The sequence below is a fragment of the Schistocerca cancellata genome, chromosome 5, assembly GCF_023864275.1.
Source record: "Schistocerca cancellata isolate TAMUIC-IGC-003103 chromosome 5, iqSchCanc2.1, whole genome shotgun sequence".
Classification (NCBI taxonomy): Eukaryota; Metazoa; Arthropoda; class Insecta; order Orthoptera; family Acrididae; genus Schistocerca; species Schistocerca cancellata.
In genome coordinates, this window is record NC_064630.1 from 402,555,843 (window position 1) to 402,627,931 (window position 72,089).

Genomic DNA, 72,089 nt, shown 5'->3' on the forward strand with positions numbered 1-72,089 from the left:
TGATAACACTTTGTAATACAGATATTCTGAGCCTTTCTGTCGACCTTTTCCCAAGGAATCTTCCTTCTAAGAAGTACATTCTAAGGCAAAGAAAAAAAAAATATAAACACGTAAAAAAACTACACGCCACGAAGGAGCTATCCGGATGGGACGTAAATCGGTAAATGTGATGTAAATGTGAAGACTGCGAAGACGAACAGCTGATTCTAATTTCAGAAAGATTGGATGATATATACAAGAAAAAATGCTTCACAAATTGAGCAAGTCGATAAGGCGTTGGTCGCCTCTGTCCTTTATGCAAGCAATTTTTCTTCTTGACATTGGTTGAGAGAATTGCTTTATGTCTTCCAGAGGGATATCTGCCAAACTCTGTCCATCTGACGCTTTAAATCTTGAAACTCCTCAGCAGGCCGGAGGACCCTGCCCATAATGTTCCAAACTTTTTCAACTAGGGGTAGATCCGGCAACATTACTGGCCAAGGTAGGGCTTGGCAAGCACGCAGACAAGCAGTAGGATCTCTCGCCGTGTGCGGGCAGGCTTGTCTTCGTGAAATGTAAGCCCAGGGTAGCTTGCGATGAAGGACAACAAAACTGGAGGTACAGTATCATAGACATACCTCCGCCTTGTAAAGGTATCCGCGGACGACAGCCAAAAGGGTCCTACTGTCAAATGAAATGACAATCCAGACCATCATTCCTGGTTGTCGGGCCGTATCGTGGGCGAGAGTAGTACTGGTACTTCACTACTGACCGAAGCGTCTGCAGGCATATCTTCATTGGTCATCGCTGAGAAGTTCGAAGCGTTACTCTAGTCAGTGAGATCACAGGCCAAATGCGCCTGACACAACTGTAAACGATCTTGTTGGTATACAGACGTCAGTGCAAGGGATGCAGTGAGCTCAGCCCTCTTACTGTGGGCCACCTATTAATGGTCCTTGTGGTCATTGAAGTACCAGCTGCATGTCGGATCAATGGTAATGAAGAATCTGGGGCTCTAAGTACCTCCCTGACGTTTGCTATGTCCTCTTGTTCTGTCGTCTTCCTATATCGACCTCTTCCTTCTTGACCCTGGATTTTTGTGAGGTAAGTGATTTGTGAAAGGTATAGGTTAAAGTTAGTCAGGGCCATTGTTTTGTAAGGATTATTGAAAGTCAGATTGCGTTGCGCTAAAAAAATATTGTGTGTCAGGTTAAGCACAGTCGTGTATAAATTGTTCTATGGGGACGTTTCACTTTGAAATGCTGACATCTGCGTTTATTGTCCACACACCATCCTGCAATATGTGTCTTGTTTACTAACCTTGGGAACTGCACTTTGAAATTGCATTGCAGCGTCACACGTTTATCCATCGGTCGCCAATGTGTATTGTTTCGCCTTTCCTTAGATACCTGTATGAATATCAATTTGTGACCATTTTGTATAACTCCTCTGTGGTGTGTCCTGTTTTCGGTTAGTGTGTGTTTTATGAACCTGTTTTGTCGAATTTGGTATCCAATTAAAATTTTAAAATAATAAAGACAGTTGCATTATACTCTCTTACACAAGAACCCCCCTTTCACCCATAGTTATAATGGGTGATCAAAAAGTCAGTATAAATTTGAAAACCTAATAAACCAAGGAATAATGTAGATAGAGAGGTAAAAATTGACACACATGCTTGGAATGATATGGGGTTTTATTAGAACCAGGCGCTCCACCCCATATTGCTAGATGCCTGAAAGATCTCTTGCGCGCGTCGTTTGGTGACGATCGTGTGCTCAGCAGCCACTATCGTCATGCTTGGCCTCCCAGGTCCCCAGACCTCAGTCCGTGCGATTATTGGCTTTGGGGTTACCTGAAGTCGCAAGTGTATCGTGATCGACCGGCATCTCCAGGGATGCTGAAATACAACATCCGACCCCAATGCCTCACCATAACGCCGGACATGCTTTACAGTGCTGTTCACAACATTATTCTTCGACTACATCTATTGTTGAGGAATGATGGTGGACATATTGAGCATTTCCTGTAAAGAACATCATCTTTGCTTTGCCTTACTTTGTTATGCTAATTATTGCTATTCTGATCAGATGAAGCGCCATCTGTCGGAATTTTGTGAACTTTTGTATTCTTTCGATTCTAATAAAATCCCATGTAATTCCAAGCATATGTGTCAATTTGTACCTCTGTGTCTACATTATTCCGTGGTTTATTCAGTTTTCATATACCGACTTTTTGATCACCCGGTATATCTTTGCAGTCGTATTCTGCAATATGTATGTCTTTTAATGGCACAGGCTTTTAGATGCATTTTGGTTTGTCAGCGATGCCGTTATTCGCAAAAGGTTCATTAGTGTGATAATTTGTATTACAAGATGAAGGATGACTTCTCCTCCATTCGTAGCGCACTGTTCAAGAGATTCTCCGGCACACAGAAGCTGTAATGTTTTTCGTAGTTGAGCAGTAATCTGACAATTGTAAATTAAGGGAAAAGGCGTCCTTCCAGCGAAGTGACGTCTACGTGAAACAGCTCTCTGTCACAGTGCTCCCTCGAACATTTCCACGCAGTGTAATACAAAACTAAAGCTTTCCTTTGACACGCTACAGTCTTCCGTTCATTCGTTTGTGTGTGTGTGTGTGTTTTGCTTCTGGACTTGTATGATGCCACTTTTCCCCACTGGAGGGACAGAGAGAAAAAGGTCGACAGCGGCTTGTTAATGACATACTTCAGCCTCATTCAGAACAGATCAGCGGTCCCGCTTTTTTCAAAAGGCGTAATTCCCGCGACAGCGCCCTCGCTCGGGACTCATCGTGGGGCTGCCTCACAACAAACTGCTCCGTTTCGTTTCCCGCTCGCTTTGTATCGGCTTCCGGGACAGAAAAAGCAAAAGGAGGAACGGAGCGCCAGGGATGGCACGCTGACAAAAGAGTGTCGGGACCGGGGGAAGACAACTGAGGGGCTAAGGTACGGGCGGCAGGCACTGCCCTCTCTGCATTCGCAATCGGAACTAATTGCGCGTGATGTCCCCATTGTCTGTAACAATTAGACAGCGTCACTGCCAATTAGTGGAGCATCTTTCAAGCCACCCGGCACACTACCGGCGCGTGGTACTGCGCCCTAACCGAGGGAACCCCACTCCACCCTGTTTAAATGTATTGTACTTACTATCTGATACTCCGGAGGGAAACATCAACGTGTTTTGACGACTGTAATTTCTGAGCTGCAGAAGTTAGCTGCTCCGAAAAGAAGGGTGTAATTGCTTCAAACTTCTGGAAAGAAACTACTGCAAGTTCGTAGTCAGTGGGAAATTTTCTGCCTTTTTTTGGCACAGATAAACACCTTTTTCTTCGGTGTTTCACATCGTCATCAGTACTAAGCACCCTTTATCACACACTTCTCCTTACTCGTTAAGGATACGAAAACTAATTAAATGTTCGTAAGAAATATGTGTTCAACTGTCCATAAAGTGCTTAGCAGTGACACACTTTTCGCAAATATTGTACACACACATTAAACTGATGCCTTCACAACAACACAAGAACCAAGTTAGCAAATGATGTATTTGCATATATTCGGCTGTAGTCGCACATATTGAACTCCGTCCGCACAGGTCTCGGAAAGCCCACGGTCGACCGACCGCCGTGTCATCCTCAGACGATAGGCAATACTGGAGGCGGATACGGAGGGCGCGTTGTCAGCACACCGCTCTCCCGGCTGTTGTCAGTTTTCCCGACCAGAGCCACTACTTCTCCGTCAAGCAGCTCCTCAATTGGCCTCACAACCCCCCTTGCCGACAGCGCTCAGTAGACTTGGACGGTCAGCCACCTAGGAGTTAGCCAAACCCGACGGCGCTTAGCCTCGGTGGTCTCACGAGCACCGGTGTTACCACTGCGGGAAGGCCGCTCGCAGACCAACATTTTATCCTGCAGTATTTTATCCACCTGTAATAATAGCACCGCGATCTCGCGACAACACGAAACCCCATAAGTGTTGCAACCAATGCTGCGACGCTGATTCGAGATGAAATCCAAAGCTGATACACTATACTTCATTCCTTCCCGGACATGTTCAATACCCTCATCACACTGAATTATTCCTCAAACCATTCTGACGTAGTTCGGGAATGATGAGGTCCTCAACACTCTTGTTTGATGTACGCGACACACTGAACCGTTCGCCCAAAACCAAAAAAAAAAAGAAAACACATCTAGGGCATACCCTCTCCAGGGACAGGTGAGGGATACCCAGGCAGATGTGTCAGTTCAGTATCAGTTCGAAGAAGTGTAATGTGTAATAGCCAGTACCAAGTATGTCCAGAGATATTTCCCGTGAAATCTTAAAACTCTTTCACCATTCACCTCTATTCTCCTTGCAAGTAAAATGCCTTATAGCCCTGGTCTCTACAATCTAAAAAGGAAGAAAGATCAGGGCTTAACTTGGCGTCGACAACGAGGTCAGAGGAGACGGTGCACAAGCTCGGATTGCTTCAAAAAGAGTGAGGAAGGAAACTGTCCGTGTCCTGTCAAAGAAGTCATCGCGGCATTAGCCTGGGGCAATTTAGGGAAATCACGGAAAACCTAAATCGTATGCTCGGATGCTGATTTGAACCGTACTCCTCCTGGTGCTAACGACTGCAACATCTTAATCTGTGTTTCCTAGAAGCTTCCTGTGCGTGGCACCTTGAATTCTATATCTCTTTTCTTCTATAACTAACCAAAACAAGTGAATGTAGTTAGTACACATGTTTATACGAATGACGCTCTCCCGACGACAAGGTACGAAGGGCGTTCAGTAAGTAATTCAACACATTTTTTAATCTGAAAGTAGACTGACTTTTTCAGGATTCCAATACAACGTATTATTTCCCACTCATTTGCCTAAAACACTCATTTTTTCAACATGATCTCCTTTGTATGCGACGGCCTTACTCAACCGGGAGGACTTGTAAGCCCACATGTTACCACTCTACGGTCGACGTCGGTGCCAACGTCCTGGTACATCATCAATAACCACCTCATCATCAACATATCATCAACATACAGCTTCCCGTGGAGTTTATCCTTCACTAGGCCAAACAAATGCTCTTGATGATCTTCCGCCAGGTGGCGAGGAAACCAGCGGGCTCATACGTTTTGAATACCCCAATTGATGGACGACTGTGTCAGCACTACCACCAGAGACATCCAGTTGAGCGGCAACGTTTTTGATTGTGATCCGTCGATCACCTCAAATGCGAGTGTCCGCACGTTCCAAAATTGCCGAAGTCACAGCTGTGACCGGCCCGCCAATCGACCTTGTTACGATGACGACATACGCCTCGCCCAACGACTCGCCGTGTTTCTGTTCACCTCCAGACCTCCGTAGACATTCTCCAAGCGCCTATGAATAACTCTGATGCTCTGGTTTTCCTCCAACAGGGCCATCCTATTGGGTTTTCCATGATTTCCCTAAACACCCCGTTAAAATGCCGGGATATTTCCTTTGAAAGGGCACGGCTGATTTCATTCCCGATCTTTGACACAATCCGAGCTTCGCCCTTAATGATTTCGATGTCGTTAAACCCAAACTTCCTTCCTGTCTTCCTTTTTCCTTCTAAAAAAGTTCAAAGACAGCACTCTGCTTAGAACGCACCTGCGTTACAGGTGCCATTTTGAAGGCTACGTGTAGCAAAACCACCTGTCGGAACTTCACGAAACGATAGGGACGAAGCGGGAATATTTCGCCATGTCTCACAACAAATTCAGTAGTTTTTTCAACAGAAATTGACTGAGAACATTGTGTTGCATTACTTATTGACGGTCCCTCGTAATACAGTGAAATGTCGAGTAAATTATGTTTACATTCAAGTATATTGCTGGTAGCAACTACCTGACACAAACCGTTAGTGTCAATAGCTTTGGTGACATATGAACACAGTTTTCTTAAAACTGTTTTGAGTTTACTTTGTAAGAAACTTTGTTTCGTTTCCTCGATCTCTCCATCTTCTACGAAAATTGGATGAAATGCCTTCTCCGTTGCCTCTAGGTCACTGCCTGGATAAGCACTTCATATGGATTAGCCTCTCAGTTCACAATCCGTAAACGTCCCTCCACGAACACACCTCCATTGTTTCCCTGAAAAATGTGCTGTAGACAAGCGGTGTGCAACGCCACGTGTGATTTAAGACTTACTCGAATTACTATCTGCATGTACTGCCATGTAAGGTGACCCATCAGTGCAATAGATGCTTTTCCGTACTTCGAGCATCCCATTGCGGCGTTGGTGCGCTCCTGCTCAAAGCCTTCGCCCTCCTCCGTGCAGTGAACACAGCAGATGCATTGCTCGAGATCTTCTGTTGGATAGCGCAGAGATGCTACCGGATGGTACGACAGATGACTGTAGTTGTTGTCCAAAAATGGATTGGAGAGTGATATGCTGCATTGTCGTCTATAGGCTGTTACTATCCACAACAGTAGAGGACGAATCTCGTCATCTATAAGCTGTTGCCGTGGCAGTTGCCTCTAGCGGCAGCGGTTTCCCTGAGTCGAGTTTCTCTCCATCCATCCTTTACACAATGGCTCGGATGAAGTCCAAAGCAAACACTAATTCTGAGTATTCTATGTGCAGATTTCCGCCACCTGGCGGTGGTCGAATGCGTTACAATAAATCATATTGCCTATCTTGTTAGCGACTGACTGCGACGATTGGTGTAAGGTTCAAAAATGGTTCAAATGGCTCTGAGCACTATGGGACTTAACATCTGAGGTCATCAGTCCCCTAGAACTTAGAACTACTTAAACCTAACTAACCTAAGGACATCACACACATCCATGCCCGAGGCAGGATTCGAACCTGCGACCGTAGCAGTCGCGCGGTTCCGGACTGCAGCGCCTAAACCGCGTGGCCACCGTGATCGGCTATTGGTGTAAGGTGTGACGTGGAGCAGGAGATTAGTGATTAACGTCCCATCGGCAACGACACCGTTAGAGACTGAACACAAGCTCGAATTAGGAAAGGATAGAGAGGGAAAGCATCAGCCTTAAGCGGTTTAGGGAAATCAAGGAAAACTTAAATCAGAATGGCCGGACACGGGTTTGAACAGATGCCATCCCGAATGCGAGTCCAACGAGGTAACCACGGCGCTATCTCTCTCGGTAAGTTGTGACGACATTCACGTCAAACATTTCTGTTCACTTTCATAGTAGAGGCGCTCTCTCCCGCACAGCACTTGCTCAGGAATGTTGCGTTCCCAGCTTTGTGGAATACATACAAGTGGTTCCTATCCCAATCACTGACTGAACATGCCTGAAGCATCTATTTTATCGAGTACTACAAGCGCGCTTCGACTTTGTCGTCACATCTAGTGAGGAGTAATCAGTTTATTCCTTCGCTAGTAACCAAAACATACTTTGTCTCAGACAGATTTTCGCAGCATCCTCTTACCCCTGAGGTGGAAAATTGTCCAAAAAAGCATCTGTGATGATTAGGAGAATGAGAATGCAAAATGCAATGGCAGCCACTGCATTAAGGATACATAATGTACAGTTGTGCTCAAAAGTATCCGAATGACCTGAGTCGCATTTCGCCTGATTCGCATGCAACCGGCATAACGCAGTTATTTAGCAGTACCTCTAATCGCTCCTTGGTACAGTCGTTTGACTATTGAAAATAGTCCCAACAAGTCACCACTAAAAAACACTGCTCTGTATCGCAATTACTCAAGATATAAAGTAATACCACGATACTACAAATATCAGGGAACACCTTATCACAGATAAGACTGTCCTTAAGGCTTGTAAGCTCACATTTATTACAATAAATGAAATACCTGAAATGTTACCACTCTCATTATTACGTCAGATAGGTAATGCACGTAGTACGTTCGTCGTATTCATGATTTACTCTTGACAGTATCATACCGTACCTATTATTTAACACAAAATGACATTAAAAATTTAAGTTATTTACGAGCAGCTAGTTGAGAATATGTATGAACTTCAAATGACACGACGAACCGTCTCGTTCTGAATATGGATTCAAACCCAGGTCATACAGACTAAGCAAAGATTTCGTCACTCACGGAAACTAACAGTCATTCCTGATTAGGCATACAGAAAGTGATATACCTCCATTTTAGACAGTATCAGTTAACAAATATCAACTTCAAATTACATAACGCAGACATTTTTAACGGACGCGAATTCCTACGCAGCATCTACTGTCCCTGTTAACGAACTACCAGAGATTTTAAATATTGCTTCTTCACAAGTAACTTACTTGAAATTCCGTGAGGTAAAGCTTTGTGTTGGACAGGATTTCGAACGCAGAACCTAATCGGATTTATATCGAATCACAATCAACAGTGACAGATCGAATTTTCTCGGCAGCAGCTAGATGTTTTAACTGAAATGACGAGACGAAACATTAATTTTTTCCTTCCCAGGGCTCCAACCCTGCACCTATCGCTGTTATATTCTAGAGAAAACGAACGTTAAATATGGGTTTGTTGCAACAGCAGCGACATGTGAGCATGTTTGAACTAGAAATAATATGACGAAGAGTTCAATGCTGACTGGGAATAGAGCCCCACACATATCGTTGTTGACGACACACAAAGAGACGTCAGCTACCGAATTTTTCTCCACCAGCAGCTCGGAATAACATCTTGAACTTACGGTGATCTCGTAAATAGTTCTGCGTCTCACTGCGAGTCAAAAACGTCAAATATCGTTAGTGTTGACAACGAATGAAAATACGTTAAACATCAAAATTATTATCCACCAGCAGATAGGTGTTCTCATGCTAGAGCTTGATAATACATAATGAAATGTTTAGTGCCGGACCAGAATTCGAACCCCTTCACGCGCAACATGTGGAGATGTTGAGGAATCTGCAGTTTTGAACAAACAACAAATTGTAGCTGAGCTGTATTGTAACGAAGGGCTCAAATTCCGCGTTAAGGGCGGTCTGAGTTGCATTCCCAGTTCAGTCGGCCCTCGGCGGCCGTGGCGAGCGGACGCGCGCTGTTGTTTACGTCTCCGCTGCTGCCGGCTGAGCGCTGTTTACGGTGAGTTGACGCTATTGTAGCGTACACAGCTAATGGTTATTGTGTGAAAAATGTCACGAATTCACTATGAATGAACTAGCACGAAAAGATACTTTGAAATTCAGTTTCGCTCCGAAATATGCACGACCTAAAGCTTACGAACTCGAAGCATGGATTGAAAATGTTTTGAAACGATCTTTTGATGAAGTAATTGGTGAACATGTTTCGATTGTTAGCATTACTGAGCACATAAAGTTTAAAACTGCTGAAATATGCGATCAGATTGTTCAGTCATGCGGTGGTAGCCTTAAATTTACTCACAGCGATGGTAATATTGGCGAAGTTCAGGTATGTCGTGCAGGATTTAGTGTCCGCACAATTAGAAGTTTTCGAACTACCTTTTGAAGTTCCTGCCGACGAAATTAATGCAGTTTTGAAAAATTATGGCACGGTTATCAGAAATATTGCGGAAAAGTGGATGTCCTTCGAAGTTCCTGTCTTGAACGGTGTTCGGCAGGTGAAAATAGAACTGGAGAAACACATTCCATCATATATTACGATCTGTGGATACAGGACAATTGTTATATACAATGGACAGTCTCGCACTTACTCTGGGTGTGGTGCAACTGATCATGTTCGCGCACAATGCGTACGGAGACGAGTGACACAGTTGCCACGAGGCGAAAGTGTTCCTAGTAACAAGATGTCATCAATGCCTCTAACTTATGTGGCGGCAATCCGTTCGACCATGGCATAATAGAGCTGCCAGAGCACATTTTTACGCTACTGACTTATTGTATCTTTTACGGAGGAATGAGGAGGACGTGATCGTCGGCGGGGATTTTAATTGTGTTTTAAAGCCTAAAGAGCAATGGCCGAATTTTAACGGTTGTGCGACACTTGCCGAAGCTGTTCGACTGATGAACCTAGAAGACATCTGGGAAATCCTGAAGGGGGACCGAGAGTGTTTTACGTATTTAACCGCTCAAACTGCCAGCCGAATAGACAGAATTTATGTAGGAAAACGCCTGCGGGACAAGATCTCTGCAACGGAGACGTGGCCGTTGTACTTCTCCGACCACGAGGCATATCACTGTACGATCCGAATGGTACGGCAGGGAACGTACCGTGGCAGAGCAGGTTGGAAGCCGAATGTTTCAATACTCAATGATTAAGGTTTAAGATAACGGGTGCAGGATGTATGGGATCTCTGCTCACGGTGCCAACCAACGTTCCCGTCGGTCCCGCTGTGGTGGTGCCGCTGCGCAAAGCTCAAACTTATTAATTGCTTGAAAGGTTACAGCTATGAAAGGAGCCGGCAGCAGAAAGAGCTTTTCGAATTTTATTTTCGATGTCTCCGTGAACTGTATTCTGCTCCTAATGTCACACAGGTGAACTTTGTACAGATCAAAAGGATTAAGGCGTAGCGAACACTATTGAAACGAAGACAACTGGAAGGAATTAAAATACGTTCTCGCGTTGGTAACAGCGCCTATGTCGAAAGCCGATCCTCCTTCCATCTTGCGAAAGAGAAACGCCACGCTAGACATAAATTGATTCACAGATTAAAAACAGAAGATGGCAGTGTGACCACAACCCAGAATGATATAAAGGAATATGTAACCGACTATTACCGACGGCTGTACATGTCAGAGCCCAGCGACCCTCGACGAGACGGACAGACAACTATTACTAAGTGATGTCACTGAGGAAGAACTTCGGGAGGCTTTGAAGAAGGCTCAGGGTAATAAATCGCCCGGGGAAGATGGACTACCCATTGAATTCTACAAACAATTCTGGTACTTACTCAAACATTGCTTTCTGAACATATGTAATGAAATTAAAGCGGGTCGGCAACTACCAGCAGGATTCAGTGATAGTCTAATTGCACTCGTCCCCAAAGAATACCCACCAGATGATGTCAATAAATTTCGTCCTATTTCTCTCCTCAACTCCGGTTACAAAATTGTGGCCCGCGTTATAGCAGCGAGAATTAAACATGTTTCACATAAAATCATACATGATAGCCAGACAGCAGCCGTCCCTGGTCGAACGATCTTTAAAAGTCTCTCAGATTATAGGGAGATCATCTCCTTTAGTGCTATTACCCAACCGGAGGCTGCAATTTTAGTTCTAGATCAATGCAAAGCCTTTGACAGAGTCTAGCACAGCTACCTTTTTCAAATTATGAACCATTTAGGTTTTGGTGACGGTTTTATTACGGTGGTCAAAAATATGTACACCTCTGCTTGCTCTAGGATCGTCATCAATGGGCAACTCTCTTGGCAAATAACTATTGAGCGATCTGTACGACAAGGGTGAATCATGTCAATGCCTCTTTTTATCATTGCCAATGAGCCACCTGTCCGTTTGCTGGACTGTACTCTTGAGGGCTTAACCCTGTATTCCACGACTGTAAAATGTGTGGCATACGCGGATGACGTAAGTGTCATCGTACGTTCGGAGCGAGACCTGCGAGAAGTCACTAATAGTGTACAGGAGTATGAACGAGCCTCATGCTCAAAGCTCAACTGTCGAAAGACTAAACTAATGCCGATCGGCAGAGGGTTTAGAATCGATGACAACTGTCCATATGTAGTACACGGGAGTATCAAGCTGTTGGGAATACTAATGAGTCGCTGCCCTCTGAAAACTACTACGGACAACTGGCAAGAGCTTCTGGCTATGACGAGAGGTTGTCTCCAGCAGAATAAAGGCAGAGAACAGGACCTCATACAAAGAGTACAGTTTATCACTAAAATGATACTTTCGAAAATAGTGTATGTAGGGCAGACAATCCCTGTGGTCAACAACATTTCCAAGCAAATAATGGCGGCAACTGGTTGGTATATTTCGAGGGGCGAAATATTCAAAGTGGGAATTAATGTTGTTACTCTCCCACCAGAGAAAGGGGGCCTAGGGATAATAGATGTTGAAATTAAATGCAAGGCTCGTCTTTGTGGAGAACTTGAGAGGTGGCATGAGCCCCCTCTCATATTTCTATCTTACGATTATCCTCTCTAATTGCATGCGGTGAAAAGTTGCTATTCCTTCACACGCAGACTTCCCACGCAGCGTCTCTCGTCACCCAGGTGGTCCGGTGACAGGCGGGCTCTGTTGATCTTGAAAGGGTAAGCCGACGGGTGTGAGGGAGTCGAGTGAATGCTTTCCAGACGCTGACATTGTACAATAACGGCAGACATGCTCGCGGGGGCCTGAAGTAGCAGCTGGGCTAGAGGTTCCGTTACTTCGCAGAAACTTAGCGAAAACACTTTCTGGCGGGCTACCAGCGAGGCGTGGGAATGACTTGTGTACCCAGGCAGTTGTGGCGGGCAAATTCCCGCGCTTTCTGCAAAATCGTAACTGTGATAGGCTTGCTCAGGGCATAGCTCCGTGACGTAGCAAAATCGGCGCAGAAATTGGCGCCAAGAATCTCCACTGGTTGAATGGTGGTGCTCCGGCAATAGAGTGGAATTTTCCGCCGGTTTTCGAGTTGCTGATTGGAACGGTTAACCATGGCCACTGTCGTGGAGGCGGGAATGTTCTATGTTCGGTTTTGTATGGGTGCTCTTGTGGGGTAGTCGGCTCTCGCCTTTCGGTCGGGGTAGGTTACAAGACTGAGCTCTCGCTGCTCTGGACAGCCTGCCTTCCGTTGGCTGTCTAATATACTTTTATTTAATTGTAACTGTTTGACGAAGTTGCTGAAGTTTCGACTTCAACGTAACTTTCTGGGTACAGTTGGCAATTGAGCGTTCTGCGTACAAGAGGCCTATGTTGTCTGTCTTGAGCAGTTTTGGCTAAAGTTGACTGTATCGGAGTTACTGTGTGACTTCGCTTGTTAAAATCAATCACTGTACCGTCAGTGATTGATTGTGTGGCGAGCCTTCTTCGTCTCCCTCAGAGGCGCATTTGTATTGCTAGGAAGTCTGTAGTCTGGAACAACCAGGCCAGAATAATTTGTTTCGGGCTATACTCGCGACATTATCATCACCACGACGGGACGTCGAAGCAACCAGCCATCGCCTCCAGTATGCCAGATCGCGTCCTTGCAGCTAAGAAGACAGCTTGGTAATGTACGTCCGCAGCACCAGCAAAGCAGGCAATTTTGCTAGGTGATAATCCGAGCTCAGCAGAGCGCGCCTGTTCGTCTTTTCTAACTTTGATCTGTCTTGGATGTTCATTGTCTGAGTTCTCACTAATGTAGCAGCAATTAATGTTGGGTTAGCTGTGTGTCTCTCTTAAGATTTGAGTTGCAAGGAATTGGCTCCACATACCACTTCGTCATAAACGTCACAATCTAGTTTAGGGACAACTTCACCTTCACAGCGTTTATTCGAATATCCAATTTGAGCCAATTTGATGTATTGTAAATGTTTCATGTGTTTTTGTTTATTATTTTGTGTTTAGTCTTAATAAATCATATTGTTATTTTGGACAGAACTTTCATTCTCTTAATCGGTAGAGCAACCCTATCATTTCTCACTACGTTAATGAAACCTTCCTTTATTTAACTTATTTATCAAATTAAATTATTGCAGGTGCCAAACTCTTTTTCTACTCCACTTGCAAGGTTTGTTACAGTCAGTTCGCGTATTTTTTTAATCCATGTGCAACAGCAAAAGTCGGAGTTAGAATGGGAGGGCTTAGAGTATCATTTACATATGTAGATTCTAGAAGAATTTAGTGTTAAATACAATGCTATTCCCGGCACCTCGCAAACTATTCAGCTGTTTCAAGACTACCCAGACAGCGCGCTCCATATGGCCCTACGGATGTATACACCTACTAATATGGCAATACCGATAAACCTGGGGGAAACCCCCTACAAAGCCAACCACATCAGGATGTTTCTGCTCGAAGTTAGTTACCTCCGAGCGAAACTGAGAGCACCACTACAGGACCTTACAACCGCCCAACTATACCGGATAATGAATACTAGTGGAAGAGTAAACCGCATGGAAACGAAATATTGCCTACGGGATTGGCCTCAAATCTAGAAGAACATCCACAACAAAGTGATTGGAATAAATATCAGATCAACGTTTTATAAAGTAGTTAATGAGACCATACCTACGAAAGAAAAATTACACAGAATACGATTGTCGGCAACTGACAGATGTAGGGAGTGTGCCCTCGTAGACAACTTGCAACACAGATGTGTCTGCGGAGAAAATAAATTGGTCTGGGAATGGTGCAGAATGAACCTTGCCTCTATCTGCAGGACAGCTAGACAGACAATCTGCATCACATCGGTGTTGCAACCTGATGGCACTTACTACCACATTACGAAGAAAAATATATGGACATGGCTGACAGGACATACTCTGCATTACCTAATTCAAGCCGAAGATGCGCCATCTTACCAGGGCTACAGAGTATATCTAGCCACACAAGCACAACTGCTGATGAAGGATGACAAATACCGACAAAAGTTCGCGAACTATATACCAGCATAAAGAATAATGACACTATGAACGACAAAGATGATGAAAAAAAATAACGAACAAGGAACGACGAAGTAGATGTATGCACTGCGTCCGATTGTCAATAACGTTGATGGCAGTGGTTTTTTTTTTTTCCACATCGCAACCAGTGTGTGGCGTCCGGCAATTGGGCACTCAGGTGCTAAGAGAAGACAACTGCCGACATAGGAGATCACATAGAAACAGGAAAAAAGAAACGAGACCAAGCTATATGCTTGGGGTATACCATAATAGGCAACCCTCGAGAAGACGAGCGTTGAGTGCCGTCAAAAAGCCGAAATGTCTCACGCAAAGAATAGTAGAAACAAACAATTAAAAAATCCTTTGTATATTAAAAAAGTTAACAAAGAAACAGAAAAACAAAACAACAAGATGAAAATAACAGTTTTGCAGCAACGAGTGATCAACAGGAATGAAAGGTTTCCTTTGCTGCAGAGGCAACGCACCTTGAACTTTCCACTGCAGTGACAACACGTTTTCTTTTCTTGATGCAGAAGAAGCATCCTTTGTGTTAAACGTCCTTTTAATGGCATAGAAGCAAGGCCGAGAAGACAGAAATGGGCGAGCGCAAGGATGGGTTGAAGGGGAGGAAGGAGACCTAAAAAAAAGTTCAGAACCAATTTTATTGACATACAGAAGCTAAAATAAAAGATGGAATAAGAGTCCTGTGACCCTCCATAGCGTTTGTTTCGTCACTAGAAATAAATAACTAGTATAAGAAACGTTACAAGTGATAAAAGGGTTTCTACATGTCGTCACTCAAGACTTTATTGTGGTTCAAGCTAACGTCTACTTGGTAGAGAAGGAATATCATTTTTAAAGTAAATTTCAGACCACATTGCCATTATATCTTCTTCAATTGGTGTAGGTACAAGAGAATGGAATCTGTCTCTCCCTAAATAAAATATTTGACAGGAACTAGGATCGTACCCAGACTGTAGGTATATGAACATATCATCAGTCCAATAGACCACCAAATCCCCTTCTCTGTGACTCATTTTTCTATCGTAACGACCGAGCGAGGTGGCGCAGTGGTTAGCACACTGGACTCGCATTCGGGAGGACGACGGTTCAATCCCGTCTCCGGCCATCCTGATTTAGGTTTTCCGTGATTTCCCTAAAATCGCTTCAGGCAAATGCCGGGATGGTTCCTTTGAAAGGGCACGGCCGATTTCCTTCCCCATCCTTCCCTCACCCGAGCTTGCGCTCCGTCTCTAATGACCTCGTTGTCGACGGGACGTTAAACACTAATATCCTCCTCCTCCTCTATCGTAACGCCGTTGCGCCACACTGCATGCGAATTCTGACACACAGGCTCCCTGTAGTAATTTGCAGCAAGTTCAGTAAATTCATTTACTTGGTTGACCGAATCACCGTGAACTAGCTGCCTCGCCTACCCTGCGCATACATTCGACTCTATTTTGTAATCACCGAAATAAAATCACCTAACTGCCACCTAAACAGAACAGCCACTGTACAGCCACAGCTACTGTATTGCGCTTTCTGTTTGTTGAAAACGTGGGGCAGCGCAAAATAAAAGCAGTAACTGTTGTCTCTCAGAAGTCTAGACCCGGCCATATGCATTGTCTCACAGCGCAGTGGAATGCAGAAGTTCTGGAGGAATTGTTGTTTAGTTATGGAGCTGTTGTAGCTAGTAGCATAATGGTAAGTGTCGCGCACTGTAGATAAGATGTCGCGAGTTCGAGTACATTCGCTGCTACGTTTTTTAAAACGCAATTCTGCTGTCTGCTAAAGTTATCAATCTAAAGGAACTTTGAACATAATTACCTTCACTTTTCAACCCAAAATTGTCGGATGTCAAAAAAGGGCTAACTTCTGCAACATTTTGTTCTTTTCAGGTTTAATAGACAGCCTGGCAGCAGATGCATCTCGAAACTTTTGTATTATGTATGGGGAGAGCGCATCGTGCCAAAATACGTCAGAAAAGTATTTTCTACATTAGCTGTCGTGTGGTACTGGCATTTTATTCTTCTTCAAACCTTGTTTGACAGCTTTAACTCATAACAAGTTTTCTACATGCATGTAATCAATAAACTGCATGTGCATTGATAACATCAGAGAATTCGCATATGTCCTTGATGGTTAATATCTCTCCCATGTTTACTACTGTTTTTACAACACTAAAGGAAAACTTACTAAAATTGTGCACTGTATTATAAGAAATGAAATAAAGCTACACATGATAACCTGACGACGAAAGTCTGTTTTAATAAAACTGAGTATCTGTACACAAGCGTGACTCTATGGACTCGAATTAGTAAAATAATACTCATTTAGATTTTGATCGGGTCTGTGTTTAATTGGTATGCTGTGACATACCCAAGGGGTATACAAACGTGGCATTTCATAAATAAAGTTACATATTCCTGGAACCCAAAATTTGCTTGCCAGCAGGGGAAAGAGGCGTCACCTGTTGTGCAGCATTGTACGTTTTTCAACATTGCACTATGAGCCGGAAGTATTTTCTTGCGATTTCCTTATCGATGTTTGATCTGACTGCTTGTAGCTCTTCCACAGAAGGGGTAAAAACATTACAGTCAGTGAGACTGGGACTGCCAACCGTAACGGGCGCTTTTTCATAGGTCAGCACGTTAAAAAACAGCTGGCGAAGAGTTATGTGTCTTAGCTTCGTCTTACGAGGCCAGTGGGTGCTAGATCTTGTAAACCGCTATTAAACCGCTATTTTAAGGACAAGATTAGTTGAGATTTCCACGTGCAACGACTTTCCTGGGCTGCAAACCGTAAATTTACAATCTTTTATTACACCTAAAGCGATAATAACTCAGATTATTCAGTGGAAATTACAGGTAAAATCAAGTGTACTTAGAGGCTTATTTCCGTGCACAGCAGGAAGTAACTCGTCGATCACAGAGTTGCCAAACATACCATGCCTTGTTGCCAAATCTCAGTTACAGTACCAGTAGGAAGAAGACGAACCGATGTGATCCTACAGTGGGCTGGAAAGTGACCATAGCTGGCGTCTCCAAGTCGCGGCTGTTACAACCTGGAATGCGTAATGCGTCTGATAAGCAATTCTGTAACTAGGTTTAGAGATTGTAGAGTAGTTAGTAATAATACTCAGAACTTACTGCAAACTAAGCATTATAAGTCAGTAACTCTCATAGTTGTTATTATATTTCTTTCGTAAGTGTACTCAAAACTAAGAACTCATTCACAGAAATTTTCGTGCCTCGCTGATAGTCGAGCACAACAAACAAATTAAAAAAAAGAATGTTTGTGTGTGTGTGTAAGTGTGTGTGTGTGTGTGTGTGTGTGTGTGTGTGACAGAGAGAGAGAGAGAAAAATAAAAAAGAATGTGAGAGAGAGAAAGAAAAAAGTTGTTGGAAAGAAATTGAACGATTGTATGTAATGAAATCTGTCATTATAATAACACGTTCCACATCATTACGAAATGTCGTATTCATGATCTATGGAACAAGAATTAATCTAATGTAATCTAATCTAATCACATCATATTGAGAAATAGCAATGAAGGGTCATGAATTACCGAATCTTTTGCCAATTCCAGTAACCAAATCTAAACTTGACAATAAAAGACGACAATTTTTGTAATAAACCGGGACTCCTACAAGACCCTTGATCCCTGTTAACTAACCACGAAAGATGTCTCATATACCTCCATTCTGAAGTAACAAAGTGTTCATGCATTTAAAGACGAAGTGCATGATGCGGAGTTCTGTGATGGAGATACGAACCCAACACATAATCAGATTGTTAACTAAGTAAAATCAAAAGTTACGTATAGGTTTTTCTTATCAGCTGCTAGGTGTTTGAATCTAAAATAAGGATACAAACTTCCGTGCCTAAGCGACAATCTAACTGCACACTTATCGTGCATCCACGAATATAGCTTAAGTATCAGCTGCTTACTTACCAACAGTAAGATGTGTGCGTGTTTGACCAGAAATAACGGCATCTAATACGATTGTTGGCAACACATAAACAGACATTAAAAATCCACGATAATTTTCACTAGCAGGCCGGTAAGCACGTGTTAGGGCTTGAAATGATATTATTTTGAATATTTTTGTATTGTATCAGTATTCGGACCCACATACTTACCTTTGGAGGAGACCTAGAGAGGATTGCAGTCTTGGGAAAAGGAACGAAATGATTGAAATATACTGTTCCGAGAGATTCAAATCCTCGAAAGAGGAGATACGATTTCGAATCACAGCCGAGCACCAAATTTTCAACGTCTCTAGTTCATCAAGTATCAGTAAAATGAGAGCCCTGTTCCTTTAAATGGCTATCGGTTCATCAAATAAAATAAAATTTTCTAGTGTAAGTAAGTTTACTGGTGACTGTATTTCTGTTTACCGGCAGGATGTGAAGACTCTTCTAGGCATCATAGGCTAGCCATTTTGAAATTTTCACAAATTCTGCAAATTTCTTAGTTCGATAAAATTCACTGTGAAGTGTGAAGTTACCAGATAATTCGATTATTATCGTCATTATTACTATCATATTCTTGATACCACTGCTGGAACCCATGTGCTTGAAGATCATTTGATGCCTTTTGGTCATTATAGAAGTAGTTTCCTAAGAACAGGTTCTTGCCCTGTCGGCGTAATCCTTTTCATGTTAATATCAAACATCAGTAATAACTCGTAGATTACATTAAAACTAAAGTAATAGATGAAGACGTTACTTGATAAGAAAAACGCGCTGCCTTTCTTCATTTACTTGAACCTAGAAATGGCTATCGAGTTTTGCCAAACCAAAAGGCAAGAGATCTTACTGCCCTCAGATATTCGTCGCTGTCAGTTCTTCGATATGATTTGCCGACATGACCTGTTTCAGGTTGTGTATGACGGACAATGCTTTAGAAAATCAATTGTTTTCCTTTGCAATAAACAGAAAGATTTTCATTCTAAGCTATCCAAGTACAAAATTTTCGCTATATTAGTTCAAACTTAATATTCGCTTCTATAACGTAGGAAAATATTTCACAGTTGCAAAACTCGCATCCAACTCATTGACCTTACATTTAGACGCTGACCATGAATTGTAGTTCAGTGTGACACCGGTTTAAGTAACCTAATGTAGCAAAGACTGTTTGTCAGTGCTCTCTGTCACTGGAACATGCGCGATTCACTCATTTGGCTCCATAAGTACACTGTAACAGTAATTTCTGTGTGTATGCAATGCATACAGGTTGTAGAATTTAGTGGTGCTCTGTCTTCCACTTCTGTATATAATATGCCTGACCTAAACGGTCCTTTTATCATTACAGGCCCTGGGCAGTGCAACATCATACTGACAACAGTAATGTGCTTATATTGACAACCCGACTATTCTTTTTACCTGATTTTGTAATCATTTATATAAAACAACATACCTTCCAGTGGGAGACATTTCGTCTCCCTTTTCCTTCTGTGAAATTTGTCAGTAAGCTATTTGCCTTCCAACCAGCGAAATGCGGCAGAGTACAGCCGGTAAACGATTCACAAACCACGATTTAGTGCCGTTAAGACGATTTCCTTAAACATTGTCGTAGCTGAAGGAATTTAGTTTCTTCTTAAATCGTCTTAAGCAGCAACGTTCACAGATATCTCAGATAGGAAATAGCTCATTATCCAGGAACGAAGGTAGTAAAACAAACTTCCCACAGTTTGTGTCAGGTTGATCTTTTCGTCTGCCGATAGGCAGCAAACGTGTCCCAGAGAACTCTCACTAAATCATTGTTGAACCAAACTGTCATTACCAATGAGACAGAAAGCGAAATATATTGTAGATTCGCTTGAATTACAATCATAGCTTCAGCACTGAGAGGAAAGGAGCGATAAAAATTTTGTCGACTTGTGCTTTCGGTCGCCAGACGTCCTATTAGCTAGGCTCGCGTTTTACCTCAAGACTACAGTCGTAGTCAAGAGTAATGTACTAAGACTGCAGTCAAGAGTCCCTCTGGCAAGTGCCGCAATCTACAACGTTGCCAGATCGAGCATATTGCCAGACACAGGATTCTGAGAGGAACACGATTGTATTGTCCACCTCACGTGAACGGCTCGGCGGTCAATTTTTTTCTAAGACTGCATCTGCAACACGCGTCAACACATTCGACGCTGAAGACCATGAAGAATTAAAAAAAAAAAAAAAGTAATTTATGAGAGGAACGTCAACTATAGCGTTCGAAGTATTCAAAGAATTGTATGCGTGTGTGTAAACGCCTTCCAATGTCCAATCAAGGAAGACAAGGATACACAGTCTAGCTTAAATATTATAAATACGCCTCAGTTTGTGGATAAACTCATTTTGAATACTTAGCATTACTGTACCCATTGGTGTTAAACTCGTATTCAACCAATGATTCCCACAGCTACAGGAACACTTAGTTGTCATAGCTCCTAGACAAACTGGGGGAAGTTTATTTTACAACCTCCGTACCTGGATAATGAGCTTTTCCTATTTGAGATATCTGTGAACGTTGCTGCGTAAGACGATTTAAGGATCTTTCGTGGTTAGTTAACATGTATCAAGGGTCTTGATAGGAGTCCCGGATCATTACAAAAATTGTCGTCATTAGATTTGGTTACTGGAATTGGCAAAAGTTTCGGTAATTCGTGACTCCTCATTGCTATTTCTCAATATGACATGATTAGATTAGATTACATTAGATTAATTCTTGTTCCATAGATCATGAATACGACATTTCGTAATGATGTGGAACGTGTTATTTTAATGACAGATTTCTTTACACACAATGATTCAATTTCTTTCCAACAATTTTTTACTCCCTGTCTCTCTCTCTCTGTCACACACACAAACACACACACACACACACACATGCTTCATTTCTTATTTTTTTGTTGTGCTCGACTATCAGCGAGGCACGAAAATTTCTGTGAATGAGTTCTTAGTTTTGAGTACACTTACGAAAGAAATATAAAAACAACTATGACAGTTACTGATTTATGATGCTCAGTTTGCAGTCAGTTCTGAGTATTATTACTAACTACTCTACAATCCCTACGCCTAGTTACAGAATTGCGAATCAGACGCATTACGTATTCCAGGTTGTAGCAGCCGCGACTTGGAGACGCCAGCTATGGTCAATTCCCAGCCCGCTGTAGGATCATATCGGTTCGTCTTCTTCCTACTGGTACTGTAACTGAGATTTGGCAACAAGGCAGGGTATGTTTGGCAACTCTGTGATCGACGAGTTACATCGTGGTATGCACGGAAATAAGCCTCAAAGTTCACTTGATTTTACCTGTAATTTCAACTGAATAATCTGAGTTATTATCGCTTTAGGTGTAATAAAAGATTGTAAATTTACGGTTTGCATCCCAGGAAAGTCGTTGCACGTGGAAATCGCAACTAATCTCGTCCTTAAAATAGCGGTTTAATAGCGGTTTACAAGTTCTAGCACCCATTGGCCTCGTAAGACGAAGCAAAGACACATACCTCTTCGCCAGCTGTTTGGTAACGTGCTGACCTATGAAAAAGCGCCCGTTACGGTTGGCAGTCCCAGTCTCACTGACTGTAATGTTTTTACCCCTTCTGTGGAAGAGCTACAAGCAGTCAGATCAAACATCGATAAGGAAATCGCAAGAAAATACTTCCGGCTCATAGTGCAATGATGAAAAACGTACAATGCTGCACAACAGGTGACGCCTCTTTCCCCTGCTGGCAAGCAAATTTTGGGTTCTAGGAATATGTAACTTTATTTATGAAATGCCACGTTTGTATACCCCTTGGGTATGTCACAGCATACCAATTAAACACAGACCCGATCAAAATCTAAATGAGTATTATTTTACTAATTCGAGTCCATAGAGGCACGCTTGTGTACAGATACTCAGTTTTATTAAAACAGACTTTCTTCGTAAGGTTATCATGGGTAGTTTTATTTCAATTCTTATAATACAATGCACAATTTTAGTAAGTTTTCCTTTAGTGTTGTAAAAACAGTAGTAAACATGGGAGAGATATTAACCATCAAGGACATATGCGAATTCTCTGATGTTATCTGTAACAGTCTGACAATGCACATGCAGTTTATTGATTACATGCATGTAGAAAACTTGTTATGAGTTAAAGCTGTCAAACAAGGTTTGAAGAAGAATAAAATGCCACTACCACACGACAGCTAATGTAGAAAATACTTTTCTGACGTATTTTGGCACGATGCGCTCTCCCCATACATAATACAAAAGTTTCGAGATGCATCTGCTGCCAGGCTGTCTATTACACCTGAAAAGAACAAAATGTCGCAGAAGTTAGCCCTTTTTTGACATCCGACTATTTTGGGTTGAAAAGTGAAGGTAATTATGTTCAAAGTTCCTTTAGATTGATAACTTTAGCAGACAGCAGAATTGCGTTTTAAAAAACGTAGCAGCGAATGTACTCGAACTCGCGACATCTTATCTACAGTGCGCGACACTTACCATTATGCTACTAGCTACAACAGCTGCATAACTAAACAACAATTCCTCCAGAACTTCTGCATTCCACTGCGCTGTGAGACAATGCATATGGCCGGGTCTAGACTTCTGAGAGACAACAGTTACTGCTTTTATTTTGCGCTGCCCCACGTTTTTAACAAACAGAAAGCGCAATACAGTAGCTCTAGTGGAAAGGAACACTTCCTATTTAAATTTCTGCATCCTACACTGTTGGCTGTTCTGTTTAGGTGGCAGTTAGGTGATTTTATTTCGGTGATTACAAAATAGAGTCGAATGTATGCGCAGGGTAGGCGAGGCAGCTAGTTCACGGTGATTCGGTCAACCAAGTAAATGAATTTACTGAACTTGCTGCAAATTACTACAGGGAGCCTGTGTGTCAGAATTCTCATGCGGTGTGGCGCAACGGCGTTACGATAGAAAAATGAGTCACAGAAGAGAGGATTTGGTGGTCTGTTGGACTGATGATATGTTCATATACCTACAGTCTGGGTTCGATTCTAACTCCTGTCAATGATTTTATATAGGGAGAGACAGATTCCATTCTCTTGCGCCTACACGAATTGAAGAAGATATAATGGCACTGTGGTCTGGAATTTACATTAAAAATGATATTCCTTCTCTACCAAGTAGATGTTAGTTTGAACCACAATAAAGTCTTGAGTGATGACATGTAGAAGCTCTTTTGTCACAAGTAACCTTTCTTATACTAGTTATTTATTTCTAGTGACGAAACAAACGCTTTGGAGTTGCACAGGACACTTATTCCATCTTTTATTTGAGCCTCTGTATGTCGATAAAATTGTTTCTGAACTGGGAATGCAACTCAAACCGCCCTTAACTCGGAATTTGATCCCTTCGTGACAATACAGCTCGGCTACAATTTGTTGTTTGTTCAAAACTGTAGATTCCTCAACATTTCCACATGTTGCGCGTGAATGGGTTCGAATCCTGGTCCGGCACTAAACATTTCATTATGTATTATCAAGCTCTAGCATGAGAACACCTATCTGCTGGTGGATAATAATTTTGATGTTTAATGTATTTTCATTCGTTGTCAACACTGACGATATTTGACTTTTTTGACTCCCAGTGAGACACAGAACTATTTTCGAGATCACCGTAAGTTCAAGATGTTTTTCCGGGCTGCTGGTGGAGAAAAATTCAGTAGCTGACGTCTTTTTGTGTGTCGTCAACAACGATAAGTGTGGGGCTCTATTCCCAGTCAGCATTGTACTCTTCGTCATATTATTTCTAGTTCAAACATGCTCACATGTCGCTGCTGTTGCAACTAACCCATATTTAACGTTCGTTTTCTCTAGAATATAACAGCGATAGGTGCCGGGCTGGAGTCCTGGGAAGGAAAAAATTAATGTTTCGTCTCGTCATTTCAGTTAAAACATCTAGCTACTGCCGAGAAAATCCGATATGTCACTGTTGATTGTTCTTCGATATCAATCCGATTAGGTTCTGGGTTCGAATCCCTGTCCAACACAAAGCTTTACCTCACGGCATTTCAAGTAAGTTACTTGTGATGAATCAATATTTAAAATCTCTAGTAGTTCGTTAACAGGGACAGTAGATGCTGGGTAGGAATTCGCGTCCGTTAAAAATGTCTGCGTTGTGTAATTTAAAGTTGATATATGTTAACTGATACTGTCTAAAATGGAGGTATATCACTCTCTGTGCGCCTAATCAGGAATGACTGTTAGTTTCCGTGAGTGACGAAATCTTTGCTTAGTCTACATGACCTGGGTTTGAATCCACATTCAGAACGAGAAGGTTCGTCGTGTCATTTGAAGTTCATACATATTCTCAACTAGCTGCTCGTAAATAACTTAAATTTTAATGTAATTTTGTGTTAAATAATAAGTACGCTATGATACTTTCAAGAGTAAATCATGAATACGACGAACTTACTACGTGCATTACCTATCTGACGTAATAATGAGAGTGATAACATTTCAAGTATGTCATTTATTGTAATAAATGTGAGCTTACAAGCCTTAAGGACAGTCTTATCTGTGATACGGTGTTCCCTGATATTTGTAGTATCCTGGTATTACCTTACATCTTGAGTTATTGCGATACAGAGCAGTGTTTTCTAGTGGTGACTTGTTGGAACCATTTTCAATTGTCAAACGACTGTACCAAGGAGCGATTAGAGGACCTGCTAGACAGCTGCGTTATGCCGGTTGCATGCGAATCAGGCGAAATGCAATTCAGGTCGTTCGGATACTTTTGAGCACGACTGTACATGTTCCTTGCAATTGTAAGAGTCTCATGATGATGGCAAAAGGTTCCGGTTTATGCCAGATTTCGATCTCTGCGAGGGGACTGCCCAGGAGGCGGTGACCATGAGAAAAAAATGAATAAACAAAGAACGAATAACATAGTACGAGTCTGAATGAAGAATGTCAGAAGTTTGAATTTGGTAGGGAACCTAGGAGATTTTAAATGGGAAATACAAACGCTCAATCTAAATATAGCAGGAGGGCAATGAAATGAAATGGAAAGATGTTAACGTTTTCTGGTCAGATGAATATAGGGTAATATTAGCTGTAGCAGTAAACGGCGTAACCAATGTATTATTAGTCATGAATAGCTAGGTTGGACAAGGAAGGAGTTAATTTGATCAGCTCAGTGATAGGGTTATTCTCATCAGAATCGAGAGCAAATCTGCCACAACAGCAACCGATCTGGTATACTGTTACGTGACTGATTGTACCGAACCGTCCCGTCACTTATATAAAACCTGAGATAAAAAGACAAGCTAAATCGGAATAAATCAATGCCCACCCATAAATACACTCCTGGAAATGGAAAAAAGAACACATTGACACCGGTGTGTCAGACCCACCATACTTGCTCCGGACACTGCGAGAGGGCTGTGCAAGCAATGATCACACGCACGGCACAGCGGACACACCAGGAACCGCGGTGTTGGCCGTCGAATGGCGCTAGCTGCGCAGCATTTCTGCACCGCCGCCGTCAGTGTCAGACAGTTTGCCGTGGCATACGGAGCTCCATCGCAGTCTTTAACACTGGTAGCATGCCGCGACAGCGTGGACGTGAACCGTATGTGCAGTTGACGGACTTTGAGCGAGGGCGTATAGTGGGCATGCGGGAGGCCGGGTGGACGTACCGCCGAATTGCTCAACACGTGGGGCGTGAGGTCTCCACAGTACATTGATGTTGTCGCCAGTGGTCGGCGGAAGGTGCACGTGCCCGTCGACCTGGGACCGGACCGCAGCGACGCATGGATGCACGCCAAGACCGTAGGATCCTACGCAGTGCCGTAGGGGACCGCACCGCCACTTCCCAGCAAATTAGGGACACTGTTGCTCCTGGGGTATCGGCGAGGACCATTCGCAACCGTCTCCATGAAGCTGGGCTACGGTCCCGCACACCGTTAGGCCGTCTTCCGCTCACGCCCCAACATCGTGCAGCCCGCCTCCAGTGGTATCGCGACAGGCGTGAATGGAGGGACGAATGGAGACGTGTCGTCTTCAGCGATGAGAGTCGCTTCTGCCTTGGTGCCAATGATGGTCGTATGCGTGTTTGGCGCCGTGCAGGTGAGCGCCACAATCAGGACTGCATACGACCGAGGCACACAGGGCCAACACCCGGCATCATGGTGTGGGGAGCGATCTCCTACACTGGCCGTACACCACTGGTGATCGTCGAGGGGACACTGAATAGTGCACGGTACATCCAAACCGTCATCGAACCCATCGTTCTACCATTCCTAGACCGGCAAGGGAACTTGCTGTTCCAACAAGACAATGCACGTCCGCATGTATCCCGTGCCACCCAACGTGCTCTAGAAGGTGTAAGTCAACTACCCTGGCCAGCAAGATCTCCGGATCTGTCCCCCATTGAGCATGTTTGGGACTGGATGAAGCGTCGTCTCACGCGGTCTGCACGTCCAGCACGAACGCTGGTCCAACTGAGGCGCCAGGTGGAAATGGCATGGCAAGCCGTTCCACAGGACTACATCCAGCATCTCTACGATCGTCTCCACGGGAGAATAACAGCCTGCATTGCTGCGAAAGGTGGATATACACTGTACTAGTGCCGACATTGTGCATGCTCTGTTGCCTGTGTCTATGTGCCTGTGGTTCTGTCAGTGTGTTCATGTGATGTATCTGACCCCAGGAATGTGTCAATAAAGTTTCCCCTTCCTGGGACAATGAATTCACGGTGTTCTTATTTGAAATTCCAGGAGTCTAGAATATGAAGTAGTACCAGTGATTACCAGTAGTTAACAACGTATATTACAATTTCATGTGCGCTTAAATAAGAAGCCTCTTTGGAAGCGTTGTGCACTCTGCCGTAAGCGAGGGGACACGCCGTGGGTCATTAACCGTCGGGAATACCGCCTTACTACAATTTGTGGAAGGCACTCGGACACCTGCAACGTACCAAAGCAGGCATCCGACTGGTCCGTTCTTTGAGGCAAACCGACCTGGCCACCAAATAAGCTAATGTCACCACAACATAAACTGTATCTCCAACCCGGTTGGGAAAATCGTGGTCTGTTCCAAACGAGATGTGCGTGGTCACTTTTAGTAACTTTTATTATGCCTTGACCACATTTTTTTTCCCAACAACTTTACGCGTTTGGGCTTTACGTTATTTTCAGAGGCTACGAAATAAAACACAAAACATTGTTATGTCAGTCATACATTGAAGCGCCAAAGAAAGTGGTATAGGTAAGCGTATTCAAAAACAAGCAGAATATGGCGCAGCGATCGGCAACGCCTATGTAAGACAACAAGTGGCTGCCGCTGTTGTTAGATCTGTTACTGCTGCTAAAATGGCAAGTTATCAGGAGTTAAGTGAGTTTGAAAGTGGTGTTATAGTCAGCACACGAACGTTGGGATACAGCATCTCCGAGGTAGCGATGAAGTGGGGATTTTCCTGTACTACTATTTCACGAGCGTACCATGAATGTTAGGAATCCGGTGAAACATCAAATCTCAGACATCGCTGTGGCCGAAAAATACCCTACATGAACGGGACCATCGACGACTGAAGAGAATCGTTCAGCGCGAATTGCTGCAGATTTCAATGCTGGGCTTTCAACAAGTATCAGTGTGCGAAATATTCAAGGAAACATCATCGATATGGGTTTCGGAGCCGAAGGTCTACTCGCGTACCCTTGTTGACTGCACGACACAAAACCTTACGCCTCCCCTGCACCCGTCAACACCGACATTAAACTGTTGATGACTGGAAACATGTTGCCTGGTCGAACGAGTCTCGTCTCAAATTGTGTCGCGCGGGTGGACGTGTACGCATATGGAGACAACGTCACGAATTCACGGACCCTGCATCTCAGCAGGGGATTGTCATAGCTGGGGGAGGCTCTATAATGGTGTGGGGCGTGTGCAGTTGGAGTGATATGGGACCCCTGATACGTCTAGATTCGACTCTGACAGGTGACACGTACGTAAGCATCCTGTCTGATCACCTGCATGCATTCATGTCCATTGAGCATTCCGACGGACTTTGGCAAATCCGGAAGGATAATGCGACACCCCAGACAACCAAAATTGCTACAGAGTGGCTCCAGGAACAGTGTTCTGAGTTTAAACACTTCCGCTGGCCACCAAACTCCCAGACATGAACATTATTGAGCATATCTGGGATGCCTTGCAACATGCTACTCAGAAGAATAGGACGGCCCAGCAGGACCCATGGCATCAATTCCTTCCAGCACTACTTCAGACATTAGTCGAGTCCATGTCACGTCGTATTGTGGCACTTCTGCGTGCTCGCGGGGGCCCTAAACGATATTAGTTTCTTTGGCTCTTTAGTGTATAAAATTGTTCATACTTTGTATCACGTCAACGTTCTCGATCACGAGACAAATGGATGCGTGGCCTATTTGGCAGAATCCTGGAAGAGCATTATTGTGGACAGACGGGCAAGTGGTCAGAATTCGTCGAAAAACACTGACCACTGAGATAACATGTGAGATTGGAGTGGGAACGGGAAAGACTAGGACGCATATAGAACAGTGTGAGAAACCGCCACTGCACCAAAGCTCCGGGAAAAACAATAATGTTTAATGAAATAAAACAAACAGCTACCATTAGTTGGAATGGAATGTGAGGACACCTCTGCAAGCAGGAAAGCTAGAGAATTCAAAACAGGAGATAAAAAGAAACAGATTAGATGTCCTCGGTTTGTGTCAAATGAGATTGGGAGAGAATGGGGGATAGAAAGTGGAGATTATAAACTCTTTTACTCAGGGGAAATCAAGAGTGGTGAAAACGGAGTAGGTATATTGATAGGGCAAAAGTTGAAAAATAAGGTAATGAACGTACAATATATTGATAGAAGGCTGAGGATGATACGACTGAAGGGTAGTTCAAAAGATTTGCTATTAATACAGGAATATATGCCAACCAGCCAGCACAGAGAAGAGGAAGTGGAAGAATATTATGAGAAAATACAAGAATTCATCGAGAAAAGAAGGTAGAAATGCCTCCATTATCATCATGGGGTACTGGAATGCAGTGGTGGGTGAAGGAAGAGATGAAGATACAGTAGGAAAATTTTGATTAGGAATAAGAAATGAGAGAGGTGAACGACTAATTAGTTTCCGTAAAGAAAATTCATTAGCAGTGGGTAACACATTATTTGAACACCACAAAAGGAGACGTTACACATGGATATCAAATTTGAATAGGGAAAGATATCAGCGGGACTACATCCTGATACAAAAAAGGTTTAGGAACTGTTTGAAGAATGCTTAAGCTTATGCAGGAGCGGATACAAATTCAGACCACTACCTAGTGATGGGAGAAATACAAGTGAAGTTGAAAAAAGTCTGGAGAGGTAATGCAAAGGTAATACTAAACATAGAAAGACTCAAAGAGGTAGGAAAGGCATCAGATTTGGAGAACAGATTTATGGAAAAATGGCAAAGAGATAGTGTTGATGAAAGTGTTAATGACAAGTGGATAAAAATGAGGGAAAGACTCATGGACTCTGCCAAAGAAGTACTAGGAATTAGAGTATCCCAAAGCACCAGGAAAGAATGGATAACAGAAAACATGTTGAAAAAGATGGAAGAGCGCAGAAAGTGGAAAAGTGTAGAAACTGAAGAAGGCAAAAAGAGGTACAGGGAACTGAATAATGAATTAAGAAGGGAAACTAAAGAAACAAGAGAAAAATGGATGAAACAGAAATGCGACGAAATAGAGAAAATGGAGAAAGAGGGAAAGTATGAAATTCTGTATAGACTGGCTAGTGAGATAGTTTTTGAACGTAAAAGAAAGAGGAATAACATGGAAAAAGAAATAGCGGATGGTACTCTAGCAGAAGAACCACAGGAGGTTTTGAACAGATGGCAAGAATATATTGAATGTCTGTATAAGGGGGATGAAATGCAAAGCGAAATTAAGGTTGAAGAGGAGCAATATGTGCCGGAAGATGGAAGGGGATCTGCCATCTTGGAAGCAGAAGTAAGAAAGGCGCTGAAGGAGATGAAGAATAGGAAGGCATGTGGAATAGATGATTTGCCTGCAGAACTGTTGAAGAGTCTGGGAAACAAGGCAAGGAAAGAAATAGTCTACCTCTGTAACGAGATATATGACAAAGGGGAATGGCCTGAGGACTTCGCTGCAATAGTTATGATACCAATAGAGAAAAAGAGAAACACTAAAAAATGTGAAGAGCACCGGACCATCAATCTAATTTCTCATGCAGCTAAAGTCTTGCTGAGAGTGTTGAATAGTCATTCAAATTAGATGATGCCAGAAAAACGCAGAAAACGGAGTCTTCTTTGTTGGAAGCAGAGAAGCAGGCTTTGGCATCGTTTGTTTTTCATTCGACTAAATTGAACTTAGACACACATTGTTGGTACGGACTAAATGACTGATTCCACAGAGACTACAGCCGCCACTAGCAGAATATGTGTATGGTGACATCCGGATGCAGCAGCGAGGCGAAATGCCACTTTTAACGATGTTTAGAAATTTCAAGCTTCACTTTAAAGAGGTGTTTCCAGTTAGAGGTCCAACTCCAGCCATAGATGCAAACTTATAGCCTTATGTAGCAACGTCTATCATTACACGTTAACCTTCGACAACCATGGTACGACTTACGTAAATACAATTTTTTCGCCAGATACACGTTCATTTGACTCACAACCCATACCCCAGGTCCAGGTTTGTCATGCATTAGATTATTACTGTCAATATTGACTTAACCACTGTTATCAAATTTTTATGTAATGAATTAGGCTAACTGAGATACTTGTTGAATTTTGTAGATGATCGAACTCCTTTAACAGGGATTTTGTGTGCAGCGATTTAATCATGCTTGATAAACATGGCCATTTGAATAGCTCTGATTAAAGACCCCTATTTTTAAACTACTACTGCCCACAAATCCAACCGACAACTTACCATAAATGTCGACAGCACAAGCAGAAGAGGAAGAAATTGGTCATACAGTATTTAAAGGGAGATGAAAGGGTAAAAATGTTGGGGGGGGGGGGGGTTGGAATGTCCTTGTACGGAAGGGAATAGGAGAAACAGTTCAGGGAGTAGAAGGGCTCGTAATTAGAAATGAAAGAGGAAGACTACTGAATTCTACAATAAATTTCACCTATTAATACCAAATACACCGTTAAAAATGAAAAGAGGAGGGGGATACTGAAGTACTGGGTATGATGTTCTATCTTTGAAATTCTCTAAGGCAGTGTATAAATCGACACTGAATACCACAGTAGGTGGTTCAGTTGAAGAAGTAACACGTGTCTAAAAAGGGCAATAAGAGAAATTGGACAGGCAAATATAGGTACAAAAAAGTAACAGGCAAGAAGCTTAGTCTAACATAAAAACAAGTGATCGACGAAAGAGGGAAGCAGCAAAAATGTTCAAGAAAAAGACAGTAATTCATAATATAATTCACTTAGAAATGAGATAAATAAGAAGTGCAGGGGAAGAAAAAATTGAAATGGCTGCTGGAAAAATATGAGGAAACAAATGGTCGTCAGAGAAGTCAAAATGATCTTCTGTGAAATTAACAGCCAGGGTGTCGACATTAAGATCGTAATGACAACTCCACTGTGAGAAAAGAGCAGAAAAGCGGAAAGAGTGCAACGGAATCCTTTATGTGGGGAAGGAAATGTCTGATAGCGTGATAGGACAAGAAAGGGGGAGAAATAAGGTATCCAGTATTAGTAAAAGTTTAAGAAGAGCTTCGGAAGACTTGAGGTCAAATAAAACGAAAGGCATCGATAATACTCCTGCAGGAGTTCCAAAATCATTGTGAGAAGTGGCAACAAAACGATTGTCCAAACTGGTTTGTAGAATATTTGAGACTGGAGACATACATATTTTTTTGCCTGGAGGGCGCCCTACTCGTTCTTCATTGTTTTTTTTATATTCAGGTGATGATAACACATAATATATGAACCTATTATGTGTTTCCCCAGTACATTCTTTTTCCAAAGAAAAAAGAAAGCAGTAAGGGCGGCACGTCACGTAAAGTGGGAAATCCGGGTTCGACCCCCAGTCCAGCACAAATTTTCGTTGTCGCCATTCCACTATACAGCCAATGTTGTTTCATATTCACAACTGCGAACACATTTCCTGTATTTCTTTACCGCTGTAATCACTGCTGTGCCTGTTCCCTCGGAAATGCATGCCCGACGACATGTGGAAATTTAGGTCTGGCCATGATTCGTGCATAGACAGGCAAAGCAGTTGAGGCGACCTCTCGCGTAAAGTGTGAAATCCGTGTTCAAGTCCGATTCCAGCAACAATGTCACTGTCGTCAGTCCAGTATGCAGCAGATATGTAGCAAATACAGTTCACGTATTTCAAAAGTGTCACCAAGCTCAGTGGAACGGTGGAAGAGGAAATGACGGGTACAGCCTTTCTACGATATATCTGCAGAGTGATGGACAGAACTGGACGTGTATTGTCCAAACATGGCGCAAAGACCATCTCGCAATGGTAGGAGCGTGTTGTATAGCCTGTAAAAGTGGAAAAGTCTGTGGAAAGAAGACTGGATGATATATCAGTACCTAAATCATCGAACATGAACGGTATCGCTTGTTGGGACAGATGGAGATATCGGACATGGCTGAACATGTACTGTGTGAGACTGACCACGCAGTAAAATTCGGCAACATGCAAGTTCTCTCTGTGGAGAATTGTTACCAGGGTTACTTGGGCAGGAAAGCCTTTATAGTTTCAACGGGGAAGAATTAAGCTTGAAGGTAAGCGGATGCTGGATTTCCGTGTGGCAGGAAGTGAGTATTTCTCGTAACAAGGGGACAACCATAGAGGTAATATACAGGAAAATGCCTTCAGACGTTGCTGCGACACGTACATAAAGAATCTGATTAAAATTAGTGGTATGGGGTGTGTCCAGCCGTCACCTTTATGGCGGATTGATTGAACTCTTCCGGGGATAATTTCAATAAAGTGTCTGTGGAGGAATAGCTCCAGTTCTTCCACAAGAGTCGAAATAAGATCAGGTAGTGACGTTGAACGCTGGAATATGAGCAGAAGTCGACATTCTAACTTATCTCAAAGTTTTTCATTAGTTTCAGGTCGGAATCTGAGCAGGAAATACATTTTAGAAATGTTACTGTACACAAACCATTGCCTCTCTCATGCTTCCTCTTGACATGGCGCACTGTCACGCTGATACGAACAAAAGCCGTCCGCAAATTGTTTCATTACTGTAGGCAGTAGACAGTAATGTATACTGGTTCATATCCTTCCATATTTATTGTTTCGTTAAGTGCAATGATGGGACCACAATTTACCCACGAAAACACACTCATATCATGACACAGCTTAATCCGTACTTAAATCTTGGCACTACAACTGATGGCAAGTAACATTCTAAAGATATTCGCCACAACCAAACCTTTTCATCGGACTTCCATACGATAAGGGATGATTCTTCAAACCAAATCACTCGTTTTCGCTCATTCACTGTCCAGTGACGTTGATCTTTACACTGCCTTAAGCGTCGCTTAGTACTGGCTACAGGAATGGGAGGATTCTGAGGAGTTGCTCTACCATATTACCCCACTCTTTTTAACTCCATGCGCACAGTACTTGTGCTAGATGTACTGCTGGAGGCACTTTGCTACTCACGAGTGATTCCTTCCGTCGATTCCATGCGATTTCTTCACAACCACCCTCAATAATGCTCAACGGACCCTTTCCAATTGTATATGATGTCTCATTGGTCTGGGTTAGGAGTGTCTCTTCGTTGGCGTTTTCACGTGTCATATCACCAGTAATCATCTTGGGTGACTTTAGATGGGTTACGTGTCTCTCATGGATATGTTATGCAGGTGACGTCCGACGACTGATCCAATTTGGATGCAGTGAGCTCTCCTGACCGACCCATTCTGCTGTTCTCGCCTTCTCTATTGACAGCACAATAATCCCCGCGTTCATTTACGAGTACACTCGTGGGTCAGCGTTTCGTGACATCTAGTGGTTAGTTCCGCATTACACAGGGGTGTCACGATACTTTTGGTTTAATAGTATTATCTCTGTCCACAGGCACGACTCCAGTCCGCTACCAGCAATGTATGGTGAACCTTTGACGATACTCGCCACTGCAGACTAAATGACAAAAGAATCGTTAAACAAATGACCGACAATGATCCGGAGACAAAAGCCAGCAGCTAAAACGCCAATAAATGTTTCGTAAGTTACGTAGCAAAACAATTACAAACTGAAATTATTCTTGAAAGGTTTCTCGGACGTTAGCCACGTTTGGGCACTGAAGTTTAACAATGGTAACAGGAGAAAATTGGAGCCTGACAGGGACTCGAACGCCGATATGCCGTTTAACGTGAGAGGTCGCCTTAATCCGCACGCACATTCGCAACCTCTTACACACTGCTGATATAGCGTGACCCACCCATGAACTATATCCTCGCAAATCCTCATTCCCATAAGAGATCAGGCATGATGTACATCTGCACTGAAAATATTGAACACTGGTCGTCATCACTACATTATATACACGTATAAAGGGTGTAACTATAAAATGCATCTACTTTTTTATATGGCAACTTGATATATACACATATCAGTGTGGCGGTTGTTTCTCCTTTGCATCGAACATCTTTCCCAAAAGCACGCTACAAGCTTTGCGACTGATATTTCTGTGTGGTCGCACTGCACCAGCAAGTGGACTATGCCACTCGGTATATCTTAACAGTTTTGGGTCAACACATTCACACCTGGACACCTCACCTCCTGCACATTGGAAAATAAGCGTTAATAGATTGCTATAGCCACATGTACTTGGAGGTACTAACCAACCTAAAAACATATGACTCGTAATGACTGTATTTATTAGCCTGTAAATGACGTAAATAACGATATAATATTGTTCAGTACACTGTCCTCAGTCACCTATAGAAATATCTGCACTTACACCCCTTATAGTCTGTCGGTAAACTGAAGAGCGAGCGAGCGAGTCCCCACTCTGCTAACCCAGCTACGTCACAAGGCGCTTCTACAGGCTGTTTCACAACGTAGTACCGGCCCTGCTGCGGCGCGCCCTTTAAATCTGTGCCGAGGCCGTGTACAGATACTTCTCGGCTGCGTTCATTTTTAGATAACTGTATTAAGACGTTAAGGAATACAAAAAACGATAGTTTCTTCCGAAACACAACATTATAGAGTAAATAATATCAGGATAGGAATGGAAATTAGGATTATACTACAAACTTAGAACCGAATGCCTGTTGATGTGAATGTATTGTATGTTCCTCTATTGCTGTTAGTAAAACGAACACCATATAATGCAATCAATCTGTAGAATTTGAGGCTGGTTCTTACTTTGTGTTTTACTGAAAGATAGAAGTTTTCTATGAAGGACTGCATTGAAACTTAACAATTTTTGCAACACGGTAAGTTTTTGAAAAGTAAGCATAAATTTATAATTTTGCGTGTTGTATTAGTCCGATTTGCACTACTTTTTTGTCGCTCTCTTCGTAAACATGTCTCAAAAGTATGTGTACAATGTTATGCATATTGGGTATTTACTCTGTTGTCACCTGTCAAAAGGTTATATGTGATTTGGTAGCATCAACGATTATTTGTTTTGTATAAAAATAGATTAGAGAATCTCTATTAAATTTTGTTATAGGAATGGAATGAAGTGTATAAATTTTTTTTTAAATGTTAAATATTGCTTTTGGTGAGCCTGTTATAAATGAACCAAGGGCATACAAATGGTATAAACATTTCAAAGCAGACCTTAAAGGACAGCGGTTCTACAAGCATAGCTGAGATTAAAAATGCACAGTTAAGAGACTTATAAACTATCCCGAAGAAACAGTTCATAAAGAATTTCGGGAATTGGAAAAAGTACTGGCACAAGTAAATAGTATGTAATGGGGAATATTTTGAAGAGGATAACATTGCTGTAGATTAACAAATAAAATCCTTACCAAAGAATAAAAATTAATACGTGAACGCACCTCGTATGTCAAGCTTTTTGCTTAGAAGTCCAGAATCGATGTATATGTTTCGAAGAAAATTTCAGCTGTGTTTAGAATAGCTATTGCGAACAAATTTCAGGCAATATGTCTCAGAATCAGGTGAATACTCACCGAGATAGAGATTCAGTGTTCCATAGGCATCAAAGGTTTTCCTTGATTTTGAAACTGTCTATATCGATTGGTTTTCTCCCAAGATTATTAGTTTTCCTTCGTGGCGATTTCACGACACCATGCGGCTTATTTTCGCGTTCCTTCCACATGTGTCCTATTGGACGAGGCTGACGTTTGCATAAATTGCAGTCCTTTGGTTGGGAATGGTAATATTAGCCAATAGTTCTTTTTGGGTCGCCTCTTTAATGCACGATGTAATAACATTAAAGATGATCGAACGCTCGTTACTCCACAAATACCTCCTCTTCTTCGTATTCTGCACATTTTCTTGCAATGCTAGACGATTATCCATCACTTCTGGAAATCTAAGTATATCAGTGAGTATACAAACTGACTGACACTGGCAACTAAGATCATACGAACAGAAAGGACGTGTATCATTGCACGCCGATCTACACCGCTAGACAGGTAACGAGCAACAGATTTTGGGTGCCCCAGTGGTGTGCGGACATTTTCCACGCCGGACATTTGCCACGGCGCACATTTGCCACGATTTTACCTGCTCCAAAGGGTTGGGTCCCTTGTCTACCCCTCCTCCTGCTCCTCCTCCTCCTCCTCAGTCGCCGCCCGACTCGCAGTAAAGATACTTTCCGCTGGTTTTCTTAACATAGGACCAGAATCTCTATGGATTTTTCGCCACATTTCTAGAGAGAGTTTCGTTGTGGAAACTATTAAATGCATCTCGCATTGAAATACGCACCAAATTCTGAGCCACAGTAAAACTTCGCCAATCTTGGAGATTTTGCGCTCGTCTAAATTATATGTACCTTTTTCGGTGCACCTGCAGCAGCTTGCTGTCGTGTTTTGTGTACCATGTTGGATCAGTTCCGTCTGATATTAATTTATGTGGTATGATTCTCTTAAGTGCTGTTGATACTATTTCTTTGAACTTACATTGTTTGGAAGGATTGGAGACTGTCTCTTAGAAAGACATCAACCGAATTTTTAGTCGCTTTTATGAATATATATATTTCGCGTTTAGTTTTGGTGAATTTCATTGTTAAAGACTTTAGATGACTTGTCAATCATAGACGTTTTTATCTCTGTTTATGATCGCACTTTCAGTCATGTTTTGAACATTGTCCCGCTACACTTTATTAACTAATGTTTCGCCGCATGAGATATCGGGTTGTAGAAAGTAAATTAATATGCAGTAAGTCGTTCTTTTTTTCAAACATTCACATACCCATTTCTTCTATCCTTATTGTCTTTAGGGCATACACTTGTAGTAATTAATGTAGGCACAAATGCAGCGATCAAAAAGAAATCATTAGCGTACATTCGTATTCTCTTTACAGTGTTCCTTTCTTGTTGCTCCCATGCCGATGGACTGTTTCTATCACAATCAGTAAGCGTGAAAAGAAGCTACTGTACACACAGAGGGATCTATATTCATACTAATTACATACTGACATAATCGTCAGAATTGCTTTCGTTTCCCAAAACATATAAATATTTCGATTTTGGAAAAGAAGTTCCGTATTTCGCTAAGATGTCGAAGAAGAACGTCCCTTACGTACTGGTTGTATCGAGTAAGATGTGGGGACGGCGGTTTGAAAGCGGACAGAAGTACGAGGAAGGGCGTCCCTTAGCTGAGGGATAGCTACCTGGCGATGGGGCAAGTGTGGCAAATGTCCGGCGTGGCAAATGTCCGGCGTGGCAAATGTCCGCTATTCGCCCCAGTAGGCCGGTGGCAGCGTTCTTCCGGGAAAGGCCGCTTCCCCCACCAAATCGCTGCTCGCTCTTGAGTTTACAGACAGACTATAGACTCTGTTTATATACGCCATTTTTTACGGTGAATATGATGTTAAGGGACGGTGAGCCTTCTCACTACCTGGGACGCTAGTAACGCTCAAGCTGCCAAATGGTAACAACTTTCACTGCAGGGACAGACACGACTGTACGAGCTTGACGGTGCGGCAGCTTCCTGTGGACTCGCCACCGTCTGCAGAGCACCCGGAAGCAGGTAGAGGCCGGTAGGGGCGGGAGGGGCCTGCAACCCGGCGAGCGTGTCTCGCCAGAGCAGCAGAGCGTGGCGTCCTCATTAGAAAACCCTCGCGAGCCGGAGCGGTGGCAACTGGAGGGCCAGACGTGCGGGGACGGAAAACGCAGCCAGCGTCCAACAAATTAACAAAGTTTCCGCGTAAACGCCGCAGTAACCATCATTTCTGATGGCGCCCCGGCCGTCGCCCGTGTGGGTGGATGGGCGCTCCCGACTGCGCGGCAGACACTGAGGAAGAGACGCGGGTGGGGTGATGTGGTGGGGACGGGGGATGGCTCGCCAGCAGGCTGCTGGCCCCCCCACTCCTTCTGTCATTCCCCGCCCCCTCGCACCCCGTCCTCCTGAAGAAAACTTGTGGGATGGGGGAGGGGGTTGAGGGCGCGGGAAGCTCGGTCATGTCCTGCTGCCTGCCTACCCCACGCAGCGCAGAACCCATCCCCCACTGGCCCCTCGCGCGGATTTAATTTTCGGCCAAGAAGTTTTCTTCCCATCTGCCGCCAAACTGTGAACAATTTGTGGGAAGAGCGGCGGCGCCGCGACAAGCTGTACTTTAGCGCCTTCCTCCCCTCTAGCTAGCTAATCGCTTACGTCAGGCCTCGGCGTTTCCTCGGCTTTATGGCCGTCTTCCAATATTTTTGTTCCCTACACAAAAGCCTATTACTGCTCAGAGTTTAATTCACTCTCCAATTCTCTTACGGCTACACGACAAATAAAAACCTGAAATCTGTCATTTGGGTGTAAATGCAAAACACCAAATCCAAATGAAATTCGTCACTGTGTGTTACATCCGTCATACACTTTTGAAACTTAATCGTGAGTTGACAAATTAATTAATGTATGTATGTGAACAATGTGTAACGTCCCCTTAGAAAAATTAATGAATTACTGTGCTGATAAACCACTACGTTATTTGATTTTCAAACAGCTGAGCAAAACTGAACGTACTCCGACATTCACTAAACTGACACACAATATTTTTAGCGCAACGCAATCTGGCTTTCAGTAATCCCTACAAAATAATGGCCCTGACCAACAATAACCTATACCTTTCATGAATTCTTACCTCACAAAAATCTTCGTTACTCGAACTACTGCAATGCAACGAGCGCCAATACTGCCAGCTAAATAAAAGATTCTAACTACTGAAGGAACTAACTACTGATAGGCGTAGTTAGCAAATGAAAGATGTTGATGAAGAACAAACAATGTATTTACCTTAATAGAGTTCAAAAGTCATAATATATATAGCAGTTCATGACATCCAGTCTTACAAATTTACTCTTTCTGATGGACACACGTCCAGATCATCCGGTCTCAAAACTCTGCCATCTCTCTCCCCACATCCACCACTGCTGGCGGCTCACCTCCAACTGCGCAGCGCTACGCGCTATTAACAGCCAACTGCCCAAAAGTACAATAGCAACTATTGCAACAATGCCGACCAGCCTGAGACTGCACACAGCACAGTCAGTGATTTTCATACAGAGCGCTACGTGGCGTTACCAATAAAAAAAACCTAAACAGCCTACTTACAAATGTACATAAAATTTTAGACCGATAAGTCCCTTCACAAATTCTGCCAAATGTAGACTGGCAATGGCAAGGAAACCGTTTCTGAAGAAGATAAATTTGTTAACATCGAGTATAGATTTAAGTGTCACGAAGTCTTTTCTGAAATATTTGTATGCAGTGTAGCCATATATGTTAGTGAAACATGGACGATAAATAGTTGGGACAAGAAGAGAATAGAAGCTTTCGAAATGTGGTGCTGCAGAAGAATGCTGAAGATTAGATGGGTAAATCACAAAGCTAATGAAGAGGTATTGAATAGAATTGGGGAGAAGAGGAGTTTGTGGCACAACTTGACTACAACAAGGGATCGCTTGGTAGGACATATTCTGAGGCATCAAGGGATCACCAATTTAGTATTGGAGGGCAGTGTGGAGGGTAAAAATCGTAGAGGGAAACCAAGAGATGAATACTCTAAGCAGATTCAGAAGGATGTAGGCTGCAGTACGTACTGGGAGATGAAGCAGCTTGCACGGGTTAGAGTATCATGGAGAGCTGCATCAAACCAGTCTCAGGGCTGAAGACCACAACAACAACAACTGATATCTGTACTTTGATTCAAGCCCTTAGAGCTGGATGTATGATATTGAGACAGTGTTATGCATATATAGTTTTGATGGTCTTCTTTAAAGCAGTAAGTGACGTGAACAAGGAAGGTAACAGGGAAATGGCATAAAGTACTTTTGGGGGCACCTGGATCACTGTCCTGCGTTGGGGATACTGTCGTACAAGGGACAGTAGAATGAAAACCAAAGACCCACCATAATGGGACCATATATTATTCCACAGGAAAGGATTCACTACACGTGCTACGACAGTTATCCCACTGGGAGACGAGACAATCAGTTCCAGTATAGTAGAACGTGGTCGTCGTTGGAGGACCCACAAACGCACACACTCCTGGACTTTCTCATCCGACTGAAGCCGACGTCCACGAAAGTCTTCCTTCAGGTCACCAAAGATGTCAAAATCACGCGGCGAATGATCCAACTAGTACAGAGGATGTTGCAGTGTTTGCCAACCAAATCGCTGAAACGCAGTCTTCGTCTGATTGGTAGTGTGGTGGTGAGCCTTATCGTACAGAAGAATGAATCTGTCCGACGTCATTCCTGGCTGTATTGACTTCATGGCACGTCGCAGTTCCTGCAAAAGTCTTCATACCACTGTGCACTGATTGTGATTCCATGCTGGAAGAATTTGACGAGCACAGGGCCCCTGCAATCGAAGAAGACGCTCATCTTGGCCTTATTTGGATTTCTGTGGCGGGAACAGATGTGGTATATTTGCATTGTTGGCTTTCCCGTTTGTTCTCAGGCTGTCGGAATGCCATCTGATACACAATGGAGCACAAAGATGCCTCTCCAACACTGCCAATTGAACGACGGCTACGCGTCCGCGTCAGCCCAAGCACGTAATAGACCTTACCAAAAAACGTTAACAGAGAGAAGGTCTTGTGTTACTTCTGCGAGAGGAGCGTTCCTACGGTAGTATCCTGAATGGCAGGCTACCTACGGGGAGCCAGTGCAGTACTTTATCCGAAGCCAACCAACGAAGAAAAGCCAAAGGTTTTCGAGGTGTAGACAGACAGGATAAGAGACGAGATGTGTCGTGAGGCAGCGGCTGCGCTTCTGACGCCGGATCCTCGCGCCATTGAGATCACTTCGCTGGATCAAGCCAGATAAAATCTCTACACATAGGAAAATTTTTGCGCAGTTTTTCCTCTGATTTAGCCCACAGCCACCGAGTTGCTGCCCGTTTTTATTATTCTAGCTTCAAATGCATCAATAATACATGACGTTTATACAAGAAATCCTAAATCTCTTGACATTTCTTTTTTGAATGACCAGCCGAAACAATAGATTGTGTGCAATTGTCCGTAACCATCCTGAAGCTATGGAATCCATACATTGTCGAAATATTACTGCCCAATCTTGGAAGTGGGATCGAACCATCACCTTTTATTCGAGGTAATTTCTATTTAGATGGAACTGTAACTCTTCCAGAGGAATCGTTAAATAACATTAATCTGGAGACCACATATTATTTAATTATTTTTGCTTACAGCAGAGTCGATCAAAATACTGAGTCCTAGCCAATTATTTAATCTCAGGTTAAGTATGTCTGGTGGATACTATCACAACTATATGCTACTTAATACAAGTAGTGAAACTCATCGTGACTGGACTGCATCCATAGGACAATACAACGAAAGCTAAAAAAATAATAGTAAAAATAACAGCAATAACAACAACTGTAATAATCTCCATATGTAATAAAATATATGTGTGTATGCATGCATGTATGTATAAATGTATGTTCAACATCTTCTTTTAAACTGATGGACTGTGTCAATCAAACTTAGTAGACATATCACTTCTATCTGGAAAGAAGCGCTGTCAGGGTGACAACCACTTACGTCTCAAAGGAGTAACGGTGGTGGTGAAAAATAAGCGCAACGCACAGCGTGCAGATACCCAGATTGTATTCATGTGATATTTCAGAGTGGGAGCACTTACCAACTTCCAACAGACTTTACACTTGCTGTTAAATTGTTACTAAACGTTTTGTCTCTCACACGCCCTCAAAAAGATGAAAAAAGAACGTTTATCGCTTATCACCAAATTTTCGCTGTTCATGCAGTAACAGTCCTGCATCAGGCACAAAATTTTAAATCATGATTTTTCTTTACTGCTAATTCTATTCGCGTCACATTTTGTAGTCAGTATCCACATACACCTCTGATTGTACCATATAAATTATATCATTTTACGACACGCTATTAAGGAGATACAGCGTTGTACACATTCAAATGAATGAAAAACTACCGTATCAGCCCTAACTTTTTAATTTATTATTTCTTTTCGGCTAACTGTATTCGCAAGACATTTCGCAGGATGTACTCACATACTCAATTAAATTTATCCACACAGACAGACAGTCCATGAGATATAATATCATAAACAGTGAAATGCGTGAAAGATTACGTGTTCTTAAAATGGAGCAGAAATTACGAAGACAATGCCCATCCAGTGTTTGTTAATGAAAGCGCTTAGCCTCTTCCAACAAACTTCAAACATTATTTCCAATTTTCCTAAACTTTTGCTTATTTACGTGCTTAATGTAAAATATGTAACTCATCAACTCATTTGTAAACTAATCACTCATTAGAAGACGTTTCATAGATGGGAATTCGACTCTTTAAAGAATCGGGGTTTAATGGTTACTCACTACCTGGAAGCAAGCGCTACGCGGTTACGAGCCACCTACATCCTGTAGGGGAAGAAATGAAAAGTGGATGACAGAGCACAACTTAGGAACACCTGGGGCATTTGAACCAAATTTGTTAGGCACATGACATGTTATCTGTATAAAAGTATTGTGCATATAACATTACCCATTACCACTATTGGTAGGGGTCTGGATGAGATAGGGTGATATGAAAATATTTGAAAACGACTTATTGGATTTATTTCTTGTACTTAGGTGAGTGGCAATGCTATCAAAACTAGAAGTGCAACTAGTATATTTTTTTATTTCTCACTGTGTCAACCAGATCACGACAATGAGCACCACAGTGAGCCAATAATCTTCTCAAGGTGTTTCGGGATCTAAAATCAAGCTGCAGAACAGAATACAACAATAAGATTAACATCATTTCTAGAGTAAAACAGTAGAACGGTAAAGTTCGTTGTGGAACATTTTTTATGGAAAATTGACACATAGATTAATTACTCTGATCAATTAAACCACCCTCTCTCCCTCCCCTTAACGAATTGCTCCCCTAATTGATTTGTGATACTCACTGATATTGTTAAGTTAAAATTGTTGGATATGAGGTACGATAGTTATGCAAAACAACGTTTTTTCTCGGTATCCAAACATGTTTCGGCACCACTGTGCCATCATCAGTAGGTTTTCGTTTTTATTTATTCTTTACATTTGGTGTGCATGAATTTCTGGATCACTTGTGTGTTAATTACGACAGGTAGCTTGTCATGTTTTCGTGTGGCAAGCACTTCCATTCTCCGCATCATGCTGAGGTGTTGTGATGCACACGTAACTAAAACCAATAATTTCCACAAATAACTTAGTAAAACACTTTTCACTTCACCAAAACACAATGTGATGATGGCACAGTGGTGCCGAAACATGTTTGGGCACTGAGAAAAAACTGGCGGACCTCACCCAACAATTTTAACTGCAGACACGGCCAACACAAGGAGGTGCAAATCAAAATGATGAGTATTGTTAAGTCAGTTGATTCATGACCCCCTGGGGGCTGCTTTATGACCCCTGGGAATAATCTGTTCTTGTGAGGAAACGTAGCCCTACCTCTCCCCCTGCTCCTCCCGCAGCCCTCTGGGAAATGGGACACTTGTTCATTTTTGAGTCACTTGTCCCTCTTCATCTACATCTACATCTACATCCATACTCCGCAAGCCACCTGACGGTGTGTGGCGGAGGGTACCTTCAGTACCTCTATCGGTTCTCCCTTCTATTCCAGTCTCGTATTGTTCGTGGAAAGAAGGATTGTCGGTATGCCTCTGTGTGGGCTCTAATCTCTCTGATTTTATCCTCATGGTCTCTTCGCGAGATATACGTAGGAGGGAGCAATATACTGCTTGACTCTTCGGTGAAGGTATGTTCTCGAAACTTTGACAAAAGCCCGTACCGAGCTACTGAGCGTCTCTCCTGCAGAGTCTTCCACTGGAGTTTATCTATCATCTCCGTAACGCTTTCGCGATTACTAAATGATCCTGTAACGAAGCGCGCTGCTCTCCGTTGGATCTTCTCTATGTCTTGTATCAACCCTATCTGGTACGGATCCCACACTGCTGAGCAGTATTCAAGCAGTGGGCGAACAAGCGTACTGTAACCTACTTCCTTTGTTTTCGGATTGCATTTCCTTAGGATTCTTCCAATGAATCTCAGTCTGGCATCTGCTTTACCGACAATCAACATTATATGATCATTCCATTTTAAATCACTCCTAATGCGTACTCCCAGATAATTTATGGTATTAACTGCTTCCAGTTGCTGACCTGCTATTTTGTAGCTAAATGATAAAGGATCTATCTTTCTGTGTATCCGCAGCACATTACACTTGTCTACATTGAGATTCAGTTGCCATTCCCTGCACCATGCGTCAATTCGCTGCAGATCCTCCTGCATTTCAGTACAATTTTCCATTGTTACAACCTCTCGATACACCACAGCATCATCTGCAAAAAGCCTCAGTGAACTTCCGATGTCATCCACCAGGTCATTTATGTATATTGTGAACAGCAACGGTCCTATGACACTCCCCTGCGGCACACCTGAAATTACTCTTACTTCGGAAGACTTCTCTCCATTGAGAATAACATGCTGCGTCCTGTTATCTAGGAACTCCTCAATCCAATCACACAATTGGTCTGATAGTCCATATGCTCTTACTTTGTTCAATAAACGACTGTGGGGAACTGTATCGAACGCCTTGCGGAAGTCAAGAAACACGGCATCTACCTGTGAACCCGTGTCTATGGCCCTCTGAGTCTCGTGGACGAATAGCGCGAGCTGGGTTTCACATGACCGTCTTTTTCGAAACCCATGCTGATTGCTACAGAGTAGATTTCTAGTCTCCAGAAAAGTCATTATACTCGAACACAATACGTGTTCCAAAATTCTACAACTGATCGACGTTAGAGATATAGGTCTATAGTTCTGCACATCTGTTCGACGTCCCTTCTTGAAAACGGGGATGACCTGTGCCCTTTTCCAATCCTTTGGAACGCTACGCTCTTCTAGAGACCTACGGTACACCGCTGCAAGAAGGGGGGCAAGTTCCTTCGCGTACTCTGTGTAAAATTGAACTGGTATCCCATCAGGTCCAGAGGCCTTTCCTCTTTTGAGCGATTTTAATTGCTTCTCTATCCTCTATCCTCTTCTGGGACATCCTTCAGCCTTCCTCTCCCTCGTCCCCTCTAAGAAACACATGGCGGGCAAATTGATTAGTCTGTCCATAGCGGTTGATGTAGAAGATTCAAATACTAGCTCGTCCAGCAGCTACATGTCCTAATTTTGTAATTAGACTGCTGAAATTTGGAGGTGTTGTCTTGATGGAAAATTATCATGTGTGTTCTCACCTTGACATGAAGAAATCGACTGAACTAGTTGACGATGCCACCACCGGAGGATGTCCCAAATCTCAACCCCTCGAACCCTCCTTCCCCAAGCCATCCCGAGAAAACTGCCGGAAAACTACTTTGTGCTAGAGAGGAAGGACCTCATAACACGAAATTCAAATTAAATTCAGCGCTAGTAATATATTGTTCAATTCAGTTAACATATTCCTTATTTGATCAGTTGGCAGTAGACAAGGCTACCCATTTGTTGAAGCCTATATCTGCATTCCCTACATCACCACTTACCATGACATAGCATCTATAAGCACTGAGGAATGGGATGAAATGCCATAGTTTTGGGTCGCTTGTACATGTGTCTATCGCCTGAGTGCCACCACGAAGGTCAAAAACCGCCCCATGTCCTAATTAAAGTTCACAATATTAAACACCCCAAACCACGGACCAGATGTCGGCCGCATTTGAGCTCATGGCCCCAAAAAAGCATCGATAGTGGCATGCCTTTGACGTTTGTTACCAGGGGAATTGCCACCTAACAACTAACCCCCTCTCTCTCAAGAGGCTACTTCCTGTTTGTGTGTGAACCAAGGTCTCAAAACAATTGGATGGATGTTTCCCTCTATCCTCAGGATACTGTGTTCCTACTGGGTGATGTTGGGGACAAAGGGAGAGCTTGTGCAATTTTGATATAAAAACGTGGGGAAATGGTCTGTTTGCACTACTCTATCAAATTAACTGTCAAACAATTGACAGGAGTCAAACAGATCACTTAAAACACTCACGACCGCATTACGATGATCCTCCATCATGATAAAACCTGTTTTCTACACAGACATTATGAAAATCACGTACTTGAATTTCTGTCACAAATATACTGAAGCGCCAAAGAAACTGGAATAGACATGTACCGGGTTATCAAATAGTCAGTATAAATTTGAAAACTGAATAAATCATGGAATAATGTAGATAGAGAGGTACAAAAGGACACACATGCTTGGAATGACATGGGGTTTTATTAGAACAAAAAAAAAAAAATCCAAACGTTCAAAAAATGTGCGACAGATGGCGCTTCATCTGATCAGAAAAGCAATAATTAGCATAACAAAGTGAGACAAAGCAAAGATGATGTTCTTTACAAGAAATACTCGATATGTCCACCATCATTCCTCAACAGTAGCTGTAGTCGAGGAATAATGTTGTGAACGGCACTGTGAGGCATGTCCGGCGTTATGGTGAGGCATTGGCGTCGGATGTTGTCTTTCAGCATCCCTAGAGATGTCGGTCGATAAAGATACACTTGCGACTTCAGGTAACCCCAAAGCCAATAATCGCACGGACTGAGGTCTGGGGACCAGGGACGCCAAGAATGACGAAAGTGGCGGCTGAGCACACGATCATCATCAAACGACGGGCGCAAGAGATCTTTCACGCAACTAGCAATACTTAGTTTTTTTTATTTTTTCTAATGAAACCCCATGTCATTCCAAGCATGTGTTTCAATTTTTAACTCTCTATCTACATTATTCCATGGTTTATTAAGTTCTCAAAATTATACTGACTTTTTTATCACCCGGTATATTTAAATACAGAGATACGTTAATAGGCAGAATACGGCACTGTAGTCGGCAACTCCTACATAAGATAAGAAAAAAAGGAAGGGCACCATTGTTAGATCAGTTACTGCTGCTACAATGGCAGGTTATCAAGATTTAAGTGAGTTTGAACGTTGTGTTATAGTCGGCGCACGATAGGTGGGACACAGCCACTCCTAGGTAGCGATGAAGTGGGGATTTTCCCGTACGACCATTTCACGAGTGTACCTTGAATACCAGGAATCCGACGAAAACATCAAATCTCCGATATGTCTGTGGCCGGAGAAAGATCCTGCAAGAACGTGACCAATGACTACTGAAGAGAATCGTTCAATGGGGCAGAAGTGCAACTCCTCCGAAAATTGCTGCAGATTTCAATGCTGGGCCATCAACAAGTATCAGCGTGTGAACCATTCAACGAAACATCATCGATATGGGCTTTCGGAGCAAGAGGAATACTCATGATACCACGACACAGAGATTTACGCCCCACCTTGGCTCGTCAACACCGGCATTGGACTGTTGATGTCTGGAAACATCTTGCCTGGTCGGACAAGTCTCGTTTGAAATAGTGTCGAGCGGATGGACGTGTACGGGTATGGAGACAACCTCATGAATCAGTAGATCCTGAATGTCAGCAGGTGACAGTTCAAGTTTGTGAAGCCTCTGTAATGGTGTGGAACGTGTGCAACTGCAGTGATATGGGAGCCCTGATACGTGTAGGTAAGACTCTGACAGATGACACATACGAAAGTATCCTGTCTCATCACCTGAATCCATTCATGTCCGTTGTGCGCTCCGACTGACTTTGGCAATTCCAGCGGGACAGTTCGATACCCCATACGCCCAAACAACCTACAGAGTGGCTCCAGGAACATTTTTCTGAGTTTAAAATTTTCCGCTGACCACAAAACTCTCTAGACATGAACATTATTGAGCATATACTTGCAACGTGCTGTTCAGAAGAGGTCTCCGCTCCCTAGTAGTCTTGCGGATTTATGGACAGCCCTGTAGCATTCGTGACGCCTATTCCGTCCAGCACCACTTTACACGTTAGTCGAGTCCATGTCGCGTCGTGTTACGGGACTGGTGAGTGCTCACGGGGGCCTTACACGATAGTAGGCAGATGTACCAGTTTCTTTGACTCTTCAGTGTGGATCATAGTGTTAAATACATCCCAGGCCTTGTATTCACCGATATGTGAGGATACAAGCACCCTCCTGCACCACTAACTTAGGACTTAACATACATATCTGGTGAAAACACCTGCTGATCACATGTCATGTAGCGTGTACTACGAATGCTGGAGAGCCGCAGGCTCGCCAGCCACGACATTCTGTCATCGCGAACTCTCCGATCACGAGAGCTCACAAACGCATCCGTAATGCCGGCACTTGCATGCATACCTCCAGTCATACCAGATGCTCAGAGGACAGAAAGACCGTCACAATGACCGCCAAGTCGTCAAACGATCAGTTTACGTTGGAAGAATAGACATCCAGCACAAACGCTCATCATATTGAATCTTCACATCCAAGACACACATCTGCTTCTGTAACCGCTCATCCAGTTTGCTGGGTATGTCGCTTTTCAGTTTTCGGGTGCCGCCACAAGGAATTGTCCCTGCTGGTATAGGCGGAACCAAACAGCAAAGCATTCTTTGTAGCTAACTGGTCGTCACACTCTACGCCCCGGCTTCCTGTCGGTCAATCGCTGCACAGACTGGTAGATAAGTAGTTGTGGCTTGGATGTACAGTTCTAAGCGCAAGTCCGCTCGCAATATAGACGCGCTCCAGTTTAAAAAATGCATTTTATCCAATCTGAGAGAGTGATGCTGCCGTCCGTACACCTTCAATTACTCCCTTTTATACATTTTGAAGGCAGAAGAAATTGGAGCATATACAGGGTGTTGCAAAAAGGTACGGCCAAACTTTCAGGAAACATTCCTCACACACAAAGAAAGAAAATATGTTACGTGGACATGTGTCCGGAAACGCTTACTTTCCATGTTAGAGCTCATTTTATTACTTCTCTTGAAATCACATTAATCATGTAATGGAAACACACAGCAACAGAACGTACCAGCGTGACTTCAAACACTCTGTTGCAGGAAATGTTCAAAATGTCCTCCGTTAGCGAGGATACAAGCATCCACCCTCCGTCGCATGGAATCCCTGATGCGCTGATGCAGCCCTGGAGAATGTCGTATCGTATCACAGCCGTCGACAATACGAGCACGAAGAGTCGCTACATTTGGTACCGGGGTTGAGTAGACAAGAGGATCCAAATGGCCCCATAACTGAAAGTCAACAGGGTTGAGGTCAGGAGAGCGTGGAGGCCATGGAATTGGTCCACCTCTACTGATCCATCGGTCACCAAATCTGTTGTTGAGTAGCGTACGAACACTTCGACTGAATTGTGCAGGAGCTCCATCGTGCATGAACCACATGTTGTGTCTTACTTGTAAAGGCACATGTTCTAGCAGCACAGGTAGAGTATCCCGTATGAAAACATGATAACGTGCTCCATTGAGCGTAGGTGGAAGGACATGGGGCCCAACAAGACATCACCAACAATGCCTCCCCAAACGTTCACAGAAAATCTGTGTTGGTGACGTGATTGCACAATTGCGTGCGGATTCTCATCAGCCCACACATGTTGATTGCGAAAATTTATAATTTGATCACGTTGGAATGAAGCCTCATCCGTAAAGAGAACATTTGCGCTGAAATGAGGAACGACACATTGTTGGATGAACCATTCGCAGAAGTGTACCCGTGGAGGCCAATCAGCTGCTGATAGTGCCTGCACTAGCTGTACATGGTACGGAAACAACTGGTTCTCCCGTAGCACTCTCCATACAGTGACGTGGTCAACGTTACCTTGTACACCAGCAACTTTTCTGACGCTGACATTAGGGTTATCGTCAACTGCACGAAGAATTGCCTCGTCGATTTCAGGTGTCCTCCTCGTTCTAGGTCTTCCCCAGTCGCGAGTCATAGGCTGGAATGTTCCGTGCTCCCTAAGACGCCGATCAATTGCTTCGAACGTCTTCCTGTCGGGACACCTTCGTTCTGGAAATATGTCTCGATACAAACGTACCGCGCCACGGCTATTGCCCCGTGCTAATCCGTACATCAAATGGGCATCTGCCAGCTCCGCATTTCTAAACATTGCACTGCAAAACCACGTTAGTGATGAACACTAACCTGTTGATGCTACGTACTGATGTGCTTGATGCTAGTACTGTAGAGCAATGAGTCGCATGTCAACACAAGCACCGAATTCAACATTACCTTCCTTCAATTGGGCCAACTGGCGGTGAATCGAGGAAGTTCAGTTCATACTGACGAAACTAAAATGAGCTCTAACATGGAAATTAAGCGTTTCCGGACACATGTCCACATACATCTTTTCTTTATTTGTGTGTGAGGAATTTTTCCTGGAAGTTTGGCCGTACCTTTTTGCATCGAGAACTATCCTTACTTCGTGTGAAAATCCTGTACAACATTATGGCATATGCTATATTTTCTCTAAGTATTCGCTCATCAGGTAAAAGGATATCTGTTCTTATAAGCTTAGTATCTGCTATGTCCTGCACCACAGGAATATAGTGTTGAACTCAATTTTGCCACTTGATGAAGTGCTAAGAGCATGCTCGTCCTCTGTCACAGGATGCCTTCTCACTTTCAAACTTTCTTAAAGTAACAAAATGCATTGTCACTTACGAAGTCTCCTGAGGTACTTTATCAGCACAGAGGAGTTGTAAATATCAGGTCTGCAGTACTATCACTCTATAAATTCTGTAATATAGTTTATTTTATTAGGTTGGTCGTCTCTCCCTGTGTAGGTGGGAATCTAAAAAATGTCACTAAAGAATCAGGGCGCAACAGAAAAAGCCTAATAGCCGCTCCACCTCGAGAATCATATCCATCGCACTCTACCCCTCGCCTCCACCCACCTAGTGGTACGTCACTGATATCAAATTGATTGACTAAGTAATTAAACTGATCATGAGAGTCCGTTTGGATGGTGAGTAATTTTTATTGTGTAGTCGGAATACACTCGCCAGGAAACTCAAGTGGGCATTACTGATGGGAAGACGAAGTTATTTTCATGGAAACGATATTGATTAAGTTTATAGAGTCGACTTATAAAGCTGATTGCTAAAAGTTTGTACTGCCACCAACACATTTCGCGTAAGGGCCACGAATATAGGATATGAGAAATTAGTGCCCGTATGAAGTCTTTTTCCCTTCCTCAATTTGCGACGGAAAATGAAAGTAAATGACTAGTTGTGGTACAGGGTACCCTTTGTCACACACGGTACGATAGCATGTGGAGTAAAAAATATACATCACTGTTTCGGTGTCCTATGTCATCATCATGAACGAATCTTTGATCACTGTGTCTTTTATTTTTATGGCTTATGCTGCATGTAGAATAAAGGACAGTAAGTACCATCAGTTGTCAATCGCACTGTTAGAGGAATGGAATCATTTCCATACACCGAGACGAGCATGTAATTACCCTGACTCGTTCACATTTTTGTCGCATTTGCCTCAGTTTTACGGGTTTTCCATCAATTTTCGTAATTTCACCAGGTTTTCCGTACTTTATGCTGTGGCCGCATACTTCGGACATCGTAGCGCCTACTGCATCGACTTCCCATTTTACGTCCAACCGCCACGGGATGCCTGTATCACAGGGTGCATATTCACAAGGAAAACCTACATCGTCTGTGTTGTAAAAACAAAGACTTACCGTCGGCCACAACGCAACACACCACTAGGTCTCCAACAACTGCCACCATGGTCCGCTACCCGTTTGCGGAGCCTGCAGAAGAGCCTAAGAACTGCTTTGCTACGGCAGGCACGTGATCGAAAATTGTTCTGGCAGATACATCAGCCAACAGGCTTTATAAGGCGGCGTACTGTCGGCAATAGGCGGCTTGACGCACCGCTCAGAAGGATGCAGAGCTGACGCCACGGCAGCCACGGCCAGACGCCTATTCCAGCTGGCCGTTCTCTTGGTATAGTCGGCGAACCTCTCGACGTTGTAGAACTGTTTGCCTCTGCTCCACGTGAAGAGACGGGTCTTTTATTATTATTATTATTATCATTATTCATTATTTTGTGTTTGTGTCGATCCGCTGTTGCGATCGAGTCCGTTGTTCTTTTCGATATTGTATTATTGTCTCGTTTTCGTGAGCACAATAAACTTTTCGGACTTGTGTTTTTCGCATTTATATTCTGCTAGCGCAGATACTTCACTTCAAACACAACTTACTCAATTAGCCGAGTTCGAAATCACCGCTCTCGAGGACTTGCCATGTCAACAAAACGCCTTAACATGTTTTTGTGATACCGATGCCATCCAAGGAGATTGCAGGATGATTCTCAGTTTATGTATCACTGCTAAGCCAACTCTCTCCACTACTTTGCGAGTGTTGTGTACTTGGGGACATATCGTGAACCCTGTTACACTGACGACATCACATGACACAAATACTGTTTTATAATGTAGGATACAGGCATCAGCAGAGAGGAGACGCTAAAACTACGTTCGTTAGCTGAAACACTTTATAAATTCCGCAAGATTTTATTTCGAATACATATCCTCCCTATGCGGATGGACTTTTCAAAATTAATATTTGTAGATCCGGTACAAAACTCTAGATGGTCTCTCTATTCATCTTGCAACTATTGCTAGGTCCTTTAAGCAACCCTTCCTGGAAAACTGTCTCCGATTTAATTTGGTGCTGACGGGAAGTAGCCTCCTACGAATGTAAGAATACTTCGTGACTTTCATTCACACAGCGAAAGACGGGTAATAGTAATAATTACTATACACGCTACAATCGACGTCTCGAGAAGGAACAGAACGAGCTGGGCATCAAGTAATCAATACACTTCGATGTTTTGCTTCTGGAAAGAGCTTAATATGTGCTTCGAACTGAAACAACCAACTGACATTAGTGACATGAACCGGTATTGTCATTCCAATACCGTAACTGTCATTCTGCGTCACCCATCAAATTACACATGATCTCTATAGATGCATGCTTCCTGAGGAAGTTACCACTCTTTACTGGTGTATAGTGGATATGATTTAAGAGTATTGTGGTGATATAGCTGATGGTTAAGAAAAACAAGAAACACATGATTTGTGTAGCTCCAGACAGAAATAGTTTGAAAATTTTTACGTAAATCACTTGTGCTAGCACTTCTGTAGTATTGTTTCATGTGTTTGGTTTCCATACCAAGAAGGCACTGGGAAGATAAAAAATGATTGGAAAACATGAACACACACTTCTAAGGCTACATGTTTCTGCACTTAAACGCGCTAGAGCCGTGCTGCGGCTCACGTTGGTGTTATTTGTAGGTTTCCGACCTCTGTGGGAGGCCAGACGTATCCTTTAGTTGGCATGGTTGCGGTTGTTTGTCTTCGTCTCATCTTGAACAGCGCCACTCGTTTCTTAAGAATTTCCTATCCGCTAGTGGCAGCAGCGGCGGTTATCGATATGTAGTAACTGTTGCCCTCTCTTTGGGGTTACTTTATTTATTTCATTAACAGTAAATAGTAACCCACCGCCTTGAAATGTAAGGTGGGTCGGATTCTTCTGAATCTAATAGCAAAGACCTCTCATTGTCACAGCCTTATTGGTATATAGTTGTTAATGCTTTTTTAAAAGTAATATAAAGAACATAATATATAAAGATTTCTCTGAGGTTACAGCGAATTGAATGCTTAACAATTGTTAAAATGGTTCCGTACAATTTGTTACTACCTAGTTTATGAGAATATAATTTATAGAATGCAAATATCAAAGAAATATTTAAAAAAATAAAATGTAACACAATGAGAGTGGTTAACAATAATTTGAAATATAGAGAGAGCATGTTGGTTAGTAATGGTCTATTTCTATCTATTTCAGATGAGAAGGTCTCGGTACAACCTCGAGCTATTCTCAACTGGAATGGTTTGCCATAATGTATGTTTACACAGATTATTCAGATTAAATGCTGTTTGAGCACTTCATGCATGGAATACATGATTTTTGGCTTCACATGAGAAATACACTTATGTTTGTAACTTGTTAGTTGAAATAGAATAGAGTTCATTGCTACTTGAATGCATTATTCGTTAAATAACTTAATACATTTCTGATATACGAAATTTACTGATTATAGCTTTGAATAGAGAAGAGAATATACTTCTGTCTACACACAACAAGACGAGCAATACAACACTGATTGTGTGCAGTATACTTTAAACACTATGCAGGATGCCATTGGGGAGGAGTAGCCTCGAAATAAAAGTTTTTCGAGCCTTCTCCTCCCAAGCGACATTGCCTTATTACCACAGTCTTAGTATATGGTGCCGGTGTTTATTTGTTTTATGATTGTTGTGTTTTTTGTGACTGTGTTGTGGCATTTAGTGTCATACATTGTTGGTTTTGGTCCCTTACATTTGGATCCCTTCTGTGTCATGTTCACTTAGTGTTCCTTCCTCGGTTTCGGAATCTGTGGTCGTGTTTGTGTCCTTCCATGTGGTTTGTTGTGTTGTTTGTGCTTATCTACGCCTCCTTCCATATGGAATTTGGCGCTTGTATTCTTCGTGCAGAGTTTTCGCTACTCTATTGCTATTTATTGTGTTCCAGTTATCGGGATTACGTATTATTCTGGCGATGTCACTGTCATTGTGTATAGGTCTCACTTGTGCTAGCGTGTTGCACAGCAGTGTAACATGTTCCGGTGTCCCAGTTTCTCCGCATACTCCTACTTCATCGTTAGTTAGACCCATACAGCTTAAAAGTACCGGATACCGCCCGTGGCCCGTCAGGAAATAGACCATCCCCTGGCTTGGGTCGACATGTTTCAGATGTGGTCTTTCGTCTACATCAGGAAAGAAAGAGTGTACTCGGCGACCGTTATCGGATACATCCCACTCTCTCTGCCATGTTTGAATCCGCCACTCTTACATTTATGTTTTGTTCATTATGTTAGTTCCCGTAATTTCGGTGACTTTATCGAGCCTGTCCCTCTTAAGCCAGTAAAGTACAGCTCTGCAACGTGTTGTTATGTCTGTAGGGCATGTCCCCATCACAACGCCAAATGCCTCTAGTGGCGTGGTGTTGAAGGCTCCGCTCATTCTCAGGAGTACACTACGTTGACCTCGTCTTGCAATTGTCTTGTTAGTCTGAATGTTCCGTCTGAGAGCCCAAGTACTTTGGGGTGACATCGTTGTTTTTCCGTGTCGTGTGAGTGTAGCAATTCGGTTGGGAACTCAGGAGGAGCCAGAGGTGTGCAGTGGCAGAACACGCCGGGACTGCCGGCGGCGCGCATGGACTGCCAGATGGAAGGGCTGTGGTTACGAGGGTGCACGACCTCGCCGTAAACCAGATCCTGCAGGCTTTAAGATGACTGCATTACAATTCAAGTAGAGAAACCTCCACCACTGTAACATCTCGCGATTCTCCAGTGATTTGGGTTGCTGTTTGTAGTGTAGCCGAGGCGAAGAGCAGCGAGTGCAGTGCTTGGGGAAAACGGATCTGACTAGCTTTCCTCGACTTCTTATTACGATTTATTGCCTTCAGATTGTTACAATTTGTTTGGTTCAACCAGCGGTATCTTTCCTGCCTGGGGGCCCCTAACGCCCCAGTTACCTGTCCTGGGTGTTACTGTATGTAACGGCAGTGTATGTTTACTCGCCTGGCCGCTACTGTCCTGCAAGGTGTGTAGTTTTGACAGCTTCCTTGGTTGTAGGCCGTTTGTGATTCTTTTACCCTGATGGTAGTGATTTCTTTCTCGTGCCGGGCACTCTAAGCACACTATTTTGGGGGTGTAGTGCAGTCCGCTGGTTCTGACTTTGGCGTGTTGTTCCATTCTTGCATTTCGTTTGTTGGACGTCTGGTAGCTGCAGCAATACTATCATTAGTCATTCGTTTGACTGCCATTAGGCTGAATTACCATCTCGTGAAGTGAATGTAACTCTTAGCTGACTATCTCATCGCTTGCGAAAACGGACTGTGGTGCTAATCCCGGCGGAGGTTCGAGTCCTCCCTCGGGTATGGATGTGTGTGTGTTTGCCCTTAGGATAATATAGGGTAAGTAGTGAGTAGGCTTAGGGACTGATGACCTTAGCAGTTAAGTCCTATAAGATTTCACACACATTTGAACAATTTTTCTTGCGGAAGTGTTTTTGCCGAACCTTGTCAGAGGTCGATTTCTGGAGCACCGTCTGTGACTGGTCCTTGTGTTTTATTACTGTATTATTTATTGTCATACCTTGTAATGCCTACATTAAAGGTTATGTATGTCGAGTTATTAGTTCCGGTCTCCTTCTGGAATAAATCTAGCAGTGTAAGGGTTGTGTTACAACGTTACCATCATCTTATTTCATCCGTTTGGTGGTCAGTTGCTTGTTTCTTTTAATTAACCTTTCCTTGTATTTGCTTTTTTACAGCAGGTTTGTAATTTATAATTTTTTATATATATATAATTTCTGTTCCTGGCGTGTAAGGCCTTCAGCCGTGATTGTGGTCATTTGCTTTGAAAAATAATTCGATACTTGTATTTTAGCTGTAACTCTTAAAACTTTATTTACAGCCATTCCTGGCATCTGATACCTTCTGCTGTGTTTGTGGCTACTTACTTTTTAATATTTCAATACCTGTAAGTTGTAATTGCAGCGAATTCTTAAACATTCTTAATTTATTGCCATTCTTGGCGTGTAAGGCCTTCAGCTATTATCACAGTGGCTTTTTTTGCATTATCTGTATCTCTATTTTATGGTGATATGCTAAATTGTAACGCATGGAAAACACTATTATTTACACAATTGCTTATTCCTTCATTAATAACGTGTGGAATTTTTTAATTTATTTTTGAGTCTGGAATTATTGTTTTCAATTAAATGTATGTAATTGTAAAAGGCAACGAATAGTAACTGATTACCGACCCGTCCACAATCGTAACCGAATACTGCCTTCCCTTGTCTAGAAGGTTTCAACGCTATAATGTTTAAGCAATGTGATTTCTGATATATTAGTCCTGTGGAATTTGGGAAAGATATTTCCAACATCTGACATACATTCGCTCTGCAAGTCTTCTGTCCCACTCAGTACGGCGAAAAACTATAGGATAATAAAACTACTACCTTCTACACCAAAGGAAAAGAAAACATAGCGTATTTGTGATACATGCACTATATAGCTTTCCAGAGGTGCATAGCAGCTGTGTTCGACATGTGAAATTGCAAACACCATGAACAGAACACAGTCTCTTCCACACACAACATATTTCAAGCGAAATATGTTTACACAGGGATGGCATTGCTCACAGAAAACTGTCCCTGACTTACAATCACTGCTGTTATAGAAGTGAAGACTCATTTTATGTCCAAAATATGGCAGGGAAATTGAACACTTTCCATACGTTTCCGTTCTTTTAGATGACAGTGGTGAAATATGTTTTCCATCGCTTTATTGGACGTTATTTCCAACATATGCATTCGGACTCCTCTGCTTACTGTGATATGGGAAGTCTGCTGTTAGTGATTATCGGTAGATAGCACTCTAAGTCATATATAGAACATGCAATTGTATACAAGTCGAACACAGGTTATAGCACACAACTGATACAGGCCGAGGAAACAACAAAAAAAATCACTAAATGTGCAACAAATGGCCTACCGCAGCATCTCTGTCTCACTGTAGAATTCATCAATAATCTACCTTTAAATCCTACCTCGTTACAACCCCTCTCAAACGATTACTCCATCCATTTACTATCATTCTTTAACGCAATCCATATCAGTCTTGAGGCAGATAGTTCTCTTTTCTAGGAAAGCATCCAAGACAGCAGTTAACTTGTATGTATTCCTATTGCCTCAGTAGATGTACTGCAGAATGTTGTTAAAAACCATGCAGCAAGTGTTGTGTGAAGTATTTGTAAGCTGACTCAGCATGGTAATGACTGGTAAAGAGTACAGAGAAGCACACTGTAAATACTTTTCGTTAGGGTTTGAAACACTTACATTCGCTTGCATAGTGACAAACAAGCGATTCATTCAGTAGTTGTATATGTGTTAGATACAGTCTATCAAAGTGCTCATGAAGGAACAACACGGGCACCATCTCTTGTGACTGATAGTCTGTGGGACATGGTGTTCGTACAATGCAGACGAGAAAACTTTGTACAGGTCCGTGAAAGCGACTTCGATCACTGTGACCTGCTCCAGAGGACCAATATGTGTGTATTTAATGAGACCACCACATATTCTCGATGTTAACATGCAGTAGGTAATAGTTTTCGATTGTCGGAAGAGAGAGTGGGAGTGAAATTTTATCGAGTTCTCTACCAGGTGACATTAGTGAAGGGTTTGTATTTCGTAGTCTTATTCCATTGGATTTTATTTTACAACGATGAGAGAGAGAGAGAGAGAGAGAGAGAGAGAGAGAGAGAGAGAGAGAGAGCGAGAGAGAGAGAGAGAGAGACAGAGAGAGAGGCTGTGTGTTGTCAATGAAGCCTCTGACGCCGGTACAACGTCGTATTTTCAGCGTGATAGGAGTACGATAAAGGGAATAAGGACATTTACGGGGGATATTTCTACACCATCATTTTATGTCGATGATTTGTAGGTTATTATGCTTATGAATTTCTGTGTTCAGTGCGTGAATGCTCTCCACGATTGTGAATTTCCTCCTGCACTCTAGTGTGCTCTTTTTCTCGTTGTGATAGCTCTCTCCTAGACAGAGTTAGATGGAGGACGAGACAACCTTCTAACTAGTTGAGCAGTTCTGTCGGAATGTGAAGGGATGTCGAGAGAATTAGCAGGGGTCTGTGACCTGGCAGCGGACATTTCTTATTCGTCGCAGTCACGTGTATCCAAATGCTATACATCGAAGACTGGAAGTCTCGTTAGAATACGGTAGGTAAGCGGTACTCTGACTGGAGGGGAGTTGAGAAGTGAGCTCTGTACCGCTTCCTCTAAGCGTCGTGGGCAGGCATATTACAGCCTCACACATTCGTCTAGTGAGATGACTGCAGTGAAAAAATTAGGAGCTCGTATGAAAATTTTAACCGAGAGAAAATCAGCAGCGTTAGTTCCTTTGTTTTCTCGATAGGCAACAGATAACTTTCCTCCAAGAGTTTTGTGTTCCTGTAAATGGATGGAGTGATATCTTAACAGATTGACTAAATTCACATTTACATCAATATGCTTACTTCGACGACCATCGTATGGTGTGTGACGGAGATTGTCTGTAAGCCTCTATACGAATGCTATATCCTTGTCTTTTATCATCGTGGTCCTTAAGCAAGAAGTATATTGGCGGCAGTAGAACCATACTGCGATCAGCTCCAAGTGTCGGTTCTCTAACTTTTATCAATAATATTCCTCGAAAAGAACATTGTCCTTCCTCCAGGAATTCCTGTTAGATCTACCTGGTGAAGTAATCCGACTGCTGGATAGAAGTTACTCGCCTCCTAAAGGGACTATGATGAAGAACTTTAATTACTTAATTAATCAATTTGATGTCAATGTTGAACCGCTACGTGGGTGGAAACGAGGGCTAGAGTACGATGGATATGAGACGCAACGCGGAAATGTAATTTGGAGATTTTTGTTGCGGTCTGCTCTTTTAAAGAAATTTCAATCTCTCACCTACACTGGGAGAGATGACCATCGTGCTAAAATAAACTATATAACAGAATTTATAAAGTGATAGTAGAACAAACTTAATATTTACAACTCCTCTGTGCTGTCACCTTAGAGACTTCGTACGTGACAAACATTTTGTTACTTTAAGAGAGGTCTAAAGTCAGGAGGCATCCTTTGACAGAGGAAGAACATGCTGTCAGCACTCCGCCATTAAACAAAAATGAATTTAATTTTCTATTCTTGTGATGCAGGACTTAGCAGATACTAAGCTGATAAGAAGAGATATCGTTTCACCTGATGAGCGAATACTTAGACGAAATATACCACGTGTGATACTGTTGTACAAGATTTTCACTACAAGTAACGGTATTTTCTACATCTACATCTACATCTACATCCATACTCCGCTAGCCACCTGACGGTGTGTGGTGGAGGGTACCCTGAGTACCTCTATCGGTTCTCCCTTCTATTCCAGTCTCGTATTGTTCGTGGAAATAAGGATTGTCGGTATGCTTCTGTGTGGGCTCTAATCTCTCTGATTTTATCCTCATGGTCTCTTCGCAAGATATACGTAGGAGGGAGCAATATACTGCTTGACTCTTCGGTGAAGGTATGTTCTCGAAACTTTGACAAAAGCCCGTACCGAGCTACTGAGCGTCTCTCCTGCAGAGTCTTCCACTGGAGTTTATCTATCATCTCCGTAACGCTTTCGCGATTACTAAATGATCCTGTAACGAAGCGCGCTGCTCTCCGTTGGATCTTCTCTATATCTTCTATCAACCCTATCTGGTACGGATCCCACACTGCTGAGCAGTATTCAAGCAGTGGGCGAACAAGCGTACTGTAACCTACTTCCTTTTTTTTCGGATTGTATTTCCTTAGAATTCTTCCAATGAATCTCAGTCTGGCATCTGCTTTACCGACGATCAACTTTATATGATCATTCCATTTTAAATCACTCCTAATGCGTACTCCCAGATAATTTATGGTATTAACTGCTTCCAGTTGCTGACCTGCTATTTTGTAGCTAAAAGATAAGGGATCTTTCTTTCTGTGTATTCGCAGCACATTACACTTGTCTACATTGAGATTCAATTGCCATTCCCTGCACCATGCGTCAATTCGCTGCAGATCCTCCTGCATTTCAGTACAATTTTCCATTGTTACAACCTCTCGATACACCACAGCATCATCTGCAAAAAGCCTCAGTGAACTTCCGATGTCATCCACCAGGTCATTTATGTATATTGTAAATAGCAACGGTCCTATGACACTCCCCTGCGGCCCACCTGAAATCACTCTTACTTCGGAAGACTTCTCTCCATTGAGAATGACATGCTGCCTTCTGTTATCTAGGAACTCCTCAATCCAATCACACAATTGGTCTGATAGTCCATATGCTCTTACTTTGTTCATTAAACGACTGTGGGGAACTGTATCGAACGCCTTGCGGAAGTCAAGAAACACGGCATCTACCTGTGAACCCGTCTCCATGGCCCTCTGAGTCTCGTGGACGAATAGCACGAGCTGGGTTTCACACGACCGTCTTTTTCGAAACCCATGCAGACACTCTGTGACCAAAATGGCACTGAAATAGATGATGACAGACTAAAGGCCGAAATACTAAATGTCTTTTTCCAAAGCTGTTTCACAGAGGAAGACTGCACTGTAGTTCCTTCTCTAGATTGTCGCACAGATGACAAAATGGTAGATATCCAAATGTCTTCAAAATAACTCGTATAAAAGGGAGGAAGCTACATTCACCGTGAGAAATTCGAGGTGTATGGACAATAACATCCCTGTCTCGGATTGAATAAATTGGACTTTTTAAACTGAGAATAGCCTATATTTGGGGTAGTCTTGCAGTTAGAACTGTATATCTAAGCCACATCTACTTGTCTCGCAGCGTCTGAGGCCAGTGGATGACTCCAAGCTGCGGCTTAACCTGTGACGAGCTCTGCCTTTGTCCCAGAAATAGCCAGTATTCCGAAGACAGAGGGAAACCTCCATCTGCGTATCTGGAGACATTGGCTCCCACACAAAAAGGAAGTAGCCTCTTGAGAGAGAGGGTTGCTGGTACCAAATGTCAAAGGAATACCGACATCAGACTTTTTGTTTTCTTTTGGGCCATGAGCTCAAAGGAGACTGACATTTGGTCCATGTTTGACGGTATTAAGAATCGTGGTCTGTAATTAGGGCATTGTGTGGTTTCTGACCTATGTGGCGAGGCCAGAACGATTGAAACACTCACAGATGATCCAAAACGGCGGCTAATATACCACGCGTTATTCCATTTCTCAGCGCTTATGGTTATTAGATCATGGGAAGTTGGGCCATAGGGGTGCACACACGAGCTCTACCCAGTTTGGGGAGCCCTGTCTCCCACAAACTGATCAAATAAAGAATGTGCTAACTGAACTGAACAATATGTTATCATTATTGACTTTGATTTCAATTTGTATTGTGAGATCCCTTCTGTCCAGTGCAGACTGTGCCTTTTTGCCACCAACTTTTTTTGGGAGTGTCGGGTGAGGGGGGGGGGACGGTTAGGGCTCTGAGATGTCCTCTGGCGGTCGCCTTGTACACTGCCTTAGTCAATCCCTCCACGTCAAGTTGAGCACATGCACAAAAATTTTCCAACTAGACAACACCTCCAATATGCAGCAGTATAATTACACAATTCGGACACACAGGTGCTGGACAGGCTAATACTTGCACCTTCCACATGAACAGTTGTCCACAGAATAAGCGATTTTCTTGGAAATTTTCTCTCGGAGGAGGGAAGGGGAGAGAAATTGTGGCAGATTTCTCAGGAGGGGGACAAGTAGCACAGAAATGAACAAGTGTCCCTTTTCCCCAGAGGGGCGGGGGAAGAGGAGGGGAAGGGAGATGGTTGGGGGGGGGGGGAGGTTCAGAAGAACAGATTATCCCCAGGGGTCATAAATCAAGCCCATAGGGATCATAAATCAGTTAGCATAACAATATGCATCCTTATGGAGTGACAGATCAATTAGCAGAAAAATAATTAAATGGGAGGGGGAGATGAGTTGTTTAGTTGATCACTTCTGAGAGAGGACAAGTTACTCTCTCATCTGTTTTCCACACATGGAAAATTATTAAAGATCTTATTACAACCTGACGCACCTTGAGCGGGACTCTATAGTGTTAACAGCCTGGGCAGATGCTGATGGAGCCTTGTGGGTAGTTTTATGGTTCTTAGCTCATAGAAATGGCACGTTGGAAGTTTAAAGCATTTGGCAGCGAGCCCATCCCTTGGTAAATATTGCAGGACAGGCCCGTAGCCATACAAGGCAGACAGGGCAGTCCCTTACTGCGACAGGTCTCCAGCAGAGCAATGCTGCGATACCTGCCGTGGTGGTAGCAGAAGGCCTGTGCTGGGCTGACGGCTTAAAGGAACCAGTCTATACAGTGGAGTCATAAACTGAGCATTGTGTCCAGAGCCATGTGTATTAAAATTTCACAAGCTTTTGTGTTCACCAATCATGCCAATATTCCATTGAACCACTCCCCCCTCCCATTCCCATCCCCCCACCCAACCACCTTGGTTGTATAAGAAAAATCCTGTGTCTGAGAAAGGTTTGGAGATAGAATCTTTATTACACCTCATAACTAGGATTAACAAGCTCCAAGGTACAGGCGATTTAGATAAATATCTTTATGAATGTATTTTTTGCTTGTTTCCATGGGAAGCGACATGACTTAAGAGAATATCATCTCTTCCCCCTCCGTGAAAACTTATAAAAGCCAGTAATTGGAAGTTTTTTTCAGAGATGCAGGTTTCTTAACTCTTGTCCTGATTCGACATGAGTTTGTACTATAGTGTAGGAGATGAAATTTAGTGCCTCTAGAGCGCTGTGATTGGCTCACTTGCACTTCATTGTCTTCTGTTAGGCGACGAGGAACTCAGCAGGCACACACCTTTCAGTACCGCTACTAGGGGCGAGTGTGTCAGCACTATCAACAGGGACATCTAGTTGAGTAGTGAGGTGTTTGATTGTCGATTACATCGAATGAGTCACCACACGTTCCAACATTGCAGGAGTCATAGCTGTGAGTGGCCAGCTGACACATGGGAGATCAGATAGGTTAGCGCGATCTTAATGCGGTGATGACAGACGCCTCACCCCACAACTCACCGTGCTTTTGTTCACTGACAGGTCTCTGTAGAAATTCTGCAAGCGCTAATGAATGTCTCCGAAGTTCTGGTATTCCATTGTTGATAATTCTTCCGGGTTATATGGCCGTGGTCCATGGAATACTTCTGTTCCTAACGTTTCGTCCAATACTACGTTGGACATCCTCAGAGGTATGGCTGGTCCTGTTGAGTCCTGCCGAGGATGTCCAACGGAGTATTGGACGAAACGTTAGGAATAGAAGTTGTCCATGGACCACGGCCATATAACCCGGAAGAACTATCAACAACAGTACCATCCGGTCGTGAAAGCCTTCATTGTATGATTCTGGTTTTCCACCAAAAGAAAATCAGTGGTAGCTTCCTGCTCCGAACGCACCTCCGTTACAGAAGCCATTTTGAAGGCTACGTTTATCGCCGTCCCCTATCGGAACTTAATGAAACTGTAGGGGCTGAAGCGGGAATACTCCATGATGTCCCGCAACAGATTCCGCATTTTTTCAACTGGATTTTGCCGAGCAAAAGCTGTGTTACATTACTTATTGAATACCTCTCCTACTAACAGAATAAAAACAGAAACAAGTTTTATGTGCGCTCGAGAGCGTAAAAGTTTCGTTACCGTCCTAGGCTGCCTTTGGGGCAGAAAAATCCGTCGTCGTATTTTGTACTCTGCGAGCTGCGTGCTTTTATTTTGCAGTATTCTGCTCCTACGTTGGTAGAGAGGAAAATATGTGCGTCCTAGTAGGGTGGTACCGTCGTAATACTTGCAACCTGCTTTACCTCTTTTATAGTTTAATTTTGCGGCTATGGGAGATATTTACGGAATGTTTAAAAAGAGAGAACACACTTCATTGATAATATAACGTATTACCTACAGAGAAAACCTGTCTCTATGAATATCAAAGTTCATCAAATTTAAGTAGAAAAATATTTCATCGAAAGGGTAACTGTTCATACAGGTATCATTTCGTTAACTGAATTTTTGCTTGCAACACTCTTGCTAACAATTCTTAGAACAACCATGCTCATGTTAACAGTTAAACGTATATCCATTTCTGACTGAAGTTTATAGTTGTTGCAGTGCTTTTTCGGATTAATCTTTTTTGGTTATAAATGTCCACTGTAGCCTTTTCGTAACTGTTCGGATGGTAATAAGTTCCGCCAACTGCCGCTAGTGACTGACGACAACTCTTTCGTCCACTGATTTCATGTGTAATCTTCCGCGAATAACCCGTATCACTGCTACTCTTCAACATCGCAAGCTCATATTTCCTCACTTTAGCAAATTATTGCAATAATTTTGGTGCAACGCATCGACAAGGGACCGTCCAGCGCGAAACTCGAATGATAAGTCTCTTCTTCCGATAATGACACGTGACTGGTAGCGCTTTGGCATTGCTGAATGTAGAACAATCAAGACAACGCCCCTGTCAAAGAAAAAAGGCATATTCAGTTCCGAAAGTTCCAGAAGACGAGATATGTGTAAGGCTACAATTTACTGTGTCAACGATAGTTGTATCCCTCACAAGGTATCACATCAGTGCGTTTAACTTTCTGTATGCGGTTGTAGCCCTTCGTCCGTTACCTATGTATCGTATAAGAAACAAAACACGTAATTGCCATGTGATCGGCACATTTTCGTTATAGATTCGTTTCGCTTCTACCCGATTGGGTACCTATTTTCTTACCAAAACATCACACCGGTTTATTGCAATTTCTTTAATCTTCATGTTATTTTATTTTATTTTTGGGAACTGTAACGGGTGAGGCCGTGAAATCATGTCAGTTGTTTTCCTTAGAAAACTGAAATTTTTCTTAGTGGTATCATTTTATTTTACCCACTCTCAGGGAACGCTCGCTAGATACCAAAGCTGGAGTGCTTTCTTTGGAATGGAACGGCACATTATCTTTCTCATCCTTACCCGCCGGTAGCTTGTGCTCCGTCACTTACGATTTTGTCGTCGGCGGTATGTTAAATCCTGATTGTTCTCCTTCTGAAGTGATTCTGGACCAGTTTCCGATGACGAGCGATTTCTCTGCAATGACGGAAAGAGCTGTAACGAAACTGTGCCATCTGACATACAGGTAGTACGAGAAAGTCGATATGCACCCCCCCTCTACCTCAAGAATAAAGTAGTTATCTCAATATCAAAGAAGCTAGCGCCAGTAGGACGTTAGTTTTGCAGAAATATCAGTTTAACATATCATAGTTGCTAAATACTGACATAACTGCTAACGGAAGTTGATCTCGGGGCTAGGCAGTCTCCGTTCCGCGGAGAAATAGGAACACTTGAGACAGTACCGGCATTACGACTTGTTTTAGGAGATAGGTTGAATAGAGGCGAATCTACATTCTTGCATTTGTAGATTTAGGAAGTACTTTTAAGATTATTGACTGGAATACATTATTTGAAATTCTGGATGTAACAAGTGTAAATACATGAAATGATATTCATGAAGGACGTGAAAGAGAGGCAGTAACTGAGTAACTGAAAAGGGGCAAGCCCGGCTAGCCACACGATCTCATGCGCTCCTTCCCGAGTGGGATGGCTTGCTGGTCCCCGGCACGAATCAGCCCGGCGGATTAGTGTTGAGGTCTGGTCTGCCGGCCAGCCTTTGGATGGTTTTTAAGGTGGTTTTCCATCTACCTCGGCAAAGGGGGGCGGTTCGCCTTATTCCGCCTCAGTTACACTGTGCCAGCGATAGCTGCGCAATCACCATTTTCACGTATGTGTACACCATAATTATTCTACCACGCAAACATTTGGTGCTACACTCGTCTGGTATGAGACGTTCCTGGGGGGATCCTCTGGGGGCTAACCGCACAATAACAATGGGTTCGGTATGGGGCGGCGGTGGGGTGGGTGGACTGCTGTGACCTGTTGTGGGATTGTGAACCACTGAGGGTTACGGCGGGACGAAGCCTCTCCGCTTCTAGGTCCCCGGTTTAATACATACATACATGCATACCTACAACTGAAAAGGAAGTGATTCAGTGTTGTAGCCAGTCCACTATATTGTTCAGCCTCTAGGTAGAGCTGTCAATAGCAGTAGTAAAGGAGAAATATGGAAGAGGGTAGAAAGCTTAGGAAGAAAAAATAAAAATTTTGGCATCTGCTGAAGATATTTTAACTCTCTCTGAGAAGTCAAAGAATTGGAAAAATCACTTAACGAAGTGCACAGAGTCTTGCAGAGATATTATGAGATGTACATCACCTAATAAAGGCTGGGAGTAGGGAATGACACACTGAAAGCAGTAGATAATGTTTACTGTATGGGAAGAAAATGAAATATCATGGCCACAGTAAAGAGGACATAAAATTCAGCCTGGCAATGGCAACAAAATGCTTTGTGGAAAGAAGAAATGTCTTATAATACAGTCAATGAAGACCTAGAGAGGTCGAATATCTCGTGCAGTTGCAAACTTTTGAACAACAATAAGGGGGAGAGCTATGAACAACATATTAAAAATGTTACCGGTCGGGTAAGAGCACCAGTGATGAGGGTATATGGGTCGACACTTTTTTGTTGAATACCTAGAAAGCTGCGGTTCCTAGTGAAAATTCTCTCATTACAAAATTAAATCAAAATACCGGCAATGTTTCCACAAAAATTGTTTTATACATATTTTCTCTAGGTTTAATAATTTTCACATTAGAGCGGTTGAAAAAATCTCAGATTATTATGATTAATGTTTCTTACTTAATAAAGTGGGGCCGACCATGGTGGCCGAGCGGTTCTAGGCGCTACAGTCTGGGACCGCACGACTGCTACGTCGCAGGTTCGAATCCTGCCTCGGGCATGGGTGTGTGTGAGTCCTTAGGTTAGTTAGGTTTAAGTAGTTCTAAGTTCTAGGGGACTGATGACCTTAAGTTAAGTCCTATAGTGCTCAGAGCCAGCCAATAAAGTGGGTTAAGAACAAATATTAAACGTGTGTGCCAGATGTACAATGAAACAGAAGCCTAACACGGGCATGTGACTTCGACGTAGAGGTGAGGCTTGTGTTCTCTGAGGGCACAGTAGCGTATACTGGACTGGTTGAACCACAGATGCAGGTAATTGTAGAGGATCCAGACTAATGATGCTCTTATCAAGCAATGGGGTTCGAAAGACTGTGAAAAACCCGTTACCGGATCAGCTGTTTCCCAAGTCAACAAAAATCTAGTATCTCCATCGGTTGCCAAGCTATAGCAATCTAATGTCAAAATTTTGTTAAAGAAAACGTTGGGAACCAGAATTAAAAATGCTCCAGTCATATCACGAAAACGGCGAATTTGTCTTGGATGGAAAAGAGGAGAACTAGCTTTTCAACTCATCTGATAGCTTCGAAGACATTGAAATTAAAAGTTCTTGACCTATCTGGGATTTTTTACTCATTAACACTGTTTCCCCAGCACAGTGAGCTCTCCTAGCTGCAAGACCTTGGCATACTTTCGTCTTGCAATTTATGGACTGAAGTCCCCGATCCTGCGTCCAATAACCAGAGAATTCGCCGGCTATATTAAACAATATATAATATGACATGGCTGGAGAGCATACATGTGTTAGCTAAATAACTTATTGTGTACAGATACAATTTGAGAGGGGGGGGGGGGGGAGATTTGTTGCTGGGGAAGACGTTAAAACAATTTTTTTTTATTTCTAGTTTTTGTGTGTGTATGTGTGTGTGGAGGGGGGGGGGGATTGAATTTTTTCCCCTAGGGCAGGAGTCTCCACACTACGGCCCACGATAGTTTATCCGGTCCTCCCGGCGGTACTTGAATGTGCTTGATAAAACGTGTGAAGTAGTGATACGATTTAAACTTAAATGTTTAGAATAGCATGAGAATTTCACACATTCGGAGACCTCATGGCTGGTAAGTACATTAATCTTGTTACATTCAGTTTTAAATTGTGCTGTGTAGATACTGGAAAGCGATGATGCGGCCCACGCTCATCATTGTACCAGTTATCCGGCCCTCTGTGGAAAAAGTTTACTAACCTCGACTCTAGGGGCCAGTTTCCACCCCGTGTTACATGTACGGCATGGGGAGTGAGAACACATATATAGAAATTTGCGTGTTTGTAGACAGAGGGATCCGAAACTGGGGGTGCATCTGTAATAAGAAATACCCCAGAGAGGGATGCATGCATCCTGAGCTTTAAGGACAGGTTGTAGCAAATTGCACAACATGATAAATGCCATGTTGGAATCTACGATGCGTTGTGCCATGTTATACGATATGACAATATGTAGCATGTTACTTTATTTTAAACTATGCATTATACACTGAAGTGCCAAAGAAACTGTGTAGGTTGTAACCTCCCCTCAAAAATATTTATTTATTTATATCATGAGCCATGAACCAAGTGTAACCTCCGCACAAAAATAATAATTAAATGAATTTTTAAAGTATTGTAACCTCTGAACAAAATTGGCTCCCATTTATAGTCTCTGTGCAGAAATCCATTCACATTTTATGTACCCCCAAAATTCTTTTCTCATTTAATGTTAAGTTCGAAACAGTAAAATTCCTAAACACCGAAATAATAAAAAAAATTCAGTAACCTGGTAAATTTTATGACGACAGCAGCGCTGCGCCTCGTCCCTGTGTTCTGAATTTAAAAAAAAGGAAATAATTCTTACCTCAATAAAAACTGCGAATATATCTGCTCTTACGTAAAAACTTTTCGGCACAGCTTCGTGCAATGCTGGCCTATATTTTTTTTCTGATTCTTGGAAGGAATGATCATGCATTGGAAATATTATTTAAATTGAAATGAAAGCTTTTCTTAAAAAATTACTTTATATTATAAAAATTATTATTGGGGGCATTTTTTTAAAGAAATTAATGACAGTTATTATACATTACTAGATATGCGCAAGGCTGCTTCTTTACCTTCTACAATAATACTCATCGTCCGAAGTCCCGACCAGAGCAGACTGTCGACACGCGCAGGCACGCGCCGACTACTGTCGACTCACACAGACTACTCAAGACTACAGCAGACAACTGAAGACGAGCACGGGCTGACGCCGACTCGCGACAAGCAACAACTAACTACATACTACTCTCTGGTCAGAGACTCTGCCATGCCTCGCCCATCGCCGGCAACGCATACATCTTACATAACCCTCCACTGGGTGGGCAAAAATTTGGCAGCGATGGTGAGTCAATTGGACTTGCCATGAGCAACAAATTTTTCTTAATTAACTGAGTTTACAATCACAGAATATATACATATATATAAGTACAGAACATGAAATAAAATATAGTGCACATGCACTGAGTACAGAACATATCAAGCAAAGACAAAATGTGTACACAATGAATACAAAACATATTAACAAATGGCAAAAGTGCACATGCACTGCAGTACTGAACATATCAGGAAATCACCAAATGTATAGGCAATGAGTACAAACCATATTAACAAATGACATAAAGTGCACACGCACTGTGGTTCAGAATATATCAGCAAATCACAAAATGTATACGCAATGAATACAAATCATATTAACAAATGACATAAGTACACACGTACTGTAGTGCAGAATATCAGGAAATCATAAAATGTATATGCAATGCATACAAATCATGTTAACAAAATGACAAAAGTGCACACGCACTGTATATACTGTTTTTACTATTTTACAAGAACTAGGATAGGAAAGGGAATGATTGCATCATGGTTGTAGCACATTAGGTTGCACGCAGCTGCACCGAAAGTCCGTATCTTTCTACAGAAGCACAACACCAAGTGAGACAATCTGAAGTTCTTTTCCTTGAAGTATTAATCAGTGTAGCCAAGACACTGAAATGTCTTAGTACTATTCCATGTTATCATTTTGGTAATACATTAGGTACACCAAACAGTGGGACCATAATAACATCTCCATCGCTCAAGGTGGTGGACAGCATGTCGTGTCAACACCACGTTCTTGTAAGGTACACCAACGTAGAATTAGTGCAGAAACCAAATATAGTGCTCCATGATCATGAGGATAGACAGGACAAACGGATATTGCAGTAATTTCTGGTAATTAGGTCAGAAGGTGAAGGACATTAAGTCACATACTAGTCTTCATTGAGAATTACACTAGTCTAACAACTGATTTGAGTAATTGGTGGCACTCATCGCCCAGTTACTGAACATTTCTGTACCATGTATGAAGGTATTACAGAATAATGTTCATAAATCATATGATTACAGTGAACATTGGCACTCACTGGCCAGTTACAAACCATCAGAAGTCATCATTCAAAACAGGAGCTAATGAATGGCATAGTATTAACATAATTCACTTACTTATAGTAATCATTGCCACTCATTGGCCAGTTACAAAACATATAGCAAGTATTGAATAGTACAAAACATTTTTCAT